Source organism: Hemitrygon akajei, chromosome 21 (assembly GCF_048418815.1).
Source record: "Hemitrygon akajei chromosome 21, sHemAka1.3, whole genome shotgun sequence".
Taxonomy (NCBI): domain Eukaryota; kingdom Metazoa; phylum Chordata; class Chondrichthyes; order Myliobatiformes; family Dasyatidae; genus Hemitrygon; species Hemitrygon akajei.
Window position 1 is genome coordinate 1,451,342 of NC_133144.1, and position 72,089 is coordinate 1,523,430.

General features: G+C 44.0%; 1 protein-coding gene across 6 annotated transcripts; it reads right to left on the minus strand.

The window, feature by feature from the left end:
- Window positions 1-4,707: 4,707 nt before the first annotated feature.
- Window positions 4,708-40,980, minus strand: adpgk (ADP-dependent glucokinase). 6 transcript variants are annotated; one of them, XM_073024709.1, is made up of 7 exons: window positions 40,744-40,980; window positions 37,288-37,513; window positions 34,602-34,664; window positions 25,002-25,122; window positions 21,758-21,954; window positions 10,446-10,544; window positions 4,708-8,176 (listed from the first exon to the last, which is right to left on the minus strand). In XM_073024709.1, exons 2-7 carry the CDS (start codon window positions 37,378-37,380, stop codon window positions 7,619-7,621), a joined length of 1,131 nt encoding a protein of 376 aa, XP_072880810.1. In that variant the 5' UTR covers window positions 37,381-37,513; window positions 40,744-40,980; the 3' UTR covers window positions 4,708-7,618. The 6 variants fall into 6 exon arrangements, with proteins under 6 accessions (XP_072880810.1, XP_072880808.1, XP_072880807.1 ...); XM_073024707.1 differs by lacking the exon at window positions 40,744-40,980 and adding an exon at window positions 40,043-40,604 and having other exon boundaries at window positions 4,708-8,173; XM_073024706.1 differs by lacking the exon at window positions 40,744-40,980 and adding an exon at window positions 40,043-40,604.
- Between the last annotated feature and the right edge of the window lie 31,109 nt (window positions 40,981-72,089).

Below are 72,089 nucleotides of genomic sequence, written 5' to 3' on the forward strand. Positions count from 1 at the left end.
TTGGATGAAGCATGCCACCCAATCTCCACCATCCCACTGTTGGACTTGACTGAAACTCGATGACATTGTGGGATATTCCAAGACCTTGCATCCATTTCCAGAATTACTTGTTACTACTTAGGGTTAGAAACACGCTTTACTGAAGTTGGGTAACTGCTTGCTAAATATTACAAGAACTCTCACTACTCATTATATTCTGCTGGGACTATGGACAGAGTATCAAGATCAGTTTCAGTAATAATGCTATATGACATGGTCTACCCTCTGCTACATATACAATCTAGATTGATATAGTTAATTGAGCACAGCATTTTCACAGCACTATCTGAAAATATCTGGGTTTTCAAAAGAAAAAGTTGAACAGAGAAATAAATACAAAGCATTTGATTTTTAACAGAAGTGTAAATGAGAGATGACAGATACTAGAATATAAAGGTCATCGATCCTGATGCTGAAGAACAGTTATTTTTCAAAATTTGTACTTAATGTTTTTTCAACTTAGCAAGATGTCAATGCCACAAATAGAAAAACATATCCAGCACTTCATGACTATCTTATTACACACTCTTATGACAGTTTCTGAATGAATCCGGTTCAATATGTATCACAAATTTCAGCATTTTCCCTTTTTACTCACATTGTCTAGTTTTCTCATTCACATCATTTTCAATTTCTACTGATTTTCAAGATCATTCTTCCTTCAAATTCCTCCCATTTATACCTACTGTTGCTCACCCAGATATTTGTCAGTCTCTCCTGCAATATTCCTATTATTTTCTCCATAATCACAGTCTCTAACCCAGCTGCTCTGGTATTCCCACAAAATCCAGTCATCTCTTTGCACTTGCAGTGTTTCTGCTCCTTCATTGTCCTGACATTTTCTCAGCATGTTACATTCTTGTTCATTCTGCAATGACCAATATTCAATGCTCTCCTGGGAGTCCCAGAGTAACCTCTCTCTCCTGCTAATCACTTCAATACCTTCTCAGTCTCCCTTTATCCCCCATAAATTCTCTATTCCCAATTCCTGTTCATTCACCTCTAACTCTCAATATTCACCCCAGCTCCCTTTCCCAGGAATTCCAATTTCTCACTCTTTGTAATCCCTCTATCCCCATTCTTCCTCATCCCTGTCATGGATTCAAATTCTCTCACTTCCAGTTCCAACTAATTTTCCCCATTTTGTCCCGCTGTCCCTTTCAGAATAGGCAGCACCCACTTAGTGCATTTCTCCCTCATTCTTAGTATTTCACTTAATCCCAGTGTTGTTTTCCCATGCATTCTGAGCTCAGAATCACAGTATGTTTATCGCGTTCAGCCCATCCAGTCCCTACTAGCTTCATCTGATTAAAACCGATCGAGAAATCCTTCTCCCCACAGCCTTGCGCATACTTCCCACCCAGTGCCCCATCAGCTTCCAATTTGAACGCCACAATGCATTTCAAACCCCAGCCTCTTGCCACCAAACGAAGTTTTTCATCCTGTCACTTGTAGCTGTCTTGCTCATCACCTCCATTTCCCCGGCTCCTGCGAAACCACCCCCCGCCAATCCCTTCACGACTGGGGACGCCCCACTCGGCTCCCTGGTCACCTCCTGTACTCCAAGGAGAAGCGTCAGCTTGTGCCGCGCACCTCACGGCGACCGTCCCTCAGCAGACGGTGGCGACCCTCCCCTCACATCCCCAAACACCAGCATTCTCCGTCTCTTCATTCCCGCTGTTCCACCATGCCCGGGATCTCCTCACCATCCCGGGATTCCACCTTTACCTGAACTCCGGGCCGCACTCAAAGCCGCCAGCGCCAACAGGAGCTGCAGTCGGCGCTCCGCCATCTCCCGCCACCGCTGCCGCAGGCCTGCGCCTGAGTATCGGGCGCCCGCTGCTGCCGCACCGGTATTCGCCGCCTGTCCGCAGTCGGTCGGGAAGAACTCGCCGAACCGAGCCGAGCGAGGCTGCGAGCGGCCGCCACTCGCGGACAATACCCAGCATGGACGGGGTCGCCCACAAAATCCGGCCTGGAACACAGCGTCCGCCGCAGCCAAACCCGCAACGGAATTCCCAGAGTGGATTGGATGGGCATACCAACTGCAAAACCCGACCTAGAGCTCCAGTCACCACAGCGACTGGACTGGAATCGCTGCAACAAAAATTGGGAGAATAATTTGAAGCTAAAAACATTTAAAATAACGAACTGACTATACAGAAATCCTAATTTAAAAAAAGGATATGCTAGGAGTGCTCAGGAGGCTCACTGAAATATTATGGAAAGTCTTGATCTGAAACGTTTAACTATTTTTCTACATACCTGTATACGTTCTGATCATTTCTGTCCAAATCTCGACTGCAGCAAAAGAACAGGAATCACTGTCGTCAAATTCTAATGGACATGAAAAATTGAACCTTACTGAAGGACAGGCAGGCCTGTAACGTTTAACATAGTGATCAGTGACTGTCTCAGCTCAAAATATTAACCTTTCCATAGATGTTGCCTGGCCTGCTGACTTCATCCAGCATTTTGTGGGTGTTATTCTGGATTTTCAGCATCTGCAGAATCTCTTGTGGTTATGAAAAAATTGGGTTCAAAGACAGGGCAAACCATAGGAACATAGAAAACCTACAGCACAATACAGGCCTTTCGGCCCACAAAGATGTGCCAAACATGTCCCTTAGAAATTACTAGGCTTACCTATAGCCCCCTATTTTACTACACTCCATGTACTTATCTAAAAGCCTCTTAAAAGACCCTATCGTACCCGCCTCCACCACTGTCGCCAGCAGCCCGTTCCATGCACTCACCACTCTGGAGAAAAAAAAAACTTACCCGACATCTCCTCTGAACCTACTCCCCAGCACCTTAAACCTGTGTCCTCTTGTGGCAACCACTTCAGCCTTAGGAAAAAGCCTCTGACTATCCACATGATCAAAACCTCTCATCATCTTGTACAGCTCTAACAGGTCACCTCTCATCCTCCTTTGCTCCAAGGAGAAAAGGCCAAGTTCACTCAACCTATTCTCATAATGCATGCAATCCAGGCAACATCCTTGTAAATCTCCTCTGCACCCTTTCTATGGCTTCCACATCCTTCCTGTAGTGAGGCAACCAGAATTGAGCACAGTACTCCAAGTGGGGTCTGACCAGGGTCCTATATAGCTGCAACATTACCTCTCGGCTCCTAAATTCAATTCCATGGTTGATGGAGGCCAATACACCATACGCCTTCTTAACCACAGAGTCAACCTGCACAGCAGCTTTGAGCGTCCTATGGACTCGGACCCCAAGATCCCTGATCCTCCACACTGCCAAGGGTCATTAATACTATATTCTGCCATCATATTTGACCTACCAAAATGAACCACTTCACACTTATCTGGGTTGAACTCCACCTGCCACTTCTCAGCCCAGTTTTACATGTCCTGCTGTAACCTCTGACAGCTCTCCACAATATCCACAACACCTCCAACCTTTGTGTCATCAGCAAACTTATTAACCCATCCCTCCACTTCCTCATCCAGGTCATTTATAAAAATCACAAAGACTAAGGGTCCCAGAACAGAGGGCCTCCACTGGTGACTGACCTCCATGCAGAATATGACCCGTCTACAACCACTCTTTGCCTTCTGTGGGCAAGCCAGTTCTAGATCCACAAAGCAATGCCCCCTTGGATCCCATGCCTCCTCACTTTCTCAATAAGCCTTACATAGGTTACCTTATCAAATGCCTTGCTGAAATCCATATACACTACATCTATTTCAAAGAATATACTCTTTGAAATGTTTATGTTGTTGCGTTAGGAAATGCAACTGCAAGCTCCCACATACAGTGATCTGATAACGATCAGCTAATTTCTCTCAATGATATTGACTGAATAAATAGGCCCCAGACAATGCAATACTAAACTGATCTTCTAGTGGGAGCAGCAGAATATCTTACATTCACTTCAAAAAAAAGCTAGGATCTAAAGTTCACATCACATCTGATACTGGAATATTCACTCAGCATTGTGCTGGGGTGTCAACTGAGTTTGTGCCCCCAGTGGGGGATGGTGCACTACATAACGCACAGCAGTTATTTGCCTAGGAACACTGCCCTCAAAGTTGTCCCCATAAGTTGGATATCATATCATATTGCTCACATTGCTATTCTTAAATAAAGAGCTGGGTCTGGAAGTTCCCAGTGACGAGGCACCTGTATTAGAAAGACTTTGGAGGTTCCTGGCAACAGTTCACCATTACCTTCTCAAGAGCATTTAGAATTTGGTAATAACTATTGACCCTGTTAACAAAGCCCAAATCTTGTAAATGATTGCAAAAACCCTGAAGACATTAACTACAGACTCAGTCAAAAAGATAGGATTTAGATTTTATTTCAAACATTTGCAAGCTGGTACCTCAGTAACGACTGCAGCCAATACCTGCATGTAAAGGAAATTCCTTCATTAGAAACTGGACCCTTTATGTATGCATCCTCCTCAAGGTAGTTTGAAGGTATCAAAAGGAAAGAAATTGATGAACATCCCAGCTACTCCTTCCTAGTAAGGAGCTCAAGAATGTTAAGAAAGATTTGAATCAGGATCTCCCCTAGGGGCAGAACACAACAAACACACATTCTCACTGATGCAATGCAAACAGTATTGTACACAACTACAGCATGTTTGTATTCCTTGCCACTGAATAATAAGGCACCATAAATAGAAAATAACTCACCTGCTGAAAGATGCCTTTTTAAAAAAAGACAGCATTTATTATAATACCCTGCTTTTACAAAAGTAAATGGTCACTGGATTGATACAGTACTTAAACCACTGAAATTTAACAAAAAACTCTCAAATTTGTTGGACATCGGCAATTTACATAAGAGAAAACAAGGCATATATTCTTCCAACAATCTGCCATGAGGTATCTCTAGACTTCACAGAAAAAGCAGAGCAACCAGTGTTAATAAAGCTACAGTCAATTTAAACCATGTCAAACACTGCCTCGCAAAAATTTTCCACAATTTAAAATATACATGTCATACTATTGTTCCCATTGCCAAGAAAAATATTGATCCTCGAAATCAAATTGCAACGCAAATTGACACATAGCAGAATCCCAGCTTTTCAATGATCCATTTCTTATCTCCTGTTTTCACTGGGTACATTGTGGTAGGTCACAAAGTCACTAGAGGGAGCATGGAGACAGATCACAGTCCCAGTGCAATGCAAATGCTGAATTCCTGTTAATATCTTGCTGTTGATCGTGCAGAGTTGCCTTTGGCAGCAAACTCACAGTCAAAGACAACCCTAGAAGTATACCAGATGTGTAAATCAAAATGCTTAGGATCAGTTTGTCTTGTCTTTGCAAAGTAACATGCCAACTCTGCTGTTTTGACCATCAAAAAATTCCACATAATTTTGTATTACAGGTAACATTCCATATACTGTACATACAACCAGTGGACACTTCGCTGTAACAGAAAAACAATCAATTACACAAACCCCATTTTCACATTTGCTTTTGTGTGAATACTCTGCATTGTATGGCACTACACTGCCTCCTACTGAGCAGAGGCCTCCAAGGCAGAGGATATTTGAAAACAATTGATAAATGTTCAAGCTTGTTGCATTTATAATTTAAGCAGAGGATACATTTTGAAATCTTTCATCCTACACTGGTTCTATGAAATATACTTTCAGGAACAACCTTCACTAGTATTAATGACCTGTGAAAAGTCACAGACCTAAAAAGCAATGTTGACATCGCATCTACCAACAGTCGCTTCTGCAAAAAAAAAAATCCCCTTTAATGTGGAATATCTAATAGCTCAAGCACAACCATGGTGTTGTTGGAATGGGAAAAAACCCAAACGTTCCTCTATACAAAAAGCATTAAATAGCCAAGTTCACCCTCCAGTGTAAACATAGCTGATTGTCTGCTAAATTTGTAGCTGAATTTATGCCACAGTACGTCACAGCCTTTGGTTCAATGACATCTGAGAGAAAGCTAATCAGAGCAAAGATGGAAGTGATCTCAGTCAGCTGCCTGACTCAGACTTTGCCCTCAGTCAGGCAGCTCGTAACCTGGTGAGAGTAGTGGGGGGAAACACACAACTTTCAGACTCAGCTTTAAATGTTTTTTTTAAATTTACTTCCTCTACATTGGGTGTCAAGATGTAGAATAAACAGTACAAGTATACCCATACTGTGCCTCCCAACACCTCACTTCTGCACTTCCCCATTCTCTATGTGATAACTTCAACAGTCGGTACAAGCTATTCAATTGAGGAGCTTCGCAACTCTGGTCCAGCCTTCCAGGTACATACATTTTGCAGAAGCCCCTCCACCCACCCTCCAAATGTATGCAGGAATGAAAACTGTTAGGGTCCTCTCCAACCCTCCCAGTCATTGACCGAATTAATGCCCCCATACCTGGCAGCATCTCAGAAAGACAAGGCCTCTAACTACCACAGGGTTGTTTTACTTGCCACAGCTACAGTTGGTTTCCTTAAATGGAGATGCCAGACAGGCTAAATCAGAATCATGATCACTAACAGTTCATTACTCCTTTCTCGATAAAAAGGCTGAAAAGTAGCACCTATGCCTTATTTCACACCTCCCACATCCCCACCCAGCACTTTTTTCAACCACTCCTCTTAAAGTATAGATTTCTAGGAAAATGCTGTTTCAAAGCCTGGCTTTCACTCTGAATTGGTGGTGTGATGCAGCAGTTTTCAAATACAGAAATCCATTCTGACTGGAAGTTATAAAGCTTTCCTGACTGAACAAAGGCATTAAACTACAATCGTTCAGCTTTAGGGTTAGTAAGAGAAAGGTCACAGCTGACAGCAGGGAGCAATAAGGTGTTGACCACTAGGTAAATCTGGTACATTTCCAATTACTAGCCTTTCAAATTTCAGTATCTCCTGAAGGAAGGGAGGAAGTAATGTCTTACAGTGGAAATGAAGCAAAGCCTTCTTTAAAGCCAAGTAGTAAGACTGATAATTGTTGTTCACCTGGCTGTCGGAAGCAATGCCTGCAACTCAGAAAAGCATCCTGTTTGTCAGTCCCCACATCATGCAGTTTGCAATTAGAGATGAATTAAGGCAAGCCATGATAGATACAATGGGCTGAATAGCCTAATTCTGCTCCTATGTCTTATGACACTGAAATGGCACTGAAACCACATTCATTCTGCATGTGGAAGTCTACCAGTACAAGATTATCCATGGATTAAAATCTGTGGAAGACCCATCTAATACATTGCATCTCACAAATAACTATATAACTACACCAAAAACTCACTGTATCGCAAACAACTTAACTACATTTCCAAAGATCTCATCAAAAATAGGAAATGTAGAAAAGTTTGAAAAGAACTTGATATAAAAGAAAATGAAAAGATTTGAGACGTCTATAGAATACAGCAAATCTACAAATGAAAACTGCATTCACTTACTTGTTGGCTTTCTTACACTATATCCAGGATTAAAAAGCACCTCACACCCGTACCTGCTGTCCCTTCTCCCTGCTCTAAGCCATGACACACACCCCACACTCAAAGAGCCATTCCTACACTACATAGAAAATTTGCCATTATTACATTGTCAGGTTTGACACTGTCTTGTTGAACACTGAGTCACGTCACTGCCGTTCAGAATACAACAAGCCTTCCGCAGAGATGCTGTCTCCCAATCCTACAGTCCTGATTGGATCAATGCAAACCAGCACAGGGGTAATGAAGAACGTAATGTTTTCTCTGTGCCACATGCCCACTGGGTCAGTTGGACTCAGTGTCATTTTCTTGGTCTTCAATGATTTGTCGATGTTTGACAGAACAAACTGCATGGGGAATTTGAGAACAACTTTTGTGGGGTCAATGGCGCCGGTACCACATGCTTGACTCCCAGCAATTCGCGCACCAGCTGCAACAGATGCGACTTGATTGTTCCAGTAACCGTCAATAATTGCTATCACGTGGTAAGAGAGTGTGTGAAAATGAATGCGAGTTAAATCTGAATCTCTGGTTGAGTCTGTGCGCCCGTACTCCTTGAGGAGCCAGAAGATGATATCGCTGACCATTGCAACATCAGGAGTTCCACTCCAATACTGTTGTGAGCTGTGAGGCCCTGAACCAGCGCGACTGATGAACAAGAGCTCCTGCTCATTTAGGCCAATCGAGTTCACAAGAGTGAGAACCTGCTGAGGAAAAGAAAAGTGGATCAGATGGGAGATAATCTAACAGCATACCAAACAGTCAGGGGAATATAACCCTCAGTGATTATGTAGAGGCTAAAAGATGACCAGTTATTTGTCACACAATAGCCTAATTCACACCACTGTGGGAGGAGGGGGGTGGAGATCAAGTAAGTATAGATCTTTAGTATAATCCTAAAGGCAAAGTCTTTACTGGCACACTGGCGGATTTGTTCTGGCTACAACAGCACAAAATAAACGCAAGGATCCTTAAGAGTTACCAGCCAAAGGAAGTGCCTGGCTACTGGAGGTGTACAGGATGTCCATAGATGCTGTTGGTTGGGAAGGACATGGGCGTGAAGGAAGGACAAGGAGAAAGGTATGGTGGATAGTGAGATCAGGGAATGGTAGGAGCACATTGAGATAAAAAAGGTGGTGGTATTGTACCTATTGCATTAAGTTGATAAGTCTATCCCAGGTTATTGAGAAAGGCAAGAGAGGAGTTTGCTTGGGCTTTGATAAAGAAATGTCAAATACTAGAGGTCAGAGTTTTCTGTGAGGGTGAAAATATAAGGGACATATGCAGGGCAATTTTTGCTTCAGACACGGTGGTAAGCACTGCCAGAGATAGTGGTGCAAGCGGACACAGTAAGTGCTGTTCAAGAGGCATTTAAACAGATACACAAATGTGGAGAATGGAAGGATATGGATCATTTATGGCAGATGGGTTAGTGTAATTTGGCATCATAGCTGTCACAGACATTGTGGGCCAAAAGGCCGACTCATGTGCGGTACCGTTCCTCTACAATGAGGAGGGACTACACACTTGCAGACACCATTTCTAACTAGATGAAGATTGCTACAGCAACAGTGTAAATTTAACTAGAATCAAGAGAGGAATGGTATCTGAGTGTGTCTCCTCAAGTTAACTGCATTGGAACAAAGCAACCATCCCTGCTCGTTTATTATTCCACTTTTCAACTTGGAGGAATTTAAACTAATTTCCTGTTCCCACATTCTGCCAATTCAGTAAAATGGCAGCGTGAAGTTGAATCATTCCACCACAGTACAACATAGATCTACACTAATGGTCGCCAACCCATCGATCGCGATCAACTAGTTGATCTTTGAGACTTTCCCAGTTGATCCCAAAAAAAATGAAAAAAAGATACACAAATACTGTTGAGAGATTGTTTCCGGGTTGCGGGCTTTTAGTTCCGTTCTTTCTGTCCAGTGCGCATGCGTATAGCTCTCCGCACTACACAGTGTAATTCACCGGTCCCCAACCACCGAGGAAACGATACAAGTCAGCTGCACTTTTCCTCATTCCCTGTCACGTCAACTGTTGAACTTGAACCCACGCAAAGTCATCAGGCGACTAAACACAGTGATACCCTCACGCCAGGGATCACCAGTTGCCCTCAGGCAGCCGGTGGGAAGTGCCGTTGCTACTGGCTTGGAGCGCTGCCTCTGAACCTGTTTAGCACACTGAATGTTTATGGGGAACCCGGTGCTAAAATATTCGCAGACAACCTAATTCGGACTCAGCGTTTCGTAAGTATCAGAGCAGCTACCGCACTGTGATCTACTGAAACAAACATTTGTCAGCCGATTGATCCTTCGGGGGGGGGGCGGGTGGGCGCTCTGTCGCACTCCCCGCTCGGTCGGCCGCGCTCTCCGGACTGTGACCGCCACGGCTCCAGTACGGGGACCTCCGGCTCTGACCTTGTCCTCTCACCCCACCCACGACCAGCCGCACCTGGCCAAGGCGTCTGGTGGCCAGCGGGCGGGAGGCTGTCTAATGAGGCAATGTCTCAAAACTGCTTCAGTACCCTGAGTCCAAGCACCCAGCACTTAAAGACGAACCCGCTGAGTTTTCTCAGCGGAAAAAACGGGAGCAAGTGGGACAGAAGCCGACAGCCACGAAAACTAGAATAGGCTGGACTTAAGGAACCTGCTTCGAGTATCGCTGTATTCCGGTCATGTTTAACCCCACCCCCCACCCCCATCGGTCGGTCCACAAGAATATTATCAATATTAAACCGGTCCGCAGTGCAAAAAAAAAAGGTGGGTACCCCCGGGGTTTATATATTATTTCTACTTCCAGGTTGCGGGGTTTTACTTCCGGTCTTTTCTGTCCTGGTGCACATGCCTATAACTAACAGATGTGGGGTCAATCTTGCATTTTACTAAGGCCGAGGTAGGGGATCTTGGGCTTAAAAAGGTTGGTGACCACTAATCTACACCCTTCATCTACCCCAAAAACAATCATTACCTGTTCCACAATTGTATTCATGTACGCAGTGTCTGTCATGCTGGCAAGCTCCAGGTGCACCGTGATTTCACTGGGGATCTGAGAGATTAACAGGCTCACCTGTGATGTGGATTAATTGGGGAATGGGTGGAGCAAACAGAAGTCATTATGTTCAAGCTTAAACAGACATTGGTTACAGTTCAGAGAAATATCAATCCTGCTTTAAGAAACATTTAGAATTGTCATAACAAAATCCAATACTAACCTTCAGCAAGTAATGAAATGCTCTTAGTTATTGTTGACCCTCTGCTCCTCACTTGGGAAGGCCTCAGTTTTCTTGACAGCATTAATACCATAATTCCCTCGAAACTAATCAATAAGCTTCAAGACCTTGGCCTCAATACCTCCTTGTGCAACTGGATCCTCAACTTCCTCACTTGCAGACTGCAGTCAGTTCACACCACTGTCACTAGCCACATCAAAGGTGGTAACAAATCAGCATATGGGGGGGGGGGGGGAGAGAGACTGAAAATCTGACTGAGTGATGCCACAACAATCTCTTACACAATGTCAGCAAGACCAAGAAGCTGATCTTCAGGAGGAAACAGGAGGTTCATAAGCCAGTCCTCATCTGGGGATCAGAGGTAGAAACTTTAAATTCCTCAGTGTTCTATTTCAGAGGACCTCTTCTGGGCCCAGTACGTAAGCACAGTAGCACCTATACTTCCTTCACAGCTTTCAAAATTTCACCATGACATCTAAAGTTCTGACAAACTTCTGTAGATGTGTGGTGGTTAGTATACTAAATGGCTGCATCACAACCTGATATGGAAACACCAATACCTGTGAACAGATAATCCCACAAAAAATAGTGGATACAGCCCAGTCTATCATGGGTAAAGCCCTTCCCACCATTGAGCACATCTACACAGAGCATGGTCACAGGAAAGTATCATCCATCATCAGGGTCCCCCACCAGCTAAGTCAAGGTCTCTTCTTGCTGCTGCCATCAGGAAGGTGGTACAGGAACTCAGGACTCACTACCAGGTCCAGGAACAGTTATTACTCCTCAGCCATCAGGCTCTTGAACCAAAGGGGTAACTTCACTCGACAATCACTTGCCCTATCGTTGAAATGCTCCCACAACCTATGGACTTACAAGGGGTGATTCATAAATTTGTGGCCTAAGGTAGGAGTCAATTTTAGAAAACCTAGCACATTTATTTTTCAACATAGTCCCTTCCTACATTTACACACTTAGTCCAGCAGTCGTGGAGCATATGGATCTTGTTCCTCCAGAAAGTGTCCACAGCAGGGGTGATTGATAAGCTCATGGCCTAAGGTAGAAGGAGATGAGTTATACAGCTCTCATTACATGCACATGCAGTTCAACTCTGAGTGATTATGCAGAAAGTTTGAAGTTAATAACTCATCAGTTAATAAACTCATCAGGGGTGATTGATAAGTTCGTGGTCTAAGGTAGAAAAGGAGATGAGTTAACTTCAAACTTTTTGCATAATCACTCAAAGAGTTGACCCTCATGTACATGTAACAAGAGCTGTATAACTCATCTCCTTCTACCTTAAGCCACTTATCAATCACCCCTTGTATTTTGAAGGACTTTATCAAATGTTCTTGATCTTTAATGCTTGTTTATTTACTATTATTTTTTTCTGTATTTGTACAGTTCATTGTCTTTTGCACACTGATGGAATTGGTGTGTTTTCTTCTTGATTCTATCATGGTTATTATTCTAATGTGGACTTATTGAGTATGCCCACAAGAAAAATGAATCTCACAGTTGTATATGGTGCCATATATGCACCTTGATAAGGAATTAACTTTGAACTTGCTTGAGTGCAAGCCCATATTGAAAACAAGTTCCAAAGGACTCAACTTTGTTATGTATGGTTTTCATGGATCCTATTGTACAGCAGATTACAGGATTGTTGCAGTATTGAGAATCAGGACCAGTTTTCAATACTGCAACAATCCTGAAATCATCTGACACAAATATAGGACAGAAAAACACATGTTTTGAGCTGTCTGTCCCCTTCTGATGGAAGAGCTGATGTGCAGAAAGGTGTGCTTAAGCACATTGGGAAGGTCTGCCAGAAGGAGAATGATGCTATCACTGGAGAGTCTGCATCTGGCATCTTAAATAGAATAGAAACTACAGAAATTAGAAAGAAGTCAATGTTATTTGATGTACTTAAATGGCAAGTCTTCAGCTCAAACAACAACAGGTTTGGGACCCCAGATCTGATGCTTCCATTGCGGCCTCCTCTACATTGATGAGACCCATCATAAATAGGCACACTGCCTCGTTGAGTACCTCCACTTCATCCACCAAAAGCAGAACTAGCTGGTGGACAAGCACGATGAGGTTGAGGAGCATCACCTTATATTCTATCTGAGTAGCCTCTAACCTGATGGTGTGGATATCAATTTGTCCTTCCAATTAAAAAAAATTTGCACCCCCTCCACTCTTCCTCTATTTCCCACTCAGACCTCTTAACTTTGCTCACCTGCTTATCGCCTCCCCCTGGATCCCCTCCTCCTCCCTTTTCTCCTAGGGTCCCCTCTTCTCTCCTATCAAACTCCTTCCTCTCCAACCCTTTATCTTTCCTATCCATCTGGCTTCACCTATCACCTTCTAGCTGGTCCTCCTACCCCTCTCCCCACCTTTTTATTCTGGCATTTTCCCCACTTCCTTCCCAGTCCTGAAGAAGGATCTTGGCCCGAAACATCGACCATTTATTCATTTCCATAGTTGCTTCCTGACCTGCTGAGTTCCTCCAGCATTCTCTGTGTTGCTTTGGTCTTCCAGTACCTACAGACTTGCTTGTGTTTAAAGTACAACAAGAGTTGTTGCCCTCCAACCATCGGGCTCCAGGACCAGATGTCACTGAACAGGCTCTCAGCTTGTTGTCTCACTTTCAGGGACATATGGAATATAGTAGGAAAGTGTATAGTCATGCACATTAATAGAAGGAATAAAGGTGTAGACTATTTAACAGGGAGAAAATTCAGAAAATCTGAGGTGCAAAGGGTTATCTTGCAGACTGAGTCAAGTTAAGGACAGCAATTACAATATTGTCATTCATTTTGAGACAATGAGAATAAGAGCAAGTGTGTAATCCTGAGGCTTTATAAGGCATAGGTCAGATCTCACTTGGAGGTATTGTGAGCTGTTTTGGGCCCTTTATCTAAAATAGGGTGTGCTAGCATTGCAGAGGGTCCAGATGAGGTCCCTGAGAATTATTCCAGGAATAAAAGGGTTAATGTATGAGGAGCATTTAATGGCTCTGGGTCTGTACTCGTTGGAGTTTAGAATGAGGGGTATCTGATTGAAACCTGTCAAATACTGAAAGGCCTAGCCAGAGTAGATGTGGAGAGGATACTTCACATAATGGGCGAGTCTAGGACCAGGGCACAGCCTCAGAAGAGAGGGGCATCTATTTAGAACAGAGATGAAGAGCAATTTACTTGGCCAGAGGGAAGTGAGTCTGTGGAATTCATTGCCACAGATGACTGTGCTGGCCAGGTTCTTTAGTATATTTAATAAAGGTTGATAGGTTCTTGGTTAGCCAGGGTGTCAAAGGTTACGGGGAGAAGGCAAGAAAATGTGGTTGTGAGCAATAAAAAATCAGCCATGATGGAATGGTGGCGCAGACTTGATGGGCCTAATTCTGCTCCTATGTCTTATGGCATTATGGGACACTGCCTTTGTTATGTATGGTTTTCATGGTTTCTATTGTACTTCATTTTCCTGTGGGTGCTTGCAAGAAAATGAATTACTGGTAAGCATTCTTAGAACTTTGAGATTCAAACGGTAAAGAAAAGCTTTAGAAAGTTGTTGGTCTGGACAGCTATCCAGTTCTTCGGGTGAAGAATCAATCAGCTTCCCTCTTGTGACTGCAATGGGATTTTGGGCTTTGCAGATGGCTGCGACTTTCTCTGTTTGATGATGATGATTATGGTTGTATGCGTGGTGGACTAAGAGAGACTTAAGATCAGAGTCACTCTCAGCATTGCCTCCCAATGGAGGGCAATCTTTGGTTTACACGAAACCCAAAGCAGTTGACTCATCCCTCAAGATATACACATGGCAGGGTATCCTCCTTCCCAGCTGATCCTTGTAAAACATCTTAAGGAGATAGAATTTTTTTTTAAAAACTGCAGAGGTTGGAGATCTGAAATAAAAGTAGAAAAGGCTGGGAACACTGCAGGTCCATTGATGTTGTGGCTCAGATTTAGTGTTTTGGTTTCTAGCTGTTCTGAGGACAGAGAAGGGAGCTAGGAGTCAGGGATGAGGGAGATTTAGAGACCGGGGTAATAGGTGAATCAGGACTAATGTTCAGAGTCTGTGGTCGAAGGTTGAGTCTGTAGGTACTGGGGAAACCAGCAATCCCCAGGTTGGCCATCATGCTATGTTTGTGCTGGAATATGTGGCCATACTTGTAGGCTTCCCCAGCACATCCTTGGGTGTGTTCATTGTTAAAGTAAACAACGCATTTCACTGTATGTTTTGATGTACAGTACATGTGATAAAGTAAATCTGAATCTGAGGTCATCAAATCCAATGGAAAGAGAAGCAAGGTTAATGTTTCAGGTCAGACACTATTGACCTCTGAGTGTCTTCAGCATCGTCTATTTTTACTTGCTAAGGGTAGAAATGACTTTCCTTGATTCACCTTAGCTTTGAAAAGTCTCCTGCCATCATAGCACCTGCACTTACTGCCTCCTTCACATGGCAGGTTGGTACACTTAAAGAAACATACAAACCAGCAGCCACTGGCCTTGGATATGTCAGCACCTTCATAAGATCCACCATCCCTTTCTGTTCTTTCATGTTACTTCATGACAAGACTCAAGATTATTCAATGTCACTTCCAGTACACAAGTGTAAAGGAGAACAAAACAATTGTTACTCTGGATCCAATACAGCACCAAAACAAAATCACAATAAGATAAAAGAACAAATTTAAAAAACACAATAAATACAAATACATCAGATACATCAGAATAGCTTACATACAAAGATTTATTGTAGGTCCATGAAGTGACACTAGGCTCAGGGGAGCATGTACATTAGATCACTGATAGGAAATGATAACAAGGTAATGGGGGAGCTGCAGAAGAATGGGATACAGCATGGAACAGGCTTTTTGGCCAAACTAGCCATACTGACCAGCAACACGCATATTTAACCCGAGCCAGGACAGTTTACAATGACCAATTGATCTACTGACCAGAACATCTTTGGAATATGGGAGGAAACCAAGTAGAGAATATAGAACATAGAATAGTACAGCACATTACAGATCCTTCGGCCCACAATGTTGTGCCGACCCTCAAACCCTGCCTCCCATATAACCCCCCACTTTAAATTCCTCCATATACTTGTCTAGTAGTCTCTTAAAGTTCACTAGTGTGTATGCCTCCACCACTGACTCAGGCAGTGCATTCCACGCACCAACCACTCTCTGAGTGAAAACCTTCCTCTGATATCCCCCCTTGAACTTCCCTTCCCTTAATTTAAAGCCATGTCCTCATGTACGGAGCAGTGGTGCCTTGGGGAAGAGGCGATGGCTGTCCACTCTATCTATTCCTCTTAATATCTTGTACACCTCTATCATGTCTCCTCTCATCCTCCTTCTCTCCAAAGAGTAAAGCCCTAGCTCCCTTAATCTCTGATCATAATCCATACTCTCTAAACCAGGCAGCATCCTCGTAAATCCCCTCTGTACCCTTTCCAATGCTTCCACATCCTTCCTATACTGAGGCGACCAGAACTGGACACAGTACTCCAAGTGTGACCTAACTAGAGTTTTATAGAGCTGCATCATTACATCGCATTTTTTAAACTCTATCCCTCGACTTATGAAAGCTAACACCCCATAAGCTTTCTTAACTACCCTGTCTACCTGTGAGGCAACTTTCAGGGATCCGTGGACATGTACCCACAGATCCCTCTGCTCCTCCACACTTCCAAGTATCCTGCCATTTACTTTGTACTCTGCCTTGGAGTTTGTCCTTCCAAAGTGTACCACCTCACACTTCTCCAGGTTGAACTCCATCTGCCACTGGTCAGCCCACTTCTGCATCCTATCAATGTCTCTCTGCAATCTTTGACAATCCTCTACACTATCTACAACACCACCAATCTTTGTGTCGTCTGCAAACTTGCCAACCCACCCTTCTACCCCCACATCCAAATCGTTAATAAAGATCACGAAAAGTAGAGGTCCCAGAACTGATCCTTGTGGGACATCACTAGTCACAACCCTCCAATCTGAATGTACTCCCTCCACCACGACCCTCTGCCTTCTGCAGGCAAGCCAATTCTGAATCCACCTGGCCAAACTTCCCTGGATCCCATGCCTTCTGACTTTCTGAAAAAGCCTACCGTGTGGAACCTTGTCAAAAGCCTTACTAAAATCCATGTAGATCACATCCACTGCACTACCCTCATCTATATGCCTGGTCACCTCCTCAAAGAACTCTATCAGGCTTGTTAAGCATGTTCTGCCCTTCTCAAAGCCATGCTGACTGTCCCTGATCAGACCATGATTCTCTAAATGCCCATAGATCCTATCTCTAAGAATCTTTTCCAACAGCTTTCCCACCACAGATGTAAGGCTCACTGGTCTATAATTACCTGGACTATCCCTACTACCTTTTTTGAACAAGGGGATAACAGTCACCTCCCTCCAATCCTCCGGTACCATTCCCATGGACAACGAGGACATAAAGATCCTAGCCAGAGGTTCAGCAATCTCTTCCCTTGCCTCGTGGAGCAGCCTGGGGAATATTCCATCAGGCCCCGGGGACTTATCCGTCCTAATGTATTTTAACAACTCAACACCTCCTCTCCCTTAATATCAACATGCTCCAGAACATCAACCTCACTCATATTGTCCTCACCGTCATCAAGTTCCCTCTCAGTGGTGAATACTGAAAAGAAGTATTCATTGAGGACCTCGCTCACTTCCACAGCCTCCAGGCACATCTTCCCACTTTTATCTCTAATCGGTCCTACCTTCACTCCTGTCATCCTTTTGTTTTTCACATAATTGAAGAATGCCTTGGGGTTTTCCTTTACCCTACTCGCCAAGGCCTTCTCATAACCCCTTCTTGCTCTTCTCAGAGATCTCTTGCCCTTCTTAAGCTCCTTTCTTGCTACCCTATATTCCTCAATAGACCCATCTGATCCTTGCTTCCTAAACCTCATGTATGCTGTCTTCTTCCACCTCACTAGATTTTCTACTTCACTTGTCACCCATGGTTCCTTCACCCTACCATTCTTTATCTTCCTCACCAGGACAAATTTATCCCTAACATCCTGCAAGAGATCCTTAAACATCAACCACTTGTCCATAGTACATTTCCCTGCAAAAACATCATCCCAATTCACACCCGCAAGTTCTAGCCTTAGAGCCTCATAATTTGCCCTTCCCCAATTAAAAATTTTCCTATCCTCTCTGATTCTATCCTTTTCCATGATAATGCTAAAGGTCAGGGAGCAGTGATCACTGTCCCCCAGATGCTCACCCACTGACAGATCTGTGACCTGACCCAGTTCATTACCTAATACTAGATCTAGTATGGCATTCCCCCTAGTTGGTCTGTCAACATACTGTGACAGGAATCCATCCTGGACACACTTAACAAACTCTGCCCCATCTAAACCCTTGGAACTAATCAAGTGCCAATCAATATTAGGGAAGTTAAAGTCACCCATGATAACAACCCTGTTATTTTTGCACCTTTCCAAAATCTGCCTCCCAATCTGTTCCTCTGCTGGTATCTCTGCTGCTACCAGGGGGCCTATAGAATACCCCCAGTAGAGTAACTGCTCCCTTCCTGTTCCTGACTTCCACCCATACTGACTCAGAAGAGGATCCTGCTACATTATCCACCCTTTCTGCAGCTGTAATCGTATCCCTGACCAGTAATGCCACCCCTCCTCCCCTTCCCCCCCCCCCCCCCCATCCCTTTTAAAGCACTGAAATCCAGGAATATTGAGAATCCATTCCTGCCCTGGTGCCAGCCAAGTCTCTGTAATGGTTACTACATCATAATTCCATGCATGTATCCAAGCTCTCAGTTCATCACCTTTGTTCCTGATGCTTCTTGCATTGAAGTACACACACTTTAGCCTTTCTACCTTACTACCTTTATACCCTTTATTCTGCTTCTCTTTCCTCAAAGCCTCTCTATATGTTAGATCTGGCTCTACTCCATGCACTTCTTTCACTGCTCTATCGCTCTGGGTCCCATCCCCCTTGCAAATTAGTTTAAACCCTCCCGAACCATGCTAGCAAACCTACCAGCAAGGATATTGCTCCCCCTTGTGTTCAGGTGCAACCCATCCAATCTGTACAGGTCCCACCTTCCCCAGAAGAGATCCCAATGGTCCAAAAATCTAAAACCCTGCCCCCTGCACCAACTCCTCAGCCACGCATTCAAATGCCATCTCCTCCAATTCTTACCATCACTATCACGTAGCACTGGCAACAATCCTGAGAACGCCACCCTTGAGGTCCTGTTCTTCAGCCTTCTGCCTAGTTCCCGAAACTCACACTTCAGGACCTCATCCCTCTTCCTGCCTATGTCGTTGGTCCCAACATGTATCACGACTTCTGGTTGCTTTCCCTCTCGTACCAGGATGTCATGCACCCGGTCAGAGACATCCCGGACCCTGGCACCCGGGAGGCAACAAACCATACAGGTTTCATTCTCACGTCCACAAAATCTCCTGTCTGCTCCCCTGACTATAGAGTCTATAGAGAAACATACAAACTCTTTACAGACGGCGTCGGAATTAAGCCCCAACAATCTGTGCTGTAACAATATCTTGCTAACTGCTGCTGTGGCACCCTAATCTTGCCACAACAATCCAGCCTTTTCTTGGATAATCAAACTCAGGAGTACATGCTACTGATTATTTACCACAAGCTTCACACATCATTTTTAGTCTCTCAGTTACACACACCATTATTGTTCTACACAATACGTATACCCAGGGAGAACTATCTCCATAAATAATAGGAACCTATAGAGTAACACTCTGATAATGCACTAGGTGTTTGCCATCTGGCTCACCAAGCAGTTTCCTGCATCCTCTTTAAAAAGACAGGGGCCCCACTTCCCACATCCCTCTAAATTCATCTGGTTCACTAGAAATTTTATTATATCGAATTAAAAACAGATTGGGGTACTAACAGGAACAATGTCTAATTGTGCCGGAAACCTGCCAGTCTAGCATACCGATGTCCTGAAGTAACAAATTATCAGAGTTTAATGTCTTTTCAATAGTCAATTGTGTCAATTAGATGCCATTCCTCTCAAGAGATACTTGTGAGAATGATTTGAGTAAACAGCTGTGTATTTCAGAGGAGGTGTCAGTGGAGTGGACACTGATCTTTGTTGGTACAGCTGCATCTCCTGGGATTTCAGCTGCTAACAATGAAATCATCTTTCTCTGCCACCTAATGATTATTCGTTACAGTGAAAGAAAGCTTTGTAAATCAGGGACACATATCCTCACAACTTGACTGTATTATTGTGGTGAATCTTTATAAATTGAGCATTTGATAAGTAAAGTGATACTGGTAGATCAATAATGACTTCTGTTGAAAGAAATGAATCAGAATCCAGTTGTCTATTAATGGAAGGAGAAAAAAATCCTTCTGTGACAATTCAACAAATGTGCAGAGGGTGAGAACATCAGCACTGCATCAGAGCAGAACTGTAAATTCTGTCAACTGCACTGAAGCCTTCTAAAAAGCAATAAAAGCAGATCAAAAAATAACAAAGAGGCAAAAATTCTTAGGTAAGTGTAGCAGCAATGGCATTTTATTCATAAAGTGGGGAAAAGGCAAACTTATTATTAGACATGAATAGACCTCACGTACAAGGGATGCCTAGGGAAGAGTGACATCTCTGGTGAAGGGGCTTGTCAAATCCATTCTGGGACAGCTCAATCACCTTTGGGCCCCATTGGACACTCAGCTCTCCAGGTAGCTGTTAGCATACAACAGCAGCTACAACGTTTCGACAGTCAGGCTTAAACAGGTCAGGGTAACTGGAGGGCCTCATACCCCAGTGAGATAGGGATATGCCCGTCCTAGTATGTGACATCAGCTCCAGCACACTAGGCAGATGAGTTCAACAGTAAGATCCACTGCCCGGAAGGTGGTACTACAACACTTTGTGGACGGTAAAGGGGATGACAGAAGTTGTCAATGCATTCCACTGCAAGAAAGGAAGACCCCAGTTGTGACGACTACTCGTACCACTGGACCCGGACACCTGAGATTGAGAGAGTGGAACTACCCCTGTGCAATAGTTTTCCATTTTAAAAACTCTACCCTCATTGTCAGATATGACACACAACCAACCACAATAAGATGGACTCCTGATCTCACAATCTACTTGGTCACGGTCTTTATTTTATTTATTTAGAGATACAGCATGAAATTGACCCTTCCAGCCCTTCAAGCTGTGCCACCAGCTACCCACTGGTTGAACCCCAGCCTAATCATGGGAAGATTTACAATGGCCAGTTAACCTCCCAACCAATACTGCTTTGGATTGTAGGAGGAAACCCACACATTCCTCAGAGAGAACATACAAACTTAGATGGATTGAACTCCAAACTCTGAGCTGTTATAGCGTCATGCTAACCTCTATACTTAGTATCTGCCTGTACTGCACTTTCTCTGGAACTGTAACACTATTCTGCATTCTCTTATTGTGTTTCCCTTGTACCAGCTCAATGTACTGATATGATAAATACTCTGAACGAATGACATGCAAAACAAAGCTTTTCACTGCACCTCAGTACAGTAACAATAAACTTATAACCAACCAATTAAAATCACATTCCAACACTTCAACAGAAAACATATAAAATCCCAATAGCACAGAGTATTTTTAGTTCTGGACAGCTTAAGCAGGGGCAATACCCTCTGTGAATCCTGCCAGAACTTTGTAATTTTCAGTGAAATCTTCTATTTCTTGGTGTCAAACTCTGTCCCGATCTCTCAACAACTCTATAGAAGGCCAATCAGAATTTACAATCCCAAAAGCATGGTAACATGGTAACAGATCATTCTAGCCCAACGAGCCCACACCACTATAATAACGTTAAGCTAACTGCAGTGGTATTGTGCTGCCCTTTTTGTTAGTAAGGATGTAGAGATGTTTAAGATAGGGTTGGGAGACAATTCCAACAAAGATAAATACTGCATAGCCTCAAGGAGTTCAAAGCATTAAGGGACAGGATACATTCAATGCCAAGTTAGTTCATACTTTTATCTTACCTCCTCTAGTCTCTTATCTCGTGCTTTCTTTCCCCGTCCCTCCATCATGTGTAAACCCGAAAGAACAACAAGCTCAGGTTTAAATTCCTCCAGACTTGATATAAGGGTTTCCAACATTTTCATTTCTCCATTCGACACATCGTGGGAGAAGATGAAGCGATTGGCATGAGGTGCCTCAATCTCCCCCCAGTTTTGTCCTACACAAAAGAGCCTACATTTAGCTTAATTCTTCTCAACAACAGACATTGGCAATATGTAATAATCCATGTGTCAGTGCATTTGTCATCAACTTTTCCCAGGCAGCTATCACTGAATGCAAGGCTGTGGACAAGAGGTGGGAAAAGGGGAAAACACATAACTTGTTAAAACATCAAAACATTCCCTGACATTTTAAACTCTTGACCAGAGTTTTTGTAACTTGAAGTGACATTGCTAGTAAATTGCCATCGAAGGGCTCTATGTCATGTCCATTTGCATGCTCAAGTAATCAAAGAGGGTTATCACTGGTCAGCAACCCTTCCAAACTCTGGAAGCTAAAAGAGGAATCCTAGAAAGGTATTATCAACAGAGTAAGACAAGCAACTCAGAGCCAACTTGGCAATTGCAGATCTCACACACAACAATGGAATTTGTTACTTCTGTTCAATCGCCCTCTACCTGGGGAATCTACTGATAAGGAACAACTCAGCTTTGAACACGAACTGACCACTATTCACATCAATTTTTCCTGTCCTATTCTTTTTCAATCTTGGTGAGACTTCAATCCTCAATAAAACATAATATATTTGGCCTTAAGTTTTCTGAATTTTCTAGCTGGACATCATCACACTGATGCTTGTTATGACGTTGTCACACATTCAATGTTTGCTGTTCTTCCTAGATTATAGTAGTAACCACATTTAAAGATATTTCATCGGTCCTATGCTTTAGGACATTCTAAAAGAGTGGAAGGCATAGTCGGCCCTCCTTATCCACGAGTTCCGCATGCGCAAATTCAACCAACCGCGAATTGAGAAAACCTGGAAGTGCTCTTCCAGCACTTGTTGTTCAAGCATGTATAGACTTTTTTTCTTGTCATTATTCCCTAAACAATGCAGTATAACAACTATTTACACAGCATTTACATTGTATTAGGTATTATAAGTAATCTAGAGATGATTTAAAGTATACAGGAGGATGTGTGTAGGTTATCGTGCATCAGGATCGAAAAAACTTAAGTTCTCTAAGTAAGTCAGAACAGATACATCTGGTATTATTTAGCGTCAGTTAGTCAAATGTTTGTCTTAGTATATATTATATATTTTAGCTTTCTATGCATATAAAACACTTAAGAAATGTATGCATTTCAATAATTAAACCACTGCATTGCTTAGTAATAATTGTAGCTTTCATCGGGACAGGGCCTTTCTCACTTTATCCTTTAAAATTGTTCTGATCGTTGACCAACTGTAGCCTAACGCTTTTCCAATGACCGATGGTGTTTCACCTCATTCCAACCGCTTTATTATTTCCACTTTATTTTCAGTCGTGATTGTGATTATTTTCGTGAACAGAAACACTGCGGATTCAGAGCTCCGCCGGGTCCTAAAGACCACCACACTGAGACAGGTTAAATAAAGGTCCGGGGTTCCGCTGGGTCCTAAACTCCACGGCACTGAGACAAGTTAAATAAGGGACTTGAGCATCTGCGTTTTTTGGTATCCGCGAGGGGTCCTGGAACCAATCTCCCACAGATAAGGAGGGCTGACTGTAATTGTGAAAGGCATCACTCACCATTGCAGTCGCTCTTTGCAGACTCTGGATTTGCTAATAAGGTGTGAAGTATGCAAAGGGCTGTGGCTACATCCACACTAGACCGGATAATTTTGAAAACGCCGGTTTCGCGTAAAAATAATAGGCGTCCACACTATGCGTTTTTGAAAATATTATCCACACTGAAACGGGGATTTCGGCGAATCTCCTCCTCCTGCGCATGCGCAGGACACATCTACCGAAAGCAAGCGACGTTTAGTGTCGAATCTCACTGTAAAAGTGCACGTTTGTGTAGTTACAGACTAGAAAAACTTAAAACGAAGGACAGCTGTTGGCTCTCGCGCAGGAGAACTTAAAACTAAAAAAAACAAATACTGGAGCATACGGCGGCAACCAACAGGGAGTTTATGGACAGATTGGCCCGGCTGACGACGAACATTGAAAAACTGACTAACTCTGTTGCATTAATAAAGCCCTTTGTTAAATGTATAAAACATGTCTGCATCAGTGTTATCTTGTATTTCCATACAATGTTACATTAGGCTGTTACACATCTATTGTCAGAGAAGTACTTGCATAAACCACCTTCATACAAGCAAGGACAGAAAACAGGGCAAAGTGAGTACAGTATACTTATTTATTCAGTAAGTTATGTGTCAAAGTATTTGGTGAGCACATTTCTAGCTCTTTTGGCTTCAGTCTCTCTGCCTTCTGTTCTGAAATTGTTAGGTTGCGTTCAAGAAAACAATGAAATGGCGCGCTGCCATCTGACAGCATTTTCAGAAGTCTCTGGTTACCCCGCCCACACTGATCTGCCCGAGCAGCATTTTCAAAAATACCCACCCTGGAAATCGTTTCTGAAAAGCTCCGGTTTCGGGGGATGAAAACGTCGTTTTAGTGTGGACAGAGGGTAAAAACGAAGAGAAAAAGCTTTGGTTACAGATTTATCCGGCGTAGTGTGGATGTAGCCTGAATCCCAGTTCATCCCCAGCAGCTGCATAATAAAGGGCTCTCTGAGCAACACGCTGTTCCCAGGAACAGTATGCTGCTAGAAGGTCATCAGCTCAGTGAAGGACACCCTTTGGTCTGCCAGAATCCTGTTGGTTTTCGATGGACAGTCAGCAATTCAGGTCGAGCCCCTTCATCTGGACTAAGGGGAGATGGCCAGAATTAAATGGAGGGAAGGGGTAGAACAAGAGTTGGCAAACAAAAGAGGTTTCAGATTGGGAGGAGTGGTTGATAGGCAAATGAAGATCGGCCTATAACTAACCCCCTCCCCTACCTGGATCCACCCACCACCTATTACCACTTGCTCCACCCCTTCCCACCAGCTTTCTATACTGACACCCTCCATCTTATCTTTCAAATCTCAACCTGAGATGTCAACTACCCATTCCTCTCCAGATGCTGCCTGACATGTAGAGATAAAATTACAACATGGTGACATTAAAAAGCAGTAGCGATTAAAAAGATTGCTCAACTCTGCACTCACCAGTCTGATATTCTAGAATGAGATGAAACTCATCCATTTCCTGCAAAGATTCTGGGGGAACAATAATCCGATCATCCAAGAGTTCCTGAAGCTTGGGACCCACAGGCCCACACAGAAGCACCTGCAGCCAAAAACAGAATAATAATACTTCCCAATATCTAAACAAGCGGGCAAAGAATGGCTGTGAAAAAGCAGCCCTGCTTATGCTAGCAGTACTGGTTAAATCCACATACAGCTGTGTCATTTACAGACAACTCTAGGTCTAAACCCCATCAGATCATGGCAGCTGATCTCATTTAGGCCACAGTACTGGCTCAAGATTCAAATTTATATATCAAGTGTACATCAAAATGATACCAGGATGGATAGAAGACTGGCTGACTGACAGGAGGCAAGGAGTGGGAATAAAGGGGCCTTTTCTGGTTGGCTGCCAATGACTAGTGGTGTTCTACAGGGGTCGGTGTTGGGACCACTTCTTTTCATGTTGTATGTTAATGCTGTGGATAAAGGAATTGATGGCTTTGTGGCCAGGTTTGCACTCAATACAAAGATAGATGGAGGGGCAGGTACTGTTGAGAAAGCAGGGAATATGCTGTAGGGCTTAAGACAGATTGGGAGAATGGCAAAGTGGTAGAGGAATACACTGTAGGGAAGCACATGGTCATGGAAGAAGAAATAAAGGCGTGGACTATTTTCAAAATGTTAACTTGCAGGTTGAGTCAGTGGTAAGAAAGACAGATGACATGTTAGCATTTATTTCAATTCAAGATTACCCCATGTATTTCAAAACATAGTGAAATGTGACACTTGCATTAAGCAACATAACCCAAGGCTGTGCTGGGGGCAGCCTGTAGGTGCTGCCACACATACTGGCACCGACATAGCATGCCACAATGCTCAGCACTACTCACAATGTTTGGCAATGATCTCAGAGGACGACAGGGTTAGTGTACCTTTCTACAGTCAATAGTACCAGTACTATGATGTCCCTTACACATTTTATACATGAATGAAGCCATAAATCAAGAAAAACAAATTGAAAACACAACTACCCTCTGGAAAGAGCACCCACTCAACCTGAGCTGAGGGAGAGGTGACTCCAGTTTAACCCATACGTTCAACAGCCACTTTATTAGGTACTTTGCTTATTAATGCAAATAATCTAATCAATCATGTGACAGCAACTCAATGCATAAAAGCATGCAGACATGGTTAAGAGGTTCAGTTGTTGTTCAGACCAAACATCAGAATGGAGAAGGAAAAAAATGTGATCCAAGTGACTACTATCTTTTCTTTCAGTTAGTCCTGACAAAGGGTCTCAGCCCAAAACGTCGACTGTACTTCTTCCTATAGATGTTGCCTGGCCTGCTGTGTTCCACCAGCATTTTGTGTGTGTTGCTTGATCATTACATGAATGATTCTTGGTGCCAGACGAGCTGAATTGAGTATCTTATAAACTGTTGATTTCCTGGGATTTTTACGCACAACTGTCTCTATAGTTTACAGAGAATAGTGTAAGAAACAAAAAAAATCAATGAACTGTGGGCAAAAATGCCAGATTGGTTCAAGCTGAAAGGAAGTACCTCAAATACTTTTTTACTCAAAAATACTCAAAAGCTCAAATGACTTTCCCTTTCAATGTTCTTTTGAAGACCAGGAGTTACACTCTGATTTTGGTACTTTGCAGGAATGAGTCCTGCTCTCAGGCCCTCAAGACCGGCCACTTTTTGATATGCCAAGGGCGCAGCCGAGAAGACTAGCGCGTCTTCAGGGTACTGGATCTTCTTCGCTCTGGAGACAGGCAGATTCAAGGTTGGTGCTGCCGAAAATGACTGATGTGTCATGGGAGAACAAGGAAGACCAGAAGCAGTTGGCTGTGTGCCCAGAGCTCAGAAAAAGCGATGCCACAGACTTTTAACACCATAAATCAGTGAGTTGTTTTGTTATGTCTCCCCTCTTGCCGTGCCTTTACTGGGAGGGGGAGAGAGAGAGAAAGGGAGAGGGAGGGAGGGAGATTGAAACCCGGGTGAACGAGTAGTCTTTGGGGTACTCTAAGTCTGTGTTTTTATTGATTCTTTGTTGCATGCTTGAGTGCAGGGTTGGGGAGGGTGTCTTTGCCCTACTGCTGCTTGGGGGCTTAGGGGTTCGAACATTTAACGGTCATTCATTCTTCGGGGCACTCCTCTGTTTTTGTGGATGTTTGCTAAGAAAAAGAATTTCATGATGCATATTGTATAATTTCTCTGACATTAAATGTGCCTACTGAATAACCATGTGTTACAGCAGTGACGTGCAGAAAAACATCTCTGAACACAATACATCAAAACTAAGTGGATGGGCTAAGCAGCAGGACCATAAACATATCAGAAGACTATATGACATTCGGCCCATTGAGTCTGCTCTGCCATTCCATCATGGCTAATTATTATCCATCTCAATCCAGGCCTTTCAATATTCCATAGGTTTCAATGAGATCCACATCCCCCCCCCCCCCCACCAATTCTCTTAAACTGCAGCAAGTACAGACCCAGAGCCATCATAAACTCCTCAAAAGTTAACCTTTTTGTTCCCCAAATCATTCTTGAAAACCTCCTCTGCCAGCACATCTTCTCTTACATAAGAGGCCTAAAACTGCTTGCAGTACTCCAAGTGCAGCCTGACCAGTGCCTTATGGAGCCTCAACATTATGACTTTGGTCTTATATTTTAGATCTCCAGAAATGAATGCTAACTTTTCATTTGCCTTGCCTACTACCAATTCAACCTGCAAGTCAACCTTCAGGTAAATCTGCACAAGGACTCCCAAGTTCCTTTGCACCCCAGCCTTCTGTCCTTCTATCAAAGTGCATGACTATACAATCCCTACACTATATGGCATTTGCCACTTCTTTGCCCATTCTCCTCCTGCTTCGGAAGGCAGAGGGGAAGAAGCTGTTCCTGAATCACTGAGTGTGCGCCTTCTGACTTCTAAACCTCCTACCTGATGGCAACTGTGAGAAAAAGGCATGCCCTGGTTGCTGAAGGTCTTTAATGATGGACGCTACCTTTCTGAGACACTGCTCCCTGAAGATGTTCTGGGTACTTTGTAGGCTCATATCCAAGATGGAGCTGTCTATATTTACAACCCCTTACAGCTTTTAGCCCTGCTCAGTAGCCCTTCCCACACCAGACAGTGATGCAGCCTGTCAGAATGCTCTCTACGGTACATCTATAGATGTTTTTCAGTGTATTTGTTGACATGCCAAATCTCTTTGTTGGGACCAGGTTAGTTCCTCCAAGATCTAACACCCAGGAACTTGAAATTGCTCACTCTCTCTACGTCTGATCCCTCTATTAGGATTGGTATGTGTTCCTTCGACTCAACCTTCCTGAAGTCCACAATCAACTCTTTTGTCTTACTGACGCTGAGTGCCAGATTGTTGCTGCAGCACCACTCCACCAGATGATATTACTAGTTGGCTACCTGTACCTGTACCTCAGCTGATCTTTGTGTCATCGCAAACTTGGCCACAAAGCTATCAATTCCTTTATCCAAACCATTGGCATATAATGTGAAAAGCAGTCCTAACACTGACATCTGAAAACACCACTAGTCACTGATAGCTAATCAGAAAAGGCCCCCTTTATTCCCACTCCTTTCCCCAGTCAGAAAATGCCCTATCCATGCTGGTATCTTTCCTAGAACACATGGGCTCTTACCTTATTAACCAACCTCATGTGCGGCACCTTGTCAAAGACCTTTTGAAATTCCAAGTACACAACATTCACCAACTCTCTTTTGTCTATCCAACCTGTTATTTCCTCAAAGAATTTCAACAGATTTGTTAGGCAAGATTTCCCCTTAAGAAAACTTTAGTCCATTTTATGTGTTTCCAAATATCCCAAACCTAATCCTTCAGAATGGACTCCAACATCTTCCAAGTCACTCCTTTCTTCTGATTCCTTCACTTCTTAAAGAGTAGCATGTCATTTGCAATTCTCCAGTCCTCTGGAACCATCCCAGAATCTACTGATTCTTGAAAGATCACTACTAATGCCTCCACAATCTCTTCAACTACCTCTTTCAGAATCCTGAGGTGTCGTCTATCTGGACCAGATGACTATCTACCTTCAGACCTTATGGCTTCCTAAGCACCTCCTCCTTAGTAACAGCAACTATACTAACTTCTGCCCCCTAACTCGTTCAAATTTCTGGCATACTGCTGGTGTCTTCCACAGTGAAGATTGATGAAAAATACTTAAGTTCATTTGTCATTTCTTTGTCCCCCACACCTACCTCTCCAGTGGTCCAAATTCACTCTCACCTCTTTTATTCTTTGTATATCTATTTTTTAAAAAATTCTCTCCCCTTATGGCTCTTTTAGTTGCCTTATGTTGGTTTTTAAAAGCTTCTCAATCCTCTGACTTCCCACAAATTTTCCTTTTATGCTGACTTTGACTTCCCTTGTCAGCGTGGTTGCCTCATCGTCCCTTTAAAATACTTCATCTTTTTAAAATTTTACTTTATTTATTGAGATAGAGTACAGAATAGGACCCTCAAGCCTCACCACAGCAATTCCCCAATTTAATCCTAGCTTAATCACTGGACAATTTACAATGACCAATTAACCTACCAATTGGTACATTTTTGGACTGTGGGAGGAAACCCACATGATTACTGGGAGAACATACAAACTCCTTACAGGCAGCACCTGTTCTGTGAAGTGTTGTTCTAACCACTATGCTACTGTGCTGCCTCTTTGGGATGTATCTATCCTGTGCCTCCCAAATTACCTCCAAAAACTCTGTCATTGTCCCTGTGATTGTCCCCTTTCAATCTACTTTGGCCAGCTTTTCTCCAATGTCTCGGAAATTCCCTTTACACCACTGTAAGACTGATAGATCTGACTTTATCTTCTCCCTCTCAAACAATTGAGTGAATTTTATATTATGATCACTGCCTCCAAAGGGTTGCTTTACCCTTAAGCTCCTTAATCAAATCTGGTTCATCACACAACATCCAATCCAGAGTTGCCTCTCCCCTAGTAGCTCAACCATAAGCTGCTCTAAAAAGCCATCTCGTAGGCATTCTACAAATTCGCTCTTGGGATCCAGCACCAACCCGATTATTTTCAATCTACCTACATATTGAAACCCCCCAACTCTCTCGCAATATTTCTTAGCTTTATTCACAAGGATGCTATATCATCTGATCCTATGTCACCTTATTCCTCTCCCTACCCGCCTTTTAACACAAGGTGTATCGTTGGATGTTAAGCTCCCAATTATGATCATCTTTCAGCCACAACTCAGTGATACCCAAAATGTCATACCTGCCAAGCTCTAAATGTTCAACAAAATAATCTACCTTATTCCATATATTGCTTGCATTCAAATGTTACACCTCTAGTCCTGTATTCATCACTCTTTACGATTTTTCCTGTTACACTTCAACTCATCCTACAATTTTGCTCTATCATCTGCCTGTCCTTCCTCAGTCTCCCTACACACTGCATCTACTTGTATACCAAATGCCCTATCATCAGCCCCATCACCTAGTTTCCTATTCCCCCTGCTAAATTAGTTTAAATCTCCTCAGCTCTAGAAAACCTGCCCACAAGGATACTGGTACCCCTCAGGTTTGGGTACAATCCATCCTTTTTGTACAGGTTATACCTTCCCCAGAGGTGATCCCAGCGATCCAGATATCTGAAACCCTCTCCCCTGCATCAATTCCTCAGCCATGTATTCATCTGCCAAATCATCTTACCCTCATTGACGCGGGACAGACAGCAATCCAGAGATTACCACTCTGGAGGACCTGCTTTACAGCTTTCTATGCAACTCCCTATACTCCCTCTTCAGGATCTCCTCCCTTTTCCTACCTATGTCATTGGTACTAATATGTATCACAACTTCTGTCTGCTCACTCTCCCCCTTTAGACGTTGTGGATCCTATCTGAGACATCCCTGACCTGGCACCTGGGACGAAACATACCATCTGAGTTTCTCCTTCATCCATAGAATCTGCTGTCTGCTCCTCCAGCTATGGATTCCCCTATGACTACTGCAACCCTCTCCTCCCCACTTCCCTTCTAAACCACTCAGTGCCAGAGATCAGGTTGCTGCAGCTTCTTCCTGGTAGATTGTTCCCCACCCCGCCCCCCATCCACCCCGCCAACAACACCCAATAATATTCCTATTATTGAGGGGTCAGCCAGAGAGCTACCCTGCATTGGCTGCCTATTCCCTTTACCTGTCCTGGCAGTCACTCGGGTACCTGCCTCCTGCAAATTAGGGGTGACTACCTCCCTGTAGCTCCTATCTGTCACCTCCTCATTCTCTTGTATGAGAAGGTCATGGAACTGCAGATACAATTCCTCAACATAGTCTCTAAGATGCAGCTCAACACACTTCACGTACATGTACATCAGGGAGATTGGAGGTCTCCTACAGTTCCCACATCTCACACAAAGAACATACCACCACCTCTGAAACCATTCTTAGCTATGATAGACAAAGAAGAAAAAACTTACTAGAAAAACTTACTTGGATCCTTGGCCTGTCCTTGCCTAAGCCTGTTCTCACCAAACCATGTTGAGCCAAAGCCTCCTGCTCCAAAATGGCTGCTTTGCTTACACCACCCATTTTATTGGCTCAAATAAAACTCACTCCCAATGAGACTTGACATTTTCAAATGGCTCCTGCCTTGCAACAATCTTCACTCACTCCTTCAAAAAGCCTAAAAAAAGTGACCACTGAGTGTAGAAGCGGGTAGAATAGATGTCTTTTTTTCAGACTGGAAGGACATAACTAGTGGCATGCTCCATGGATCACTTTTTGGACCTCAATAATTTCCTATATAGTTAATGACTGGAGGGTGGGGGCAGAATGCAAGGCACCCGTCTTTTTGCAGTGATACCGAAAGAGAAAGGAGGCATGTTGTGATGACAATATTTGGGACACTAACGCAGTATATAGACAGGGTGAATAAGTAGATGAAGACTTGGCAGTCGAGTTTAATGGTCTGCCCAGTGCTGTACACAAGAATCAGTGGAGCTGTGCAGGTTATCAAAGGATATAGATCATTGGAAAATTAGGTGGAGAAATGGCAGATGAGTTTAATACAAGCATCAGGTGATGTACTTTGGAAGGTCAAGTGAAACAGGAAAGTGGCAAGTCCTTTAATAGAATTGGGTATAGAGATGTGTTACTTCTCTAAAGTGACAACACATGGAAAGAGTGGTAAAGGTGGCACATTACATTAACTTCATTGGCAAGGGAGCTGAATATAAAATTTGGGAGGTTATCCTTGGTTATGCCACACTTTAAGTATTGTGTGCAGTTCTGGTTGCCACACTATAGGAAGGATGTGGAGACTTTGGAGAGGGTCCTGGATATTGTTCAGATTGGACTGTATTACCTATAAGGCTGGATAAAAATGGATTTCTTTCTCTCAAGCATTGGAGGGCAAGAAGGTGGTCTGACAGAACTATCTAAAATTATGCAATGTTTAAAGAGCATAAATAGTCAGAGCCTTTTTCCCCCAAGGTGGAAATGTTAAACTCCAAAGGACGTGGATTTAAAGAAAAAAGTCTGAAGGAGACTTTAAGGAATTGCTTTCTAAGCAGGTGTTCCATCACGATCAGATTCAGGCCATGACACTCAGGGACTTGGGCTCTACTATTTTTTGTAACAATGTTATTCCACTATAACTACAGTACTGAGCAAGTCTTAGGCAGATATACAGTGCCTGTAAGTAGTATTCACCCCTTGGAAGTTTTCATGTTTTATTGTTTTACAACATTGAATCACAGTGGATTTAATTTGGCTTTTTTGAGACCAATCAACAGAAAAGACTCTTGTTTTAAAGTGAAATCAAGTTTCTCTAAATTGGTCTAAATTAATTACAAATAAAAACACAAAGTAATTGATTGCATGTATTCACCCCCTTTAATATGACACATGAAATTATCACTGATGCAGCCAATTGGTTTTAGAAGTCATAATTAGTTAAATGGAGATCAGCTGTGTGCAGTCACGGTGTTTCAATTGATTGTATGTTGAAGAGTGACGGTCTTGAAAGCCAAGTAGCTACTACTGTTCATAAACACAAGAGAATCTGCAGATCCAGAGTAACACACAAAATGCTGGAGGAACTCAGCAACTCAGGCAGCATCTATGGAAACAGATAAACAGTTGACATTTTGGGCTGAGGCCCTTCAGCAAGACCGGAAAGGAAAGGGGCAGATGTCAGAATAAGAAGGTGGAGGGACAGGAAGAAGGACAAGCTAGAAGTTGATTCATGAAGCCAGGTGGGTGGAGAGGATGAAGTAAGCTGGGTGGTGACTGATGGAAAAGGTAAAGGGCTGGAGAAGAACGAATCTGATAGGAAAGAAAAGTGGACCATAGGAGAAGGGAAGGAGGAGGGGCACTGGGGAACTGAGGTGAAGAGATAAGAGGGAGGGGAAAATAAATTACTTAAGAAATCTATGTCCATGCCATCATACTGGAGGCTACCTAGATGGAATATAAGGTGTTGCTCCTCCAACATGAGAGTGGCCTCATTGTGGCAGATTTGTCATCTAAAAAGCCTCACCCTGAGATCAGCAACAGTTTGCTACAACTACAGGGACAACCAGCACTGAATAGACCCAAATCCAGAGAGAAACAGAACCACAAGACTTAACAATATGTATGAGAGAATGGAGCCAACGATGTTCAATGTACACATGACAATAAAAATCTCTAATCACTGACAAATTCAGAACAATGAACAATGATTGTTTTTTTTTTGTTCAGCAGTACCAGAATCTGGTGTTCTTTGTTTTTAATAAGGTATTAATTGAATTAATGAATTTTTAGCAACAATTTGTAGTTTCACAAACATAGTTTGTATTTTTAACTTCTAATGCTACCCTGACACTGTAATTTCCCTTGGGAATAAAGTTAGACTCCACCTGCTGGTGTCAAAGCAATATAACAATCACAAAGGTTTATCATCTTTCATTTTCATTGGCTAAGTGTTAAACATGCTATACCTACATCTTCTAATTGGCCCTTGCATATCCCAAGAATTTCTCAGTATAAAAGTGTCTGTCTCTGCAAAGATCGCCATCTTAGATCTTGTCTTTGTCTTAGTTTTTTGTTCAATAGTTTCGCATGCTCTGTGACTGTATCTTTGTTTTGAACTTTCAGACAGACAGACTTTATTGATCCCGAGGGAAATTGGGTTTCGTTACAGCTTCACCAACCAAGAATAGTGAAGAAATATAGCAATATAAAACCATAAATAATTAAATAAAAATAAGTTAATCTTGCCAAGTGGAAATAAATCCAGGACCAGCCTATTGGCTCAGGGTGTCTGACACTCCGAGGGAGGAGTTGTAAAGTTTGATGACCACAGGTAGGAATGACTTCTTATGACGCTCAGTGTTACATCTCGGACAATAAACGATCGTGAAGCAACAAGTTTTCAACTCATTCTTGGACCCCAAAAAGAAACTGCAGATCGAACATCACCAGATTCGACAGCAGAAATGACGCCCACTCATTCTCCCACGAATATGCAAGTTATGACCATGGTTTTACAGTAGTAAGAATACAGAAATAATAGACTAACCGACAGGTTCCCATTCGACCCTAGCTTCTGACCAATGAGAGCAGCATTTCCGCCCACATAGTGCTGTAAGGATGACAGAAAGAATAACAGTTAGGAATGCCTTCATCTCATCAGCAGAGTCAATTCAAGCTGTCAAAGACCATTGGTCTCAATAATGCAAGGGTGTAATCAGAAAACTTGAAACACTTTAATGGAGTCTGATCCACAAATTTATTCTCTCAAATTGTCCCCACCTACACTGACTAAACTGCTGGACATTCACTGTAAAGATTATGAAATAACTGCCTTCGGTTATAATAGAAATATTAAACCACAATTTTAGTGCTCTGTACAATTTTCTATTATTCTATTGAGCCCTGGGGAGAGTTGGCACCTTTGGGCCTATAGCCCGGGGGAAGAGTTGACATCTTCAAAGGTGGAAAAAGTTGTAAACATACAATATTAAAAAGTTAAAATGTGTCCGGAACTTGGTGGATCATAGGTACAATTGCTAGTTAATACCACATGTTTACAGGATCCTGAAGCATTTACAAAAGACTTCTTTGTAAGGACTAGCTCTCAGCTACTAAAGGTATTTTACTACGTGGCTTTTGGCAGCTTACCTAATCAGCCTTTTATAAACTCTAGCCAGCTATTGATTTACAAAGTGCAATATAGCTCATTTTAAATCTCACACCATTCTCCCGGAAACCGGTCAACTGTGTTTTGCTCTATACCACAGAAATGTGTAGACTGAAAGACTGTCAGAATAGCAGCACCATTTATGTAACATCATTTCATGGACCACAGCTTCACTCACTGGACCCAGGACTGCAAAAGATAATTTACTTATGCGTCTTAGACGTATTTGTTTCTGTATTATTTATTCAGAGATACAACATGGAACTCACCCTTTTGGCCCAATGAGCTGTGCTGTCCAGCCACTCACCTATTTAACCCTAGCCTAATCACAGGCCTAATCCATATACTTTCTCTATTTTAAATTACACAAATTTATGCATGAATTAAATCTTGCACAATGCATTTCACAACCTCCAGACAAAATGTTATTCACACAATTACAAAAAAATTATGACACAAAAGGCTATTCAGCTGCACATTCAAACCCCACCCAATTGCAACTTGCAGCAGTGTCCTGTATCAGGGCTCTTCAAACACTCATCTAAGTACTGTGTGTGCCTTCACTATTCCCTCAGGCAGAACGTGCCACACCCCATCACGCCTTTCTAATCCTTCTGCCAATTACTCTGGACCCTAGTTTTTGCCCACTGCTAGAGAAATAACTCCTTTCTATTTACACTAACAAGACTTTAATTTTAAACACCTAAAGTCTTTCTTCAGCCTTTACTACTCCGAAGAAATCATAGCTCATCCAATCTTTCCTGAAAGCAACAATTTTCTAGTCCTGGTAACATCTACGCCTCACATCTTTCTTGAAATGTGATGACCAGAACTGTGTATAATAGCTCAATCATGATCTAACTGGTTCTGCTTTTATATTTTAAACTTCAGCTAATAAAGCAAATATCTGTAAGGTTTTTCAGCCACCTTATTGATCTGTCTTGTGATCCAAGTGTGATTGGTTGAATCTACTCATCATTACCCTCTCATTTACTGCTGAGCGTCTTACATCATTTCACTTTCCCAAATGCATTATCTCACACTAAACTGGTTTAAATTACATTTGCCATTTAAACATAAAACATTCCAGCATAATAAAGCCCTTTAGCCTACAATGTTATGCTGACCTTTTAACCTACTCCAAGATCTAACCCTTCCCTCCCACAGAGCCCTCCATTTTTCTATCATCCATGTGCCTAAGAGTTGTTTAAAATGCCCCTAATGTATCTGCCTCCATCACCACCTGTCAGTACATTCCACACACCCACCACTCCAGTAAAAAAAATACTAGCTCTGATATGCACCCCTCACTTTCCTCCAATCGCTTAAAATTAAGTCCCCTCATATTGCCATTTCTGCCTTGGTAAAAGTCTCTGGCTGCTTACTCTATCTATGCCTCTTATTATCTTGTACACCTCTAATCAAGTCACCTCCCACCCTCCTTCACTCCAAAGAGAAAACCCCGAACTCCCTCAACTTATCCAAATGAACTTGACCATCCACATCTTTCTTCTATCTAAAGCTTTCCTCAGCACTGAATAGCCAAATAGAGTTACAACAAATTCCTGTTTGGTGGAAATTCACTTGCACAGGATAACCTTAACCTTCAAATTCAAATCATCCTACATTCATCTACTTGTCTCCTCAGAACAGCATATTCATTTCAGAGGCAAAGGCTAGGCGGTTAAACCCCATAAAACAGATTCTGGGTGCTGCAGGAGTTCCAGAGGGGTTTGTGTTGAAATGAAACCTTCAACCACTTTTGTCTGTTATAGACACACCAACACATCCTCATGCCATAGGTGTGTAAGATAAATAAATTTCTCTTTAAACTTAACGTCACCCCTCACATTCTGATCAAAATGCAGCCTTTCCCTAAATTCAATAAAAGCTTGCACCTTCAAAATGTTCCTTTTTTTTCTCTAAACTACAAACGTGTTGCATTTAAAAACTCCAATTCGTCTCATTTTGTCCTGCTGCTTCTACAGTTTTGGGCTTTTGCATTGCCTCTGTGCTTTAACATTGTACCTTCACCCATAGGTTGCTCGGTAAACAAAAGCTGCACCTTAGCTCCTGGGTACTTGGATGCAGCCAGAGCAATGTTCTGAAAGCGTTCCTTCTCAGCGAAGAATCGTTCGGCTGCCACTCCTTTCTCCATGAAATAAGAGAAAGTTTCCCTTAGATCTTCTGTCGACTGCAGTATGTCATGATCCGCTCGATTACCAGGGTTCAAGCCCAGAGCTGTTAAAAGGCCAACGCCGCACACCACCACATCCACACAGGCATTCACCCTGTCCGAGAGGAAGAAGCAGTCAGCACCACCACCACTCACAGCACACCAATACTCCAAGACAAGTGGCTCAAGACATGCTTGTAGCTCTTAACATCAAATGTTGGTCACACCCATGTGTTTTCAGTTAAAATTCAGTAAATGACAGAAACATACACCACAGTGCCAAGTCCTTATGGTTCACCTCGCCCATGCCAAATGTGATGCTCATCCTACCTGACTACACTACGACTGCTTCCCTTCATTCCTTCCCTATTTCTTTCCAAGTTATGTAACAGTACACTGGATTTGTTCTGATATTAATGCAGTACAAATTAATATTTTGTGATACCTCACATTTTTTAAATCTCCTCAGCACATTTTGAATTAACCAAATAAAACTGTATCAACCATTAAAAGTTATCTGGGTTGACTTGATGGGGAATCTCTTAATTCTCTTTGAATCCTCTGCAACTTGCAGAATGAACCACTGATCTAGAACTGATAACAATTGGCCAGCATCAACAGGAACATTGCCAACAATGGCAACAGTGAATAAAAAAAGTCAAAAATTTTCACCCCAGTGTCAAGAACCGAAACTCAGCGATAGTGCAAGGGCAACATCCCATCCACGCCGAGTCCTTATGCTGCAGCCGTCATCCTCTGCTTCTCCCCTCCAATCCTCCACTCATCCCTCAGAAACTGAAAAGGCCATTCAACCCCTTGTGCCTGCTTCTTCATTCAATAAGATTATGACTGAACTTTCACCTCAACAATACTTCCCAGCAATGACCCATATCTGCTGGTTCCCTTCACGAGCAAAAATCTATCAATCTCCATCTTGAATACAAATTCACTAACACACCTTACATGTTGCATTCTGTAATCATGATGTAGTCCCGCCTTTACTGATTGGTTAACCACTTTGTGGAACAGCTCCATTCAATCCTCAAGAGTGATCCCTGGCTTTCTGTTATTTTAATTCTCTATTATGCTCTCAATCTACTTTCCTTTGGCCTTGTAATTCTTCTGATCAATCCCATGAAAAACAGAACACACTCATTTTCTGTCAAGGCACGTTGCAGCCCTCAGGACTTAATGTTGAAGCCAGCTTTCCTGTTTGACCGAATTGGCTGATTTTGATGCAAAAACTCATACTGGGTACAGCAAGCATCTTTTATTTCACATTTTCTAATTTTTTTTTTACTTGCTACCAGCTCTGAAAGTAATCTTGCTTGGGCAACCTTAGTTTTACACTATCAAGTACATTGTTCTCTCTGCAAATTAGAACACATGTGCTTGCTCATCTTTCTAATTATAATGAAGAGGCACCACCCAAAATGGTCAACTCCATTCCTCATGCCATAAATGCTGACTGAACTGCGGTTCACTATCTGTTTCGCATTTCTGTCTTGAATATACTCAGTGAGAACCTCACAGCCTCCTTGAGCAATGAATCTGAACGGTTCTTTCTTTGGGTGAAGAAATGACTCATTTGTGCCCCAAGTAGTCAACCCTTACACAAGAACTTCTGCAGATTTTGGAAATCCAAAGCAACACACACAAAATGCTGGAAGAATCCAGGTTGGGCAACATCAATGAAAAGGAGCAAACAGCCAACATTTCGGGCTAAGACCCTTCATCAGGACTGAGAAGAAAGGGAGAAGTAGCCAGAATAAAAATGTGGAGAGTGGGGAAGGAGGCCAACTGGAAAATGAGAGCTGAAGCCAGGTCAAAGGCTGGAGAAGAAAAAAATCTGGTGGGAGAGGAGAGTGGAAAATGGAAGAAAGGGAAGGATAAGAGGGCCCCAGGGAAGTAATAGGCAGGTGAGAAGTAAAAGGTCAGAATGGGGGCAACACACACAAAATGCTGGAGGAACTCAGCAGGCCAGGCAGGACCTTTGGGGGAAAAAAGTATAGTCAACATTTTGTGCTGAAGGGTCCAGCCAAAGGTTTCCAGCCCGAAATGTTGACCGTACTATTTTTCCATCGATGCTGCCTGGCCTGCTGAGTTCTTCCAGCATTTTGTGTGCGTTGATCGGATTCCCAGCATTTGCAGGTTTTCTCTTGAGGTCAGAGTGGGGAATGGGGGGGGGGGGGGAGGAATTTGCTTACCACAAGGAGAAATCAATATTCATGCCATCAGGTTGGAGGGTATCCAAACAGAAGAATATAGGGTATACCCAGAAGAAGAAACCAACCAAGATGAGACCTTAAATCGACACGTTAGAACCCCTTATTTTGGGAATGGGACAACTGGTTTGAGACATCCAGTCAAGACTCAGGTCAACCCTGCATTCATCTATCAAACCTCATAAGAATGTTGTGCTCGTCAATAGATTACCTGGTGTGGATTTAGGTTCATTCTGCGTAATTACACCTCACAAGACAAACCAACTATCCTTGGAACCTACCTCGACCTCTCTGTTTCCTACACCAACTCTACACCTTCCATCCCTCCAAGCCTTCTCTCCTCATGCCCTTCCATACCACCCATCTCATCTGTGGACGCCCAGCTACCCTTCGTCTTGCCTCACACGTCCCTCACTCACCCCACGGCCACCTTGGTCCAGCCCACAGTCGGTGGAACGATCATCACGTTCCAGGCCTCGGCCAGAAGCTCCTCCGGCGTCTGTTCCGCCACCATACCAAGCACATTCTCGGACAGAAATCGTGTCACGGTCTCCGGAACCTCTAGCTGAAGAAATGAGCAGAGGAGGTGCAGCCACACGGCGAAGACCACCACGCCGACAGCAGCCCGCCACATCCTGCAGACCGGCTGCGGTCGACCGGAAACAACGCGCGTCACGCCCTATTCCCGCGCGTGCGCACGGCAGCCAACCAGTTGCAACCTGTTTCCATGACAATTGGCCTAGCCGCTGTGGAAGCCTAATCAAAAGGAAGACTTACAAAATGCTGGCCAAGCAGAATCTATAGAAAAGAGTAAACAGTCTGTCTCGTTCAAAGCTGAAGGCCAACGGTCGAGAGTTAAATCTGAATGAAAGAGTGAAAGAAGTGGCGATAAAATGTGGCCAGGAGCCTTGGACGTAACTACTAATAAGCCCGACATTTGACAAGCTACACACTTCCTTTCAGTGAACCGCACTAAACCGAGGCTTCATCGCCAGGCCTCACCAGCTGGCTGGCGGTGAGAGGGGCCTTCCCAGTCAGATCTTTCCTGTACGCTCGGAACATTGTCTCCACACCCCGCTACCCACGGGAAGGCTGTAGAGGGGCGGAATCAGTAACCCACCTCTTTGCACACTGGGTTCGCGGAGAAGGTGTGAAGGAGGCTGAACGGGATGGTGTCACAGCAGCTGCGTACTAGAGGACTCTCTGCTCTGCAGGCTGTTCCCGGGGACGCACACGGAGAGAAACATCTGTTGCTGGCAGATCATCAACTCGGTGAAAGACGCTCTTTGGTCTGCCCAAAACTTGATGGTCTGCCGGCGCATCGAGATGTCCGTGGCAGAATGCTGCCGACTGGCACGTTCCCGGCTGAGGGACGCACTGAAACTTGGTACAACCACCGCAAAGGCCCGATGGGGAAGGACCACGGTTTAGGGTTCCACGCCCGTGGGAGTGAGAAGGGGTTGGGTGGCTGGGAGTATACCCTTCAACAATGTTTGTACAATATCAGAGTGCCACGTGAGTGGCTGAAATTATTCTACTGTAAATGTAATGGTAACGTCTGTAAAGAATTGAGAGTTATTGAATGGTTTATTGTAAATAATTTATTGTGAATATATTTTAATATAAAAAACAAGGCTTGTCCTACAGACGTTTCTGCTGCCTTGTTCCACGACCAAACAAAAGCTTCAGCAAATCTGCCAGAACAACAATGGCTCTAATTCAGGCCATTTATAATAACGGGGAATTATTATAGTGTGTGGGTTTAAACCACGCAAATAGATACTGGTGGTAATAGAAACATAGAAAACATATAGCACAATGCAGGCTTTGGCCCACAAAGCTGTGCCGAACATGTCCCTGCCTTACCCATAGCCCTCCATTTTTCTAAGCTCCATGCAGCCATCCAGAAATCTCTTCAAAGACCCTATCATTTCTACCTCCACCACTGACGCTGGCAGCCCATTCCAAGCACTCACCAGTCTTGAGTAAAAAAACTTACCCCCGACATCTCCTCTGTACCTACTTCCAAGCACCTTAAAACTATGCCCTTTTGTGCTAGCCATTTCAGCCCTGGCAAAAAAACCTCTGATCAATGCCTCTCATTATCTTGTACACTTCTATCAGGTCACCTCACAATCTATCTCACTCCAAGGAGAAAAGGCCAAGTTCACTCAACCTATTCTCATAAGGTATGCTCCCCAATCCAAGCAACATCCTTGTAAATCTCCTCTGCACCCTTTCTATGGTTTCTACATCCTTCCTGTAGTGAGGCGACCAGAATTGAGCACAGTGCTTCAAGTGGGATCTGACCAGACTCCTATATAGCTGCAACATTACCTTTCGGCTCTTAAACTCAGTCCCACAATTGATGAAGGCCAATGCACCATGCCTTCTTAACCGCTGAATCAACCTGCATAGCAGCTTTGAGTGTCCTATGGACTCAGAACCCAAGATCCCTCTGATCCTCCACACTGCCAAGAGTCTTATCACTAATGCTATATTCTGCCGTCATATTTGACCTACCAAAATGAACCACCTCACACTTATCTGGGTTGAACTCCATCTGCCACTTCTCAACCCAGTTTTGCATCCTATCATATAGAACATAGAATAGTACAGCACATTACAGGCCCTTCAGCCCACAATGTTGTGCCGACCCTCAAACCCTGCCTCCCATATAATCCCCCTACCTTAAATTCCTCCATATACCTGTCTAGTATAAACTTCACTAGTGTATCTGCCTCCACCACTGACTCAGGCAGTGCATTCCACGCACCAACCAAGAGTGAAAAACCTTCCTCTAATATCCCCCTTGAACTTCCCTCCCCTTACCTTAAAGCCATGTCCTCTTGTACTGAGCAGTGGTGCCCTGGGGAAAAGGCGCTGGCTGTCCACTCTATCTATTCCTCTTAATATCTTGTACACCTCTATCATGTCTCCTCTCATCCTCCTTCTCTCCAAAGAGTAAAGCCCTAGCTCCCTTAATCTCTGATCATAATCCATACTCTCTAAACCAGGCAGCATCCTGGTAAATCTCCTCTGTACCCTTTCCAATGCTTCCACATCCTTCCTATAGTAAGGCGACCAGAACTGGACACAGTACTCCAAGTGTGGCCTAACTAGAGTTTTATAGAGCTGCATCATTACATCGCGTTTTTTAAACTCTATCCCTCGACTTATGAAAGCTAACACCCCATAAGCTTTCTTAACTACCCTATCTACCTGTGAGGTAACTTTCAGGGATCTGTGGACATGTACCCCCAGATCCCTCTGCTCCTCCACACTACCAAGTATCCTGCCATTTACTTTGTACTCTGCCTTGGAGTTTGTCCTTCCAAAGTGTACCACCTCACACTTCTCCGGGTTGAACTCCATCTGCCACTGGTCAGCCCACTTCTGCATCCTATCAATGTCTCTCTGCAATCTTTGACAATCCTCTACACTATCTACAACACCACCAATCTTTGTGTCATCTGCAAACTTGCCAACCCACCCTTCTAACCCCACATCCAGGTCGTTAACAAAAATCACGAAAAGTAAAGGTCCCAGAGCAGATCCTTGTGGGACACCACTAGTCACAACCCTCCAATCTGAATGTACTCCCTCCATCACGACACTCTGCCTTCTGCAGGCAAGCCAATTCTGAATCCACCTGGCCAAACTTCCCTGGATCCCATGCCTTCTGACTTTCTGAATAAGCCTACCGTGTGGAACCTTGTCAAATGCCTTACTAAAATCCATGTAGATCTCATCCACTGCACTACCCTCATCTATATGCCTGGTCACCTCCTCAAAAAAATCAGGCTTGTTAGGCACAATCTTCCCTTCACAAAGCCATGCTGACTGTCCCTGATAAGACCATGATTCTCTAGATGCCCATAGATCCTATCTCTAAGAATCTTTTCCAACAGCTTTCCCACCACAGATGTAAGACTCACTATCAGTGTCCCATTGTAACCTCTGACAGCCCTCCACACTATCCACAACACCCCCAATCTTTGTGACATCAGCAAATTTACTAACCTATTCCTCAACTTCCTCATCCAGGTTATTTATAAAAATCACCAAGAGTAGGGGTTCCAGAACACATCCCTGAGGCACACCACTCATCACTGGCCTCCATGCAGAATATGACCTGTCTACAACCACTAAGTCGTTAAGCATTACCTGTCTTTGACAAAGCCATGCTGACTATTCCTAATCATATTATGCCTCTCCAAATGTTCATAAATCCTGCCTCTCAGGATCTTCTCCATCAGCTTACTAACCACTGAAGTAAGACTCACTGGCCTATAATTTCCTGGGCTATCCTTACTCCCTTTCTTGAATAAGGGAACAACATCCTCAACCTTCCAATCCTCTGGAACATCTCCCATCCTCACTGATGGTGCAAAGATCATTACCAGAGGCTCAGCAATCTCCTCCCTCGTTTCCCACAGTAGCCTGGGGTACGTCCAGTCCGGTCCCGGTAACTTATCCAACTTGAAGCTTTCCAAAATCTTCAGCACATCCTCTTCCTTAGTATCTACATTCTCAAGCTTTTCAGTCCACTGCAAGTCATCCCTACAATCACCAAGATCCTTTTCTGTAGTGAATATTGAAACAAAGTATTCAATAAGTACCTTTGCTATCTCCTCCGGTTCCGTACACACTTTTCCACTGTAACACTTGATTAGTCCTATTCTCTCGCATCTTATCCTCTTACTCTTCATATACTTGTAGAATGCCTTGGGGTTTTCCTTAAACCTGTCCGCCAAGGCCTTCTCTCTTCTGGCTCTCCTAATTTCATTCTTAAGCGCCTTCCTGCTAGCCTTATAATCTTCTAGATTCCTATCATTACCTAGTTTTTTGAATCTCTCGTAAGCCCTTCTTTTCTTCTTGACTAGATTTACAACAGCCTTTGTACACCACAGATCTTGTACCCTACCATCCTTTCCATGTCTCATTGGAACATACCTACTCAGAACCCCATGCAAAAATCCCCTGAACATTTGCACATTTCTTCCATACATTTCCCTGAGATCATCTGTTTCCAATTTATGCTTCCAAGTTCCTGCCTGATAGCCTCATATTTCCCCTTACTCCAATTAAATGTTTCCCTAACTTGTCTGTTTCTATCCCTCTCTATGGTAAAGGAGATAGAATTGTGATCACTATCTCTAAAATGCTCTCCCACTGAGAGATCTGACACCTGACCAGGTTCATTTCCCAATACCAGATCAAGTACAGCCTCTCCTCTTGTAGGCTTATCTACATATTGTGTCCAGAAACCTTTCTGAACATACCTAACAAACTCCACCCCATCTAAACCCCTCATTCGAGGGAGATGCCAATCAATATTCGGGAAATTAAAATCTTCCACCGTAACAACCCTGTTATTATTACTCTTTTCCAGAATCTGTCTTCCTATCTACTCCTCAATGTCCCTGTTACCATTTGGTGCTCTATAAAAAACACCCAGTAGAGTTATTGACCCCTTCCTAATCCTAACTTCCACCCACAGAGACTCCATAGACAATCCCTCCTTGACTTTCTCCTTTTCTGCTGCCGTGACACTCTCTGATCAACAGTGCCATGCCCCCACCTCTTTTGCATCCCTATCCTTTCTGAAACATCTAAAGCCTGGCACTTGAAGTAGCCATTCCTGCCCCTGCACCATCCAAGTCTCTGTAACGGCCACAACATCATAGCTCCAAGTGCTGATACATGCTCTAAACTCATCCGCTTTATTCATGATGCTCTTTGCATTAAAATAGGCACATCTCAAACCATCGGTCTGAGCATGTCCCTTCTCTATCACCTACCTATTCTCCTTCTCACACTGTCTCCAAGCTTTCTCTATTTGTGAGCCAACCTCCCTTTCTTCCGTCACTTCAGTTCAGTTCCCACCCACCACCCCCCCCCCCCCCCACCTCCAGCAATTCTAATTTAAACTCTTCCCAAAAGCATTTGCAAACCTTCCTGCCAGGATATTGGTCCCCCTTGGATTCAAGTGCAACCCGTCATTTTTGTACAGGTCACTCCAGCCCTAGAAGAGGTCCCAATTATCCTGCTCCAATCCCTTAGCCACACATTTATCCTCCACCTCATTCCATGTATTCCTATACTCACTGTCACGTGGCATAGGCAGTAATCCCAAGATTAGTACCTTTGAGGTCCTGCTTTTCAACTTCTTTCCTAACTCACAGTATTCTGTCTTCAGGACCTCCTCCCTTTTCCTGCTATGTCGTTGGTACCAATATGTACCATGACCTCTGGCTGTTCTTCCCACTTCAGGCTATCGTGGACAATAGACAATAGACAGTAGGTGCAGGAGTAGGCCATTCAGCCCTTCTAGCCAGCATGGCCACTCACTGTGATCATGGCTGATCATACACAATCAGTACCCCGTTCCTGCCCTCTCCCCATATCCCTTGACCCCGCTATCTATAAGAGCTCTATCTAACTCTCTCTTGAATGCATCCAGAGACTTGGCCTCCACTGCCTTCTGGGGCAGAGCATTCCACATATCCACCACTCTCTGGGTGAAAAAGTTTTTCCGCATCTCAGTTCTAAATGGCCTACCCCTTATTCTTAAACTGTGGCCTCTAGTTCTGGACTCACCCATCAGCGGGAACATGCTTCCTGCCTCCAGTGTGTCCAATCCCTTAATAATCTTATATGTTTCAATCAGATCCCCTCTCATCCTTCTAAATTCCAGTGTATACAAGCCCAATCGCTCCAATCTTTCAACATATGACAGTCCCGCCATTCCAGGAATTAACCTTGTGAACCTACGCTGCACTCCCTCAATAGCAAGAATGTCCTTCCTCAAATTTGGAGACCAAAACTGCACACAATACTCCAGGTGGGGTCTCACCAGGGCCCTGTGCAGCTGCAGAAGGACCTCTTTACTCCTATACTCAATTCCTCTTGTTATAAAAGCCAGCATGCCATTAGCTTTCTTCACTGCCTGCTGTACCTGCATGCTTGCTTTCATTGGCTGATGTACAAGAACACCTAGATCTCATTGTACTTCCCCTTTTCCTAACTTGACTCCATTTAGATAGTAATCTGCCTTCCTGTTCTTGCCACCAAAGTGGATAACCTCACATTTATCCACATTAAACTGCATCTGCCATACATTTGCCCACTCACCCACCCTATCCAAGTCACCCTGCATTTTCATAACATCCACCTGACCCAGCTTTGTGTCATTAGCAAATTTGCTAATGTTACTTTTAATCCCTTCATCTAAATCATTAATGTATATTGTAAACAGCTGCGGTCCCAGCACCTTGCGGTACCCCACTGGTCACAGCCTGCCATTCCGAAAGGGACCCGTTAATCACTACTCTTTGTTTCCTGTCAGCCAGCCAATTTTCAATCCATGTCAGTATTCTGCCCCCAATACCATGTGCCCTAATTTTGCCCACTAATCTCCTATGTTGGACTTTATCAAAAGCTTTCTGGAAGTCCAGGTACACTACATACACTGGCTCTCCCTTGTCCATTTTCATAGACGCGATCAGAACCATTCCGGACCCTGGCACCTGGGAGGCAAACTACCATCCGTGTTTCTTTCCTGCATCCACAGAATCGCCTGCCTGACCCCCTATCACTGCTGCCATCCTCTTCCTTTCCCTACCCTTCTGAGCCATAGGGCCTAACCCTGTGCCAGAGGTACGACCACTGTTCCACCAGATAGGTCCCCCCCCCCCCAACAGTACTCAAGCAGGAATACTTATTGTTAAGGGGGACAGCCACTGGGTTACTCTCTGGTACCTGCTTCTTGCCCTTCCCTCTCCTGACTGTTAACCACTTCTCTGTCTCCTGTGGTCCTGGGGTGACTACTATAGCTACTCTCTATCACCTCTTCACTCTCCCTGACCAGACGAAGATCATCAAGCTGCAGCTCCAGTTCCCTAACACAGTCCCTAAGGAACTACAGCTCGATGCACCTGGTCGTCCAGGAGGCCAGGAGTCTCCAGGACCTCCCACTTCTGACACCAAGCACAGAAAACCGGCCTCACACACATACTGTCTGTCTTTATTTTAAGCAGATAACCTACCTGACCTCAACCTTTTATCATCAAAGCCTTCCTACTCTGTCTTCCACTATGCTGTCACTCGCTCTGTCATGCAACCAAAAACCCATCTCAAGATGCAAGATAGTTTATGTCATTTCCAATACACGAGGGGAAGGGAAAAAATAATTGCCTATGCAGCAAAAAAACAACAAAAATAAAGAACATGATAATAATAATAAATCACAATAGATATAAATACATAAGATAGCTTATATACATAGTTTGATAATACATCCACAAGGTGATTCTAGGCACAGGAGTGTCAGTACATAAGAACACAAGAAATAGGAGCAGGAGTAGGCCATCTGGCCCATTGAGCCTGCTCCGCCATTCAATAAGATCATGGCTGATCTGACCATGGACTCATCTCCACCCACCTGCCTTTTCCCCATAACCCTTAATTCCCCTACAATGCAAAAATCTATCCAACCTTGTCTTAAGTATGTTTACTGAGGTAGCCTCCACTGCTTCATTGGGCAGAGAATTCCACAGGTTCACCACTCTTTGGAAAAAGCAATTCCTCCTTATCCCTGTCCTAAATTTACTTACCTGAATCTTGAGGTTATGTTCCCTAGTTCTAGCCTCACCTACCAGTGGAAACAACTTTCCTGCCTCCATCTTACCTAATCCTTTCATAATGTTATATGTTTCTATAAAATCTCTCATTCTTCTGAATCCCAGCGAGTACAGTCCCAAGCAACTCAATCTCTCCTCATAGTCTCACTCCCTCATCTCTGGAATAAACCTGGTGAACCTCCTCTACACCGCCTCCAATGCCAACATAACCTTCCTCAAGTAAGGAGACCAGAACTGCACACAGTACTCCAGGTGCTGTACCAGTACCAGTACCCTGTACAGTCGCAGCATAACTCCCCTGCTCTTAAATTCAATCCCTCTAGCAATGAAAGCCAACATCCCATTTGCCTTCTTGATAGCCTGCAAACCAAACCTTTTCGATTCATGCACAAGCACTCCAAGTCCTTCTGCACAGCAGCATGCTGCAATCTTTTACCATTTAAATAATAATCTGTTCTTCCATTTTCCCTTCCAAAGTGGATGACCTCACATTTACCAACATTTTACTCCATCTGCCAGACACTTGCCCACACACTTAACCGATCTTTTTCTCTCTGCAGACTCTCCGTACCTTCTGCACAATTTGCTTTTCCCCTCAATTTAATGTCATCAGGAAACTTAGATACACCGCACTCGGTTCCCCTCTTCCAGATCGTTAATGTATATCGTGAACAGTTGTGAGCCCAGCACTGACCCCTGCAGCACACCGCTCACCACTGATTCCCAACCAGAGAAATAACCGTGTATCCCAACTCTCTGCTTTCCGTTAGTTAACCAATCCTCTATCCATGCTAATACATCACCCCCAACTCCATGCAACCTTAGCTTATAGATAAGTCTTTTATGTGGTACCTTTTTGAACGCCTTCTGGAAATACAAGTCCATCTGTTTCCCTCTATCCACTGTACTCATTATATCCACAAAGTTTACCAAACAGGACCTGCCTTTGCTGAATCCATGCTGCACCTGCCTGATGGATCCATTTCTTTCCAGATGCCTCACTATTTCTTATTTAATGATAAACCTCTATTTTAACCTCTGCCCTTTCTTTTGGTACCCTGGGATACATTCCATCAGGACCAGGAAACTTGTCTATCTTTAAGCCCAAGAGTTTGCTCAGCACTACCTCTTTAGTGGTAGCTATTGTATCGAGGTCCTCACCTCCCATTGCATCCATATCAGAATCAGATTTATTATCACCGGCAAGTGTCGTGAAATTTATTACTCCAGGCAGGCAACACAGGAATCAGGTGACTCTGACAGGAAATGATAAAGTCGTGGTGGTTGAGGGTGTGCAGTGGTGGGTTAGTGGCTGGAGCTTTACTGTTTGGGGATCAGCCTTACTGCTTGGGGAAAGTAACTGTTTTTGAGTCTGGTGGTCCTGGTGTGGATGCTACGTACCCTCCTTCTTGATGGGAGTGGGACAAACAAATGGTCCACGAGCAGGGTGGGTGGGATCTTTCGTGATATTTTTGGCCCTTTTCCAGCAACTTCCTGTACATATTACATTTTTTTAATCTGACAGTTTATCAGTTAGCACCAGTGGAGTAGAATACCATAAAACTGAATGCTCTTTTGTAATTGAAAATTTGTAAACAGTTCTGCAAGGATCCACAGTACTTTGGTTAATTTCTGTTACTAAAGTAGTGTCACTTAGTTCAGAAGACACAGAAACCTTCCATAAATTGTGAGGAACTGAAGCTCAACAGTGAAAGAGGAGCTGAAAGAAATCAGCATTAATTAAAAAGCTGTATTAGATGAATTAGAACCATAAGTCATCGGAGCAGAATTAGGCCATTCGGCCCATCGAGTCTGCTCTGCTATTCCATCATGGCTGATTTATTATTCCTCTTAATCACATTCTCCTACCTTCTGCCCATAATCTTTGACACCCTGATTAAACAAGAACCTATCAACCTCTGCTTTAAATATACCCAATGACTTGGCCTCCACAGCTAGCTGTGGCAATGAATTCCACAGATTCACCTCCCTCTGGCTAAAGATATTCCATCTTATCTCTGTTCTAAATGGACATCCCTCTATTCTGAGGCTGTGCCCCTTGGTCCTAGACTCACCCACTAGAGGAAACATCCTCTGCATATCCACTCTATCTTGGCCTTTCAATGAGATTCCCCCCTCATTCTTCTAAACTCCAGCAAGTACAGCCCCAGAGCCATAAAACAGTTTTTATACATTAACCCTTTCATTAATGGAATCATTCTCGTGAATCTCCCATGGACCTTCTCCAAAGTCATCTTTTCTTAGAATAAGGGGCCAAAATTGCTCACAATACTCAAAGAGCTGTCTGCCCAATGCCTTACAAAGCCTCAGCATCACATCTTCGCTCTTGTATCTAATCCTCTTGAAATGAATGCTGACATTACATTTGCCTTCCTAAACACCGACTCAACCTGCAAGTTAACATTGAGGGAATCCTGCACAAGGACTCCCAAATCCCTTTGCATCTCTGATTCTTGAATTTTCTCCCTGTTTAGAAAATAGTCTACACCTTCATTACTTCTACCAAAGTGCATGCCCATACACTTCCCTACACTGTATTCCATCTGGAACTTCTTTGGCATTCTCCTAATCTGTCCAAGTCTTTCTGCAGATTCCCTGCTTCCTCCACCTATCTTTGTATCATCTGCAAACTTGGCCACAAAGCCACCAATTCCATTATTCAAATCTTTGAATATATTTGAAAAGGAGCTGTCACAATAGGAGCTCTGCAGAACACCACTTCTCACAGCACCCAACCAGAAAAGGCCTCCTTTTTTCTGCTCTCTGCCTCCTGGCAGTCAGGAAATCTTTTATCCATGTTCATGTTCTGCCTGTAATATCATGGGCTCTTACCTTGTTAAGCAGTCTCATGTGCAGCACCTTGTCAAAGGCCTTCTGAAAATGTAAGTAAACAACATTCACGAGTCTCCTTTGTCTGTCCTACTTGTTATTTCCTCAAGGAATTCCAACAGATTTGTCGGGTAAGATTTCCCCTTTATGCTGACTTTGGCCTATTTTATCATGTGTCTCCAAGTACCCCAAAACCACATCCTTATTAATAGATTCCAACGTCTTTCCAGCCACTGAGGTCAGGCAATTAAGAGGACTGAAGAACAATAAATCCCCAGACCCCAATGATCTGTACCTTAGGTTTTGAAGAAGGTGACTTCGGGTGGATCTCTTTGAAAGCACATAGGTTCTAGAATAGTTTACACAAGTTGCGGTTGACAAATGTAACCCCTTTACCTAAAGAACAGAGGGAAAGAGGAAACACAAGCAGTTGCCCACATATCAGCAGTAGCAAATATGTTGGATTGATTTCTTAAGGATTGAACTTAACTGATGCTCTGTGCCTGTGGTGCTGTCACACACTTTCCAATGCACCTGTGCACACATATACAGTACCTGCACACATGGAAATAAACTCAGATCTGACTTTCACCAAGTTCAACTTGAATTTATCAAAAGGAAAGCATGCTTGACAAATCTGTTAGAATTTCTTGAGGTAAGAGTAAGTAGCAGAATTAATAAGGCCAAATGAATGGGTGTGGTGTTTTTGGAATTTGTTAAGAAGCCACACAGAATATTATAGAATACAGCTGGATTGCAAGGTATTGGGAATAACATACTGTCATGGACTGTGGATCAGTTATTAGACAGAAACCATCAGAAAGAAAAAATAGATCATTTTCAGATTAAGAGATTGTGGCTAATCTTTCTTCCAAAAAGATACTTCATTCATTATATATATATATATATATACACTAAATACAATTAGGTATATCTTTCTCAATCTTATTTTCTTTATAACAATCACTGATCTGACGTACAGCTTCATCCAGTTTCTGTTTTTCTGTCAGGGTCCGGTCTGGTCCAGAATCCGCATTCCAGATCTCGATCCGGTCCGAGGGCTCCGGACTCCGGGTCCTGCAGTTGTCCCTCCCATCACCTGTGATCTAGTTAGGACCCTCCTGGCTCAAGGAGGCACACCTGTAACTCATTGAGCTGCAGGTGTTTATAAGGGACCTTGGGACTGGGACCAGGCAGGTGGTTGTTTTGTTCTGTTTCCTGTTCTCTGCTGGCTCTGAACTCTTCTCTGCATTCTGTTATCCTGCCTGGGCTCAGATCTACTCCTCATCGTGCTTCTCTGCCCCGTACCAGTACTGCCAGGTTGGTCCTCTCCCCCACCTTTCTTCCCATGCACTGGTCCCGCTTCTCTGCTTGTTTGTGTTGTTCACGCGGTCGCGCTGTCTGCTGGCCTTTCCCGATTTTCCTGTTATCATGACTGTTGTGTTGGTCACCCTGGACCTATGCCCGTTCCTACCCCTTGCCTCTGTCAGGCAGGTCCGGGCGACCTGCCGCTGCCCAGCGGTGGTTCTGCCTGTTCCCATCCCTTGCCTCCGTCGGGCAGGCCTGGCCAGTCTGCCACTGCCCGGCGGAAGTTCTGCCCCATCCTCCTCTTCCGCCCGAACCCTGGGATTGTGCCCCGCACCCACCTAGGGGTCCGTGTTATGCCCGGGCCTCCAGTGTTACTGCCTGGGAAGCGACCCTACCCGGGACATACAGGGAGGGCTCTCCGCCAGCCTATCTAGCCACCTAGACCTGCCTGCCTGCCTGAACCCCAGGGACCTGTCTGCCTGCCTGCCTGAACCCTGGGAGCCTGTCTACCTGAACTCAAACTCCGGGAGCCTGCTCCGCTCTGCCTGCCTGAACTCCGGGAGCCTGCTCCGCTCTGCCTGCCTGACACTCTATCGACCTGAACCCCAGCTCTACCCTTAAATGCCATGGCATCCCCATCCAGTCCTCCCCCTAGTACTTCAGTGTCTGCGTCCTGCGTTTGGGCCCATCCGGCCGGGTTCCTGACATTTTCATGCAATTCAGATCCAAGACTCTCCTATTAATTGAAACATCAAGTTGCAGCAAAGATGAGGGTGTTATAGATAGAATTTCAGAAATATCGCTGACAGGGTTCCCATGGTGATGCAAAAGGTTGACTGAAGTTGAAGAGAGGAAAAACAAAGAAAGAGACTCTGTGAAATACGATCACAATGGTCAAAAAATCTGAAAACAAAAGGTGGCTGTTCTAAGTGGCCTCTGCTGAAAGGGAAAATATTACAGACAGAAAATGCTGCAGCAGAACTGCCCTGTGTACACACAGGAAGCACTTTGCCTGAAAATGTTGAACTTGGTATTGAGTCATGAAGGCCACAGTGTGTGCAGACAGAAAACAAGGTGCTCTGGGCCCCTCTGAAGCCATAGACAGAGAGTCAGAGCATAAATGGAATGGAGACTCAGACAGACAGACAGGAAATGGAACGGAGACTCAGACAGACAGACAGGAAATGGAACGGAGACTCAGACAGACAGATTGGAAATGGAACGGAGACACAGACAGATTGGAAATGGAACGGAGACTCAGACAAACAGAATGGAACTGGAATGGAGACATGGGCAGACAGAGTGAAAATTGGACGGACACTCCAACAGACAGTGTGGAAATGGAACAGAGACACAGACAGACAGAGTGGAATTGGAATGGAGACACAGACAGACAAACAGAGTAGAATTGGAACGTAGACACAGATGGACAGACAGAGTGGAAATGGAATGGAGATACAGACAGGCAGACAGTGGAAATGGAATGGAGATACAGACAGGCAGACAGAGTGGAAATGGAACGGAGACACAGACAGACAGAGTGGAAATGGAACAGAGACACAGATGGACAGACAGAGTTGAATTGGAATGGAGGCGCAGACAGACAGACGGTGTGGAAATCGAACGGAAACACAGACAGACAGAGTGGAAATGGGACAGAGACACAGACAGAGAGTGGAAATGGAACAGAGAGACAGACAGACAGATTTGAAATGGAAGGGATACATGGGCAGATAGAGAGTGGAAATGGAACAGAGACACAGACAGACAAATGTAGTGGAAATCTAACAGAGACACAGACGGACAGACAGTGGAAATGGTATCATGAAAAAGACAGACAGTCAGAGTGGACATGGAACGGAGACACAGACAGACAGCGTGGAAATGGAACAGAGACACAGACAGACAAATTTGAAATAGAAGGGAGACAGACAGACAGACAGAGTGGAAATGCAACAAGGACACAGACAGACGGAGTGGAATTGGAATGGAGGCCACAGACAGTCAGACAGAGTGGAAATGGAGCGGAGACACGGACTGTCAGAGTGGAAATGGAACAGAGACTCAGACAGACAGAGTGGAACTGGAGTGGAGACACCAACAGACAGAATGGAAATGGTACGGAGACACAGACAGACAGAAAGTGGAAATGGAACGCAGACACACAGACAGACAGAGTGGAAATGGAACAGAGAATCAGACAGACAGAGTGGAAATGGAACAGAGAATCAGACAGACAGAGTGGAAACGGAACTGAGACATAGACAGTCAGAGTGGAATTGGAGTGGAGACACAGACAGACAGTCAGAGTGGAAATGGAGTGGAGACACAGACAGACAGTCAGAGTGGAAATGGAGTGGAGACACAGACAGACAGTCAGAGTGGAAATGGAGTGGAGACACAGACAGACAGTCAGAGTGGAAATGGAGTGGAGACACAGACAGTTAGACAGAGTGAAAATGGAAAGGAGACACAGACAGACAATCTGAGTGGAAATGGAACGGAAACACAGGCAGACAGATTGGAAATGGAAATGGAACTGAGACACAGGCAGACAGAGTGGACGGAATGGAGACACAGACAGACAGACAGAGTGGAAATGGAGCGGAGACACAGACAGACAGAGTGGAAATGGAACAGAGACTCATACAGACAGAGTGGAAATGGAACGGAAACACAGATAGACAGACAGAGTGGAAATGGAACGGAGACACAGACAGACAGAGTGGAAATGGAACGGAGACTCATACAGACAGAGTGGAAATGGAATGGAGACACGGACTGTCAGAGTGGAAGTGGTGCATAGACACAGATAGACAGACAGAGTGGAAATGGAACAGAGACTCATACAGACAGAGTGGAAATGGAACAGAGACTCATACAGACAGAGTGGAAATGGAACGGAAACACAGATAGACAGAGTGGAAATGGAATGGAAACACAGATAGACAGACAGAGTGGAAATGGAACGGAAACACAGATAGACAGACAGAGTGGAAATGGAACGGAGACTCATACAGACAGAGTGGAAATGGAACGGAGACACAGATAGACAGAGTGGAAATGGAATGGAAACACAGATAGACAGATAGAGTGGAAATGGAACGGAGACTCATACAGACAGAGTGAAAATGGAAAGGAGACACAGACAATCTGAGTGGAAATGGAATGGAAACACAGGCAGACAGATTGGAAATGGAAATGGAACTGAGACACAGGCAGACAGAGTGGACATGGAATGGAGACACAGACAGACAGAGTGGAAATGGAACGGAGACTCATACAGACAGAGTGGAAATGGAACGGAAACACAGATAGACAGAGTGGAAATGGAGCGGAGACTCATACAGACAGAGTGGAAATGGAACGGAAACACAGATAGACAGACAGAGTGGAAATGGAACGGAAACACAGATAGACAGACAGAGTGGAAATGGAACGGAGACTCATACAGACAGAGTGGAAATGGAACGGAGACACGGACTGTCAGAGTGGAAGTGGTGCATAGACACAGATAGACAGACAGAGTGGAAATGGAACAGAGAATCAGACAGACAGAGTGGAAACGGAACTGAGACATAGACAGACAGACAGATTGGAATTGGAGTGGAGACACAGACAGACAGTGTGGAAATGGATACGGAGACACAAAGACAGAGTGGAAATGGAAAGGAGACACAGACAGACAATCAGAGTAGAAATGGAACGGAAATACAGGCAGACAGATTGGAAATGGAAATTGAACAGAGCACAGACAGAGACAGAGTCGAAATGGAACAGAGACAGACAGACGGAGTGGAAATGGAACAGAGACTCAGAGAGACGGAGTGGAAATGGAACAGAGACTCAGAGAGACGGAGTGGAAATGGAACTGAGACATAGACAGACGGAGTGGAAATGGAACTGGGACATAGACAGACAAAGTGGAAATGGAACGGAAACACAGACAGACAGACAAAGTGGAAATGGAACGGAGACACAGACAGACAGAGTGGAAATGGAAGTGAGACACAGATAGATAGACATAGTGGCAATGGAACGGAAACACAGACAGACTGACAGAGTGGAAATGGAACGGAGACACAGACAGACAGAGTGGAAATGGAATGCAGATACAGACAATCAGAGTGGAAACGGAATGGAGATGCAGACAGACAGAGTGAAAATGGAATGGAGACACAGACAGACAGACAGCGTGGAAATGGAACAGAGGCACAGACAGACAGAGTGGAAATAGAATGTAGAATTTAGGTGTTGGGGAATTGGAAAGTCAGCACCATTACTGTGGAATGAACAGTTACTTCTCAAAATGATCACCCGATCTGCATTTGCATTTTTTTGTGAGGAACTTGACCTTGGAGAGTAAATGCAGTAAATCAGATGGAAAGATCTGTTAGGGGTCACAACTTCACAGGGAGGACAATTTGGTACCCTGAATGGTGGAAAGAGACAAGGTCACAATGCAGGGGTTGCATCTCCTAAGTTGTAACTCTTGTGGGAAAGGAAGCATTGTTGGATGTGAAAGTAGAGTGATTGAAATATTGTAGTCAGCTCAGATCTCCCCACGTAAGAAGGGATGTAATTACAAACATAGTGGTTAGCACAACACTTTACAGTACCAGTGACATGGGTTCAGTTCTCACTGCTCCCTGTCAGCAGTTTGTACTCCTTCCCGTGACTGTGTCGGCTCCTTCTGGGTGCTCCGATTTCCTCTCACATTCCAAAGACACAGATTAATTGGTCATTGTAAATTGTCCCGTGATTAGGCTGCAATTAAATTGGGGGACTGCTGGGCAGTGTCTCGAAGGGCCTGATGGGCCTATTCTGCACTTTATATCAATCAATCAATCAATAAAAAAATAATAATTTGGGAGTGCAGCAAACATTTCCCAGCTTGATTCCTTGGCTGACAGCTTTGTTGTATGAGGGAGATTGTGTTTTAGCCTCAAACATAGTTTGATACAACCACACAGAAAGGCAGCCATTTGGATGTTCTGCTTCACTTTCTCCAGAGACCTGTATATATCTTAATGGAGCTGATCTGGTTTGAATTTCCCAATGAAATGGAAGAAGGCTTGGGGGAGTGTCTCAATGCAAGAGCTGTGTACTCTCTTTGAAATAATCAAACGTGCTTTTAATAAATCCACTCAAATTTCCTATGTTTGCTGTTCATTTTTATTCCAGCTGAGGTTTCAGTTCTAGTTTGAGGTTTTGGTTTTAGTTTTTAGTTTTTTTTAGTTTTTCGTTTTTTTAGTCTGGGGTTTTAGTTTGCAGCTAAACAGCACTAGTGCCTAACAAGATGGGGTGGGGGCAGGGCAGACAGCTGTGTAATGAATAGGTTTCTCTGCACAGAGAGCTGTGATCTGCAACTGCATTTGGGAATCTGAAATAAAAGAGAAAGATGGAAATTCTCAGCCAATCAGGAAGAAAGTGTAGAGGAGAGGAACTGGATTACCATTACAGTTCCAGATGGATGACCTCAAAGCATCACTGGCCAAACCTGGTGATCTGAAATTGTTAAGTTCCATGGCAGTGCTAACAATTGGAATGGGAGACAAGATGTTTTACTTTGAAACGTCAGACTGAAGATAGAACTCTTTGAGAACTGACTGGAGAAACCAAAGGCAGACTGGGTGATGGTGCAGCCAGCTTTTGGAAAGAGCACTCAATGTTCCCTCTCAGTTTTTATACAGCTGCACAGATAAACCATTCCTGTGAACAGGAAATTTGTACATGGACTTAAAACTGTGCAGCACTTTAAATGGCAAACATGAGGAAATCTGCAGATGCTGGAAATTCAAACAACACACACAAAATGCTGGTGGAACACAGCAGGCAGGCAGCATCTATAGGGAGAAGCACTGTCGACTTTTCGGGCCGAGACCCTTCGTCAGGACTAACTGACCTTCCTTTCAGTTAGTCCTGATGAAGGGTCTCGGCCCGAAACATCGACAGTGCTTCTCCCTATAGATGCTGCCTGGCCTGCTGTGTTCCACCAGCATTTTGTGTGTGTTGTTTAGCACTTTAAATGTTATTTTTTGTAATATGTATGCTATGATTCCACTCAATGACCAAACAACTTTTCCTTTTTCCTCCTTTTATTTTTCTCAAGTGCGGCAGTTTGATAGTTCCATTAGTTCCATCAACCATTAGTCATTAGGTGAGAAAACTGGCTGCGTCTCTGGACTTTGTAGACGGATTCTGACCTGCACAGACTCTGTTTCTCTAATAGACCGTTATGTCTTCAAACCAGGTGGCCCCTCCCGAAGGTTCCTGAACTCTTTTTAAACCTCGTGCCATTTCCCAGAAGCGCCTGCGCACAATGATCCCCGTGACAAAGCTAGCGCTAACCTAAATGCAGTGACAGCAGTGCTCTTTACCATGAAACAGTCTCTCAAGTTATTTAAAGTTCAGCATCTTACCGCAGATTCCAACACTGCTCCTGGACTGCCGCTGTGATGCTGTGGGTTTTGCCCAGTGTTCCGGGCAAAAGCAGCACTCAGGCAGCGGGTTCCATCTGGTCTATCAGTGGGTCCTTGCTATTACTTTTAAATTTTATTTTCTATTGCCTCTAGGTCCCAGTACTTTCTAGAAATTCTAGTTTGACTTGACAGTATGCTATGAATTCTTAGAATGAAAATTGAAAAACCAGATACTTTTGATTTTATTAATAGAAGGGATAATGAAACATGGTGCAACAAAGAAAATCTTTAACGTTTTGTAAAGTTTTTCTCATCTGTGTTTATTCCAGCTGCATGGCTACGTGCACAGGAGCATTTCAGTTACTGTGCAGCTTAGAGGCAACAATGTCCTGACCTGAGGAAGAGCTGACACTGACTGAATCTAACCCCAGGTTGTCACATACACTTAGCAGCCACCTTATTACCTGTCACATTCCCAAAGACTTCTGACATTATAAAGATAAACATGTGACCTGTGATTTGCAGCTCAGGTTCACTTCTGAACAGAGAAACAGTCACACAATCTGCCTTTGCTTTCTCCAGAACAGAAATGACCATCTAATTCAAAGCATTCAGTAGAAAAAAAGTTCAAAGTAAATTTATTATCCAAGTGTGTATATGTTGCCCTATACTACCCTGAGATTCATTTCTTCCAAGCATTTACAGTAGAACAAAGAAATACAATTGAATCATCGAAAAATGACACAGAAAAACTGACAATCAACCAGTGTGCAAAAGATGACAAATTGTGCAAATGTAAAAAATACTGTAATAATAATTAATAAAAATACAAAGATTATGAGTTGTAGAATCATTGAAAGTGAGTTCATAGGTTGTGGAATCAGTGCATTTGTGAATTGCTGTTTCACCTGAAAGGATAGTTTGGAGTCCTCTACACTGGGAAAGGATGAATTAGAAGGACAGAGCTTGCATCTCCTGTAGTTACAAGGAAAAGTGCTGTGAGTAAGGGAGTTGTTGCTGCATTGGAAGTGCAAATCAGGAAAAGTGAGCAGTATCTTCAGGACACTGAATGGGGATGAAAGGGAAGATGTGTTTGGTGATAAATCCCCTTGGATGTGGTGGAAATTATGGAGAACGATCCACTGAATGTGGAGGCTGGTGGGGTACAGGAGCCTGAAGACCCATATTCAATGAATCAGGAATAGCTTTTCCCCCTCCACCATCAGATTTCTGAGTGATCTAAGAACCCAATAATGCCATTAAGGAGTATTCTGAAGTTACGTGAATATAACAGATATTAATCCAGTCTTCAGTTGTTCATGCAAATTGTAGATTGCAAGCGGTAAATTGAAGTAAAAAGCACTCATTTGAAAATAAACAATACTGTCTGTGGATCATAGGCTGGCCTACATACTAAGAGATATAGTTTGCAGAATGGTGACCATAAGACACTTGGACAGAAGTTGTGTTAATTGGCCTGCATCAGTCAGGACAACAATGGGTTTAAGTAATTTGCACCATTGTAAACAAGATCAAGGAATAAACTCTCCTCGGGCTTCAAGCCAGGTACAGGTATTGATTATAGCCGACATTTCAATGACAAATGCTGCTTTCTTCTTCAGGGATTATTATTCGTCATGAAAGCACTAGATCCAAGTTCAAGGAAGCTTGCAGACCAGACTGATACTATCACTGAGCACATCAATTAGCTGCTCCATCTGGTTCACTGTCACAGAAGTTTTAGAATATTAATTTCTCCCAGCAAAGCATTTGACCCTTCATAGATCTCTTACCAGTTACAATGTGTTTCCATTGTAAAGCTGTGCCTCAGAGGAACCATTTGTCAACCGAAATTATTGAAGTAAACAATGTCATTGCAACTATTGAAATTGCAATGAACCACCTTTGATCTAAGGACATAAAAATATGATGTACTTTTGAGTTTGTGAGACCCTACGGAGAAGGTCTGTGGTTTCACTTCCGCAACCTCTCCAAACACTACCTCATTCACAGCATTTTTAAGCATTTACACTGTACTGCTCCTGCAAAAGAACAAATTTTACTTCATCCAAGACAGATAATAAATGTGGTAATGGGACCATCTTCCATTTCACCTGGAGACTCAAAATGAATCAAGTCCGGATGGTCTCCAAAGAAATAAAAACACAAACCACAGCCTTCACTCTGTGTGTGGCTGCCTTCAGTTTTGTGTAGAACACAGATATTGAAACATTGAGTGTCACTGTGTGCTGAAGATTCTGTAAATGCTGGAGGAACTCAGCAGGTCAGGCAGCATCTAAGGGGAGGGGGTGAGAGTAAACAAGTCCCGATGAAGGGTCTCGGCCCAAAACGTCGACTATTTCTTCTATTGATATAGACATTGATGCTGCCTGACCTGTTGAGTTCCTCCAGCATCCTGAGCATGTTAACTCTGAAGTTCCATCTTGAGCATGTTGCTCTGTATTTCCATCTTGAGCATGTTACTCTGTGCCTTGTGGGGCAGTTTATTAGGGAAAATGGCCATTGCCCTCAGTAATCATTATCTTGTTTTGGATCCTGCTGAAGGGGATGATCTGACAGAAGATGTCCACGGAGATCGGATCTCTGGCACTGAACTGGTTCCATGGAGCAGAAGGGAGAGAAGAAGATGAGGAATGCGGTAGCCATAGGGGATTCCATAGTGAGGGGAGCAGACAGGAGGTTCTATCAGCCTGATAGAGATAGCCACATGTGTGTTGCCTCCCAGGTGCTAAGGTACGGGATGTCTTGGATTGGGTGTAGAGAATTCTGAAGGGAGAAGGTAAACAGCCAGAAGTCTTGGTACACTTTGGTACCAATGACATAGGTAGAGAAAGGGAGGAGGTCCTGAAGAGAGAATTCAGGGAGTTGGGTAGGAAGTTGAAAAGCAGGATCTCCAGTGTAGTAATCTCGGGATTGCTGCCTGTGCCACGTGCTAATGAGCGCAAGAATAGCATGATCAGGCATATTTAATGTGTGGCTGATAGACTGGTGTAGGGGGCAAGGCTTCAGATTCCAGGATCATTGGGACCTCTTCTGGGAGAGATACAACCTGTATGAAAAGGACGGATTACACCTAAACCCAAAGGGGTCCAATATCCTAGCAGGCAGGTTTAATAGAGCTGTCAGGGAGGGTTTAAACTAATTTGGCGAGGGGATGTGAACTGGAGTCATAGGGCTGAGGAAGGGGAAAACAGAAATAAATCAAAGATAGCATGCATAATCACAGCCAGTGGGATGAGTTACAGGGCAATAGAGGCGTGGTGCAGTGAAAACAGAAAGCAACAAATACTGGACTGAATGTGTTATATCTGAATGCACACAGCATAAGAAATAAAATGGACAATCTTGAAACTCAGCTACAGATTGGCAAGTATGACATTCTGGCCATCTCTGAAATTTGGCTAAAGGATGGTTGTCATTGGGAGCTGATCGTCCAAGGATATATGTATTGGAAAGATTGGTTAGTAGGCAGAGGAGGTGGTGTGGCCCTGTGTATCTATGGGTTGTGTTAAGAAATGGCAAGGGTAAAAGGACCCTAATGGCAGTTGTATACAGGCCTCCAAACAGCAGCCGGGATGTGGATTACAAATTAAAGCAGGAGATAGAAAAGGCGTGTCAGAAAGGCAATGTCATGATAATCACTGGGAATTTTAACATGAAAGTGGATTAAGAAAACCAGGTCAGTACTGATCCTCAAGAGAGAGAATTTGTAGAATGTCTAAGGGATGGCTTTTTAGAACAGCTTGTTGTTGAGCCCACTAGGGGGATCGGATGTGTTGGATTAGGTGTTGTGCAATGATCTGGAGATGATGAGAGCTTGAAGTACAGGAACCTTTGGGGAATAGTGATCACAGTATGATCGTTCACTTTGAAATTTGAGAAGGAGAAACTAAATTCCAATGCATTTCAGTGGAATAAAGGAAATTACAATGGCATGAGAGGGGAACTGGCCAAGGTTGACTGGAAAGGGACACTAGCAGAAAGGACAGCAGAGCATCAATGGCTGGAGTTTCTACAAAAAGTGTGGGAAGTGCAAGACAGATATTCCAAATTCCAAATAAGAAGAAATTTTCAAATGGAAGAAGGACACTACCGCGGCTGACAAGTGAAGTCAAAGCCAAAGTAAAAGCAAAAGAGAGGGCATACAAGGAATCCAAAGCTAGTGGGAAGATAGAGGATTGGGAAGCTTTTAAAAACTTTCAGAAGGAAACTAAGAAGGTCATTAGGAAGGAAAAGACAAATTATGAAAGGAAGCTGGTGACTATTACTAAATAACTAAATATAATTACTAAAGATACTAAAAGCTTTTCTAAATATGTAAATGGCAATAGAGAGTTGAGGGTAAATATAGGACCAATAGAAAATGACAGTGGAGATTTGTAATGAGAGACACAGAGATGGCAAAGGAACTGAATGTGAATTTGCATCAGTCTTCACAGTGGAAGAGATCCACAGTATACCAGTCATTTAAGAGTATCAGGGAAGTGAAGTATATGCAGTGAAAATTACAACTGAGAAGGTGCTCAGGAGGTTTAATGGTCTGAGGGTGGATAAATCTCCTGGACCTGATGGAATGCACCCTTGGGTTCTGAAAGAAGTAGCTGGAGAGGTTGCAGAGGCATTAACTATGATCTTTCAAGAAATGATAGATTCTGGAATTGTACTGGATGACTGGAAAATTGCAAATATTACTGTGCTATTTAAGAAGGGTGGGAGGCAGCAGAAACTAAACTATAGACCTGTCAGCCTGTCATCAGTGGTTGGGATGGTGTTGGAATCGATTATTAGGGATGAGATTACGGAGTACCCGGAGGCATATGACAAGATAGGCCAAAGCCAGCATGGTTTCCTGAAAGGAAAATCCTGCCTGACGAACCTACCGCATTTTTTAAGGAAATTACAAGCAGGATAGACAAAGGAGATGCAGTGGATGTGGTGTACTTGGATTTTCAGGAGGCCTTTGACAAAGTACTGCACATGAGGCTGCTTAGCAAGATAAGAGCTCATGGAATTACAGGGGAGTTACTAGCACGGGTGGAGCATTGGCTGATCGGCAGAAAACAGAGAGTGGGAATAAACAGATCCTATTCTGGCTGGCTGCTGGTTACCAGTGGAGTTCTACAGGGGTTGGTGTTGGGACCGCTGCTTTTTACAATGTATGTCAATGATTTGGACTATGGGATTAATGGATTTGTGGGTAAATTTGCCAATGATACAAAGATATGTGGAGGAGTGGGTAGTGTTGAGGAAACAGAGAGACACGATAGTTTAGGGGAATGGGCAAAGAAGGTGCAAATGAAATACTATGTTGGAAAGTTATGGTCATGCACTTTGGTGGGAGAAATAAATGAACAGACTACTATTTAGATGGGGAGAGAATTCAAAACGCAGAGATGTAAAGGGACTTGGGAGATCTTGTGCAAGATACCCAAAAGGTTAACCTCCAGGTTGAGTCTGTGGTGAGTTGTGCTGAACATGTCCCTAGAACTTAGAACTACCTAGGTTTTACCCATAGCCCTCTATTCTTCTAACCACCATGTAGCTGTCCAAGGAGTCTCTCCAAAGACCCCATCATTTCTGCCTCTACCACCGCTGCCAGCAGCCCATTCCACGCACTCACCATTCTCTGCGTAAAAAACTTACCCATGATATCTCCCCTGTACCTACTTCCAAGCACTTTAAAACTATGCCCTCTCATGCTAACCATTTCAGCCCTGGGGAAAAGCCTCTGACTATCCACACAATCAATGCCTCTCATCATCTTATACACCTCTATCAAGTCACCTCTCATCCTCCTTCACTCCAAGGAGAAAAGGCCGAGTTCACTCAACCTATTCTCACAAGGCATGCTCCCCAATGCTCTTACAACATCCTTGTAAGTCTCCTCTGTACCCTTTCTATGGTCTCCACATCTTTTCTATAGTGAGGTGACCAGAATTGAGCACAGTACTCCAAGTGGGGTATGACCAGGGTCCTATATAGCTGCAACATTACCTCTTGGCTCCTAAACTCAATCCCATGATTGATGACGGCCAATGTACCATACACCTTCTTAACCACAGAGTTAACCTGCGTAGCAGCTTTGAGTGTCCTATGGATTCGGACCCCAAGATCCCTCTGATCCTCCACACTGCCAAGAGTCTTACCATTGATACTCTATTCTGCCGTCATATTTGACCTACCAAAATGAACCACTTCACACTTATCTGGGATGAACACCATCTGCCACTTCTCAGCCCAGTTTTGGATCCTATCAATGTCCCATTGTAACCTCTGACAGCCCTCCACACTATCCACAACACACCCAACCTCTGTGTCATCAGCAAGTTGACTAACCCATCCCTCCACTTCTTCATCCAGGTCATTTATAAAGATCACAAAGAGTAGGGGTCCCAGAGCAGATCCCTGGGGCACACCACTATGACCCGTCTACAACCACTCTTTGCCTTCTGTGGGCAAGCCAGTTCTAGATCCACAAAGCAATGTCCCCTTGGATCCCATGCCTCCTTACTTTCTCAATAAGCCTTGCATGGGGTACCTTATCAAATGCCTTGCTAAAATCCATATACACTACATCTATGGCTCTACCTTCATCAATGTTGACATTCATTTCTAGAGGTACAGAATATAAAAGCAGGGATGTGATGTTGAGGCTCTGTAAGGCACTCATGAGACCACACGGAGTATTGTGTGCAGTTTTAGAAACATAGAAAACCTACAGCACAATACAGGCCCTTCAGCCCACAAAGTTGTGCTGAACATGTCCCTACCTTAGAAATTACTAGGCTTACCCATAGCCCTCTATTTTTCTAAGCTCAATGTACCTATCCAAAAGTTTCTTAAAAGACTCTATCGTATCTGCCTTCACCACCGTTGCCGGCAGCCAATTCCACGCACTCACCACTCTCTGAGTAAAAAACTATTAGGGTCCGGTCCAGAGCCCGCCTTCCGGGTCTTGCTCCAGTCCGTGGATTCCGGACTCCAGGCCTTGCAGCCAGCCCTCCTGTCACCCGGAGCCATTGGATCATCCTGGCTTAAGGAGGTACATCTGTTGCCTATTAGTGGGCAGGTGTTTATAAGGGGCTCGGGGACTGAGCCTAGTTGGGGGGTTGTCCTGCTCTGAAGCTGGTTTAATTTGCTCTGTACCTGGTTCACCGGGTCTGTATCCTGCTCTGAAGCTGGTTTAATTTGCTCTGTACCTGGTTCACTGGGTCTGTATCCTGCTCTGCCCTGGTCCGCTGGATGGCTCTGTACCTGTTCTGTCTGGTTGGTCTTGTTCCCCTGCTTCTCTCGTGTGCGCTGGTCCTGCTGTTCTGCCTTATTCACCTTGCCCGTGCTGTCACACTGTCGGTTGCCTTTCCCAATTTACCGGTGTATCATGGTAGTCCTGCTGCTCACCCTGGACCCAGCTCCCTTCTGTTTTCTCGCCTCTGTTGGGTAAGCCAGGCTGTCGCCGTTACCTCTTGGGTGGATCTGTCCCTTCCTGTCCCTTGCCCCTGTTGGGTAAGCCAGGATGTTGCTGTTACCCTATAGGTAGGTTCTGCCCCTTCCTGCCCCTCGTCTCCGTCGGGGAAGCCAGGCCATCTGCCTACCCCTCACCTCAGATGGGTTGTGCCCCGCACCTGCCCAGGTGTCTGTGCCTTGCCCAGACCTCCGTGACTCTGCTTGGGAGGCGGTCCTGCCCAGGATGTGGCCCACCCTGAGGACTTTTACCCTTTCCTCCCCTTGTTCTGATGGGTTGTGCCCCGCACCTGCCCAGGTGTCCGTGCCTTGCCCAGGCCTCTGTGCTTCTGCCTGGGAGGTGGCCCTTCCCAGGATCCACGCGGCCCACCCTGAGGACTCCGACCCTTTCCACCCATTGCTCCCTATGGGTTGTGCCTGCACCTGCCCCAGGGTTCCGCATCTTGCCCGGGCCGCTGTGTTCCTGCCTGGGAGGTGGCCCTGCCCAGGAGTTATGCGCCCGCCCCAGGGGGCTCTTCTGCCCTGCCTGAACTCTGGGATCCTCCTGCTTCGCCTGACCTCTGGGATCCAGCCCCACCCGCATTACCCCTTGCATGCCATGGCATCCCCATCCTGTCCTACCCCTAGTACTTCAGTGCCTGCGTCCTGCATTTGTGTCCATTCCATGTCTGCTCCTGACAAACACTTACCCCTGACTTCTCCTCTGTACCCACTCCCCAGCACTGTATCCTCTTGTGGCAGCCATTTCAGCCCTGGGAAAAAGCCTCTGACTACCTATACGATCAATGCCTCTCATCTTGTACACAATCATCTTTGGGCTCCTTATTTTAGAAAGGATATACTGACATTGGAGAGGGTTCAGAGAAGAATGATTCCAGGAATGAAAAGGTTACCGTATGAGGAACATCCGGCAGCTCTTGGGCTGTATTCCCTGGAGTTCAGGAGAATGAAGGGGGTTCTCTTAGAAGGCCTGAATAGATTAGATATGGCAAAGTTATTTCCCATGGTAGGGGAGTCTAGGACAAGAGGGCACGACTTCAGGATTGAAGGACGTCCATTTAGAACAGAGATGTGGAGAAAAAACTTTAGTCAGAGAGTGGTAAACCTGTGGAATTTGTTGCCACGAGTGGCTGTGGAGGCCAAGTCATTGGGTACATTTATGGCAGAGATAGATAGGTTCCTGATTAGCCAGGGCATCAAAGGCAGGGGAGTGGAGATGACTGGAAGAATTGGATCAACCCATGACTGAATGACAGAGCTGACTCAATGGGCCAAATGGCCTACTTCTGATCCTATATCTTATGGTCTTATGGCATATTGTGTGTGCTGAAGTTCTTCTTGTTTGCTAGTTTCATTGCTGATGATTGTTGGATCTTTCCACAGTACTTTACCCTTGTGAAAATATTCCTGTGGAAACAAAGACATCCACCAGGCAGTCCACACAGACTGATCTGAAGGCATTGCAGAAAGAGTGGTGGATCCTGTGGAAGCTTCTCTCATCATATTGTCAGAATCAGAATCAGGTTTGTTATCACTGGCATGTGACGTGAAATTTGTTAACTTCGTAGCAGCAGTTCAATGAGATACATAACAGAAGAGAAAAAATAAAATAAAAATAATAAAAAAATAAATTAATAAATCAATTACTGTATATGTACATTGAATAGATTAAAAATGTGCAAGAAACAGAATTACTGTATATTTAAAAAAGTGAAGTAGTGTCCAAAGATTCAATGTCCACTTAGGCAGAGGGGAAGAAGCTGTTCCTGAATCGCTGAGTGTGTGCCTTCAGGCTTCTGTACCTCCAACCCGATGTTAACAGTGAGAAAAGGGCATGCCCTGGGTGCTGGAGGTCCTTAATAATGGAAACTGCCTTTCTGAGATGCCACTCCCTAAAGATGTCCTGGGTACTTTGTAGGCTAGTACCCAAGATGGAGCTGACTAGATTTCAGAATTCACAAACAAGCAACAACTTCTGTTAGTGAGAGCCCCCATCAGATCTATCCTGCCCAGCTCAGCCCTATCACACACTGTGCTCAAGATGGCTGCTGTGCAGATGAATGGTCAATCACCTCCTTGTGGACATTGTGTTTGACCTGCAAGTTAGGAAAGAGATGCAGTGGTGTATGGTCTCCCCAAAATCTATTGCTCTTCCAGAGTGAATGCTCATCAATATGTGGACAAAGTCAACTGCATGTTTGAATATGCAGGGGAAGAAGCAGGGGTTGAGGGATACACTGATATTCAGTGTTGACACTGCATAGGCTCCACCAAGAGGGACCACAATCTATGGCCATTTTGTCACTGGACTTAGAGGAGTTGGGCCCTAGGTGAAAATCTCCTTTTCTTTTTGTTTTACTCATGAAATGCTTGGAAATGAAAAGTAGTGGCTGATAAATCACAATTGAGAACACTGGAGTGTCTGTAATAGGAGTGGTAAACATGTCCCTGATGTGTTACTGTCTATTTTATGAACACAGTACTTTTTTTTTGTTTTGTACCACTAATTTTTACTGCAACACCAACAAGTTATATTCAATACAACCAGTTGCCAATTACACAGCCACCCCCTCTCTCTCCCCACCCTCTACCAACCAACTGAATGGTAGTGCATACACAGACAGAGCATTCCTATTTTAACAGAAGATCTTTTAAGTTAGATATCAAATTTGTCCAAAGTGTGTTTGGTCGTGCATCATTTACTCTTGCTGATGATAATTCCAGGTAGCTGCGTAAGAAATTCAAAGCTTTTGAACACTTGTAGGGAGAGTTTAATCCTCTAACAATGATACAATAGTAAGACTTTCTAATTTATCTGTGTTGGTCATCTTCACCAGATCTGTTGTTGTAAGTTGGTGGTGGAGCCCTGAGTTACCCCCTTCCCATTACCCCTCCCATTCAGCCCTTTACTTTGTAACATCTGTGAGTGTCACTTAGCAATGTCAATACTGAACATTAACCGCCCCCCTCTAGTGCCAGCACATTAGAAAGGCAAAGCGGTTCTCATAGACAATAATATCAAAGAGACGAGAAAAAACCTGGTCAAACCTATTAACCTATATAATTTAAACCGTTCCCATCTCAAATATATTATAACACATAATCAACACCCCAACAGCTCTCTTGCAGGAGACAGTTGCTTTAATAGACCGTCGCTTAGCGATGACGCCAGTGACGTCTTCTCTGGCACCCAGGAACGTAAACAAGTCGACTGGAGACATAACCTGAAACGAACATCTATCTACAGGCAGTCCCTGAGTTACGAATGTCCGACTTACGAACGACTCGTACTTACAAATGGAGGAAGGAGAACGCCGTCCACCAATTTAAGTCAGATCACGACACTGTCCACCATTTTAAGTCGTTGCCATTAACACTGTGTTGAGTGTGTAACTTTGTATTTGGCTTAAATTTTTCTTAGCAAGATTCACCCTGACCCCCCTTTTCCAGTCAGCACCGCCCTCACTTGTCCCATTTAACCTGATACAGTGCAGTGGACTTTAGGACCTGGGGGAGCTCACTACTGCTGAATCTGTTCCGTTGACGGAAAACGATCACGATTGAAAATAAGATTATTATTAAAACAGATTATTATCTGAACGGTGGCCGATTAGGAAAAGGGGAGGTGCAACGAGACCTGGGTGTCATTGTACACCAGTCATTGAAGGTGGGCATGCAGGTACAGCAGGCGGTGAAAAAGGCAAATGGTATGTTGGCATTCATAGCAAAAGGATTTGAGTACAGGAGCAGGGAGGTTCTACTGCAGTTGTACAAGGCCTTGGTTAGACCGCACCTAGAGTATTGTCTGCAGTTTTGGTCCCCTAATCTGAGGAAAGACATTCTTGCCATAGAGGGAGTACAGAGAAGGTTCACCAGATTGATTCCCGGGATAGCAGGACTTTCATATGAAGAAAGACTGGATCGACTAGGCTTATATGCACTGGAATTTAGAAGACTGAGGGGGGATCTTATTGAAACATATAAAATTCTAAAGGGATTGGACAGGCTAGATGTAGGAAGATTGTTTCCGATGTTGGGGAAGTCCAGAACGAGGGGTCACAGTTTAAGGATAAAGGGGAAGCCTTTTAGGACCGAGATGAGGAAAAACTTCATCACACCGAGAGTGGTGAATCTGTGGAATTCTCTGCCACAGGAAACAGTTGAGGCCGGTTCATCGGCTATATTTAAGAGGAAGTTAGATATGGCCCTTGTGGCTAAAGGGATCAGGGGGGTATGGAGAGAAAGCAGGTACAGGGTTCTGAGTTGGATGATCAGCCATGATCATACTGAATGGCAGTGCAGGCTCGAAGGGCCGAAGGGCCTACTCCTGCACCTACTTTCTATGTTTCTATGTTTCTAAAGTGGAAATAATAAAGCGATCAGAAAGAGGTAAAATGTCATCAGTCACCGGAAAGGCGTTAGGCTACAGTTGGTCAATGATCGGATCAATTTTAAAGGATAAAGTGAGAACAATAGAGCATGTGAAAGGTCCTGCCCCGATGAAAACTACAATTATTACTAAGCAACACAGTGGTTTAATTATTTAAATACATACCTTTCTTAAGCATTTTGTATGCATAAAGGTAAAATATATACTATATACTAAGACAAACGTTTGACTAACTGATGCTAAATAATACCGGATGTACTTGTTCTGACTTACATACAAATCTGACTTAAAGACGGACTCAGGAACCGAACTTGTTCGTAACCCGGGGACTGCCTGTATATACTACTGAACTTTCATGCTCTGTCTGTCTGTTTGTGACCTCCAATTAGCCCAAATGGTGCATTACAGCGGCATTTTTTTGACTAAGTCGACTTAAAACGCACTAACTTACAGAATGCATGCAAAGTTCAGGGTTGTATGTTTGTATAAAATTGCTCACTTGTCAATCAACAGGTCCCGCTTTCCACAACCCGAGCCGATTCCACCTCCCATGGAAGCCGCGACGTGACACCAGGATGCATGCACACGGCCAGCCTCAGAAGCGACTCACGATGCTCACAGAGCTGATTCCACCTTCCATGGAGGCCGCGACGTGACACCAGGATGCTTATGCACGGCCAGCCTCAGAAGCGACACCAACTGGAGCAAAAGGGCAGGGCAGCTCTATTTCGAGCGGTCACATTCTGCTGATCACCATCAGCATGTGCAGGATTGGGACAGATCAAACTGCGACTCATCAATAAGAGATAATTAAATCATATTGTAATGACGTACTTTGAGACACCCATCAAATTCTTTGTTGCCATCAAAGAACAGCGGTGATTATATCACGTCCATTTAGGACAGCGCCAACCACATCATCAAGTATAATCAGCATCCTGGAGGCTTTGGTGTTACTGCTTCGTATCTTCTATCCAGCATCAGGGTAAAAAAAATATGATCAGCCTAACTATGCCGTGTGGAAAGAGAAGGGGGCATTATGGTCAAGAGATGATGCCAAACGTCGTTGGGAAGGGGCAAGGAGAGGGAGAGAATCAGATGAGGCCAGGGCTGCACGACTCCAGGATCACAGAGTCAGGACAAAAAAGATGAGAGAAGAAGAGACAGAGGAAGAGAGGCATGCGCGGCACTGGGGGTTGAAAGGGCTGCACGTCTCCAGAATGACATCGAGAGGCACAAGGGTGGCAGATCAACCAGAAATGCTGCCATCAAAAGTGTCCATCATTAAACGAGGAGGAGCTATATTTGCTTTGCTATGTGTTGTACTTCTTTAATAAACTGAGGTATTCTTCTTCAATTTCCAAGGCAA

What these genes read in the sequence shown, in the direction of transcription:
- adpgk (XM_073024706.1), bottom strand. Translation starts at nt 40,257, where the DNA reads ATGTGGCGGGCTGCTGTCGGCGTGGTGGTCTTCGCCGTGTGGCTGCAC. An exon ending in GGTCGAATGGGAACCTGTCG is followed by an intron (nt 25,123 to 34,601) that starts GTTAGTCTATTA and finishes TTTTGGCTGCAG; the next exon opens with GTGCTTCTGTGTGGGCCTGT. An exon ending in CATTCTAGAATATCAGACTG is followed by an intron (nt 21,955 to 25,001) that starts GTGAGTGCAGAG and finishes TCTTTTGTGTAG; the next exon opens with GACAAAACTGGGGGGAGATT.